The 72,089-nt window shown below is 37.9% G+C and overlaps 1 protein-coding gene across 1 annotated transcript; it reads left to right on the top strand.

Moving 5' to 3' along the window:
* The first annotated feature begins 38,059 nt into the window (after positions 1-38,059).
* ANKEF1 (ankyrin repeat and EF-hand domain containing 1) lies at positions 38,060-55,971 on the top strand. The gene is made up of 9 exons (XM_084887065.1): positions 38,060-38,429; positions 40,621-40,820; positions 41,537-41,686; positions 42,926-43,049; positions 47,104-47,926; positions 49,437-49,663; positions 52,307-52,473; positions 53,931-54,068; positions 55,113-55,971. Exons 1-9 carry the CDS (start codon positions 38,084-38,086, stop codon positions 55,269-55,271), a joined length of 2,334 nt encoding a protein of 777 aa, XP_084743191.1. The 5' UTR covers positions 38,060-38,083; the 3' UTR covers positions 55,272-55,971.
* Positions 55,972-72,089: the final 16,118 nt, after the last annotated feature.

Raw genomic sequence — 72,089 nt, 5'->3', positions numbered from 1 at the left:
CGCTCGGGCCTTGAGAAGAGTATCACACCTGAATGAGGCCATTCTGCAGCGCAGCTCAGGGACTGCAGGACGAGGCAATTCTCCAGAAAGCTGGACAGCTGTGAGCTGTTTGCAGCCAAAACTTGCAGGGAAAGGCGATGGGTGCACTGCTCTAGCCAGCAAAGGGATCCAGGCATAACCCTTCCCTTTCTGCATAGTCAGCAGCCTGACTCAGCTCTTTTCTGCTTCTCTGTGATAGTCTTTCCCAGCTGCTTCCACTTCCAAATGATTGACTTCTTTTTTATTTATTTTATAAATTAAAAGTTTTGAATATGATTTAAACAACAACAACAGAGGGAAATACACCCAGATGGTCATCATCCAAAATGAATTATTGTTAATATTTAGTTATATTTACCTTCAGAACCACATAAAACATTACAAGAAGTTTTCTGGCTCCCCCAGAAAGGATTCAGACTCTATGAAAGAGTAGCTGATGGTTTTGTGTTAAGACCCTTATCCTTTTTAGCCTAAATTAACTTTATCTGTTGATTGAATCATTGTATAAAAGTTGAAGTTGGAGAATTTTAAAGAAAAATTTGTTTATTTCATAATTCTTCTAAATGGTGGTTTTGATTGACATGGTAGTGGCAGCTCCAAGGAGAGAGGGAAAGGCAGGTACATTTCGGTGAGTGAAAAAAACACTAACTCTTTGCAGCCACCATTTGGCCTGTTAATTCTCATTGAGTGTTTACCGCTGAATCCCTTGTTACAAGTTATAGAATTTAAAAAGTGATTCATATGGTTTCTTACTCTGACATCTACTTAAAATCCAATAATTTATTTAATCATATTTTGAAGAAAAACACATATCCAAATTTTCTTGCCCCTTCACCTACTCTGCTTCAGACACACACACACACACACACACACACACACACACACACACAGGTTAATGCTAACTTCCATCTTTATTCCCACTAATCTTTTCTTTGCAATACCTAAATCTAGCCTTCCACCTACATTTTATCTCTACAGTGGCCAAGCAAATATTCTTAGATAAATTAATCTTCTAAATAGACAACCAAGTCATATAATCTTAAAATATCTAACCTCATTGCCATTTCCCTTTATTATAATTAATCTATTGGAAATTTGTATTTAATTATAACAAAATAGCTTCTACTGTTTTAGCCAGTGTCCTAGCAGGAAATAGCACTTTTTTCAGATCATCAGTGGAGAGACTATTTATAGAGATGGGCAGCATAAAGGAACCAAGGAGGAAGGATGAGGCATGCAGAGACTAGCAAGAGCAGGAAGTGGCTATCACCCATAGATTGAAAGGATGTGGGGCAATGCTAATGTTACCAATGGAACCATGGGAGATGGGCTGCCAGATGGATGCTATCATTATTGATGGACCCAGACGTTTCCAGAACTAACAAACCCGGAGCTGACATGAAGAAAGCTCTGAACTCTTTTCTCACTGTGATCTCTGGCAGAGTTTCCCATAGGCCAAATTCAAAAGACCACCAAATGACAGATAACAAGAGAAGCAGCTACATCCAACTTCAAAAAAATCTTGACTGATATTTTGTCTGGTCAATCAGTTTAACAATTCAAAAAAAAAAAGAAATAAAGCAGAATTTACATTCTTTTGCAAATGGGATCTTTAAATGAGCAACATATTCATAAAGTTCTTCCAAGATTCTATTGCACACATATATCAAATGCACTCTAGTTCCATCAAATGAGAAGTTAGTATGAACTCATAACTCTAGGTTTATTATGTATATTTCTGCAAGCAGAAACAATAGTTGATCTTAAGAAAATAAAACTAAATAAGGTTAATTAGCCAGTGTTATAAACAGTTAATATTATGTGCTTCCTAAGACAGCTCATTTATTCACACCATACTGTAATAGAAAAACAATAAAAATTTGTTATTTATGGTACTTAGACAAATTGTTCTGAATAAGGGGATGTTTAGGAGCTAAAAAATGACTTATCTTAAAATTTCTTTTTAACACTGGTGAGCTATTGAACTAACAGTAAAAAATATGCATAACAAAGCTACTCAGCAGAAAACAAGAAAAAGGTAATATAAGTGTAGTTGTAAACTAAATTAATTCTCCTTTATTTTTCAGGTATTACAGCAAATAAAATATGTAGAATATGCCAATAGGTGGTGCTATTGCTATGTGGAATACCCCAAAAAGACAAGAGAATAACTTTATTGAGGAAGATATTGGTAAGAGAGAACACAAGACAAAAATATACCCCTAGCTTTTTAATTCTTCAAGAAATTGCAGTGTCATTTCTTCACTTCTTCTGTTTGAGCTTGAGCCATCACTTATCATTATCTCATTGAGTTCAATTGAAGTGTTCAATTTATGTGTCCCAAAACAAACCTATAGCCAACATCTCCATTGCATAGGGATATTGCAAGGAATAATATCTACTCAATAAATCTCTGATATTTCTTAACTGGCTTGAAAAGACATCTTAACCCACATTCATAATACCCAAAGGTTTTTAAAAATAGAGGAGAGTGAAAAGCTTCTCAGAGTGCATCTGATATATATAAAACTTACAGTAGGATGACTCCATAGTGATGTTTTTGGAGGGGAGAAGTTAGAATGAAATACCTTTAACTTCCTAACCTAAAACAGCAGACACTTTGCAATAAAGTTCTGTAAATTTCAAAATAGCTCTCAAAGGAACATTAGTGATGCTAAAGAGGAACAATATGGATAACTAATAAATAGCAAAGAATCTTTAAAGCATCGTTTTGCGGAAAATAAGATTCTTGACATTTCTTTTTATCTGTGATGAATTAATCATCTTAATGTTAATTTTGTGAAATCAGGTTTGAAAAGAGGTCCAGGTGCAAAAAAGAAAGTCACTTAGGTATTAAAAATTTGACACAAATAATCAACAAAATTGTGAAAATTTTACCTCATACAACATGCATTTTAAGACTGATTTGTGGAGACAGATTGTTATTTACTCCAATGGTCTTCCAAAAAGAAACGTGGCTCATCAAGTGAACCCATTAAGCACAAGAAATTATTGCTGCCCTTCAAAGAATTGCAATCAAACAAAATAAATCATGTTGTACAGCAAAGTGAAAAATAAAACAACAAAACAATACTTCCAAAATTTTATAAAGTTCTCTCTAAGGACTTGATAGTCTTGGCCACTTTTTGAGATCAGCAAGATAGTTAGCTAATGGTGTTAGCTTATGTTAATTGGCCAAAGCAAGTCACATGGCCAAATTTGATGTTAATTGGTTTGGAAAGTTTAATCCCCTATGGAAAGAAAGGGTTACTTAATATTAGAAACTATAATGCAATCATCAGACAATGAATTATATTATACTAGAGGCCCAGTGCACAAAATTTATGCATGGGGTGGGAGGTGTCCCTCAGTCCAGCCTGCACCCTCTCCAATCTGGGACCCCTGGAGGAATGTTAAACTGCCCGTTTAGACCTAATCACATTTGGATTGGGTCTAAATGGGCAGTCGGACATCCCTCTCACAATCCAGGACTGCTTGCTCCCAGATTGCCCCTAACTGCTTCTGCCTGACAGCCTGATTGATGTCTAACTGCTCCCCTGCCAGCCTGTTTGCCCCCAACTTCTCTCCTCTGCCAGCCTTGCCACTCCTAACTGCCCTCCCCTACAGGGTTGATCACCTCCAACTGCCCTCCCTTACAGGCCTGGTCCTTCTCAACTGCCCTCCCTTTCAGGTCTGGTGCCTCTCAACTGCCCTCCCCTGCTGGCCATCCTGTGGTAGCCGTCTTGTGTCCGCATGGGGGCAGGATCTTTGATCACATGGGGCAGCCATCTTGTGTGTTGGAATGATGGTCAATCTGCATATTACTATTTTATTAGATAGGATAGAGGCCTGGTACATGGGTGGGGGCCAGCTGGTTTGCCCTGAAGGGCATCCCAGATCAGAGTGGGGGTTCCCTTGGGGTGTGGGGCAGCCTGGGCAAGGTACCTATGGTGGTTTGCAGGCTGGCTATGCCCCCACGTGACCCAAATTGAGGCCCTGGTATCTGGAATTTATTTACCTTCTACAATTGAAACTTTGTAGCTTGGAGTGGAGCCAAGCCTCTTGCTCACTCTGGCTGCTGCCATTTCTGTTTGGTTTATGTATCTTCTATAATTGAAACTTTGTAGCCTTGAGTGGAGGCCTAAGCCAGCCAGGGCTGGTGGAAAGTTTTGTTTTCATTGCCGGGGAAACCCAAGCCTCTCAACTGCTCTCAATGGCTGCAGCCATCTTGTTTGGGGTTAATTTGCATACTCACTCTGATTGGCTGTTGGGCATGGCTTGAGCAGGGTGATGGTTAATTTGCAAATTACTCTCTTATTAGGTAGGATTAAGCTTAGGGAAGTTTCTATTTGAGTAAATTAATAGGGTAAAAATTCAAGTAAACTCTGCCAGTTTCATCTTAACATCATAAAAGATATATTAAAGAAGCTCAAACATTGAAGCTTCTCTCAACCTTTCTCAGCAGCAATCATTTCAGGATGTGAAAATTGAGTTAAGGGGTAAGCAGCAGAGCACCAAGTGCCACCACTCCTTCACCAGCTACACAGCATGGGCCAAGGCACACAGCTTCTTATCTTGTAATATTGACAAAAATCCAGGCCTCATTTTTAACTCACTACATTGCAGTTCTTTTCTAGAACCTTATAAAGATTGATAGAGTGCTAGGAAGCCATTGGGTTGAAAGTCCAGATGTACATAAACCAAGTCATAGCATCCTTTAATTCAAATGTTTCTGTCCAAATCATTACAGGATATAAACTGAGAGATTTATAGTGAGTCTTATGGGATTTGATGATCTGAAAGGTAAGAGATATTAAATATGTATTTTAGTTTCATGAGTCACTGCATCAGTTTCACATTAGACTGAAGCTTTGGTTGCTGCTGGTTTAAAATGTACTTTAAATATATATATATATTTTTAGATATATTTTGGGGACATTAGAATGAAGAATTGAATGTAAATTTTTGTTGCTCTTAAGTAATGTCTGATTTGCATAAAGAAAAATCCTATCATTAATAAAAATGCATGTCAGCAAACCTCTTTATATATTAAAGCACTGATCTCTACCATGACTAGTTCTAGATCTGTGGATTTTTACATAAATCTATTTTAGGATAAGAACTCAAGATTCTTGTGTTTTTTGAAAGAATTCCCTTGATCCTTTTGATCTTGAGCCTGAAGTCAGTCTACATTTAAAATCTTGTTATTTTTAAAATGAAGGACATGAAAAGCCACAATCAAAATGTATGATCCCAGGGTCTCACACAATGGAGGCACATAAATTTAAGCTTGTAAAGTGGGTGAGGTTTGCTATAATCTTCTCTGAGTCCAGCCCTTTCTGCATTCCTTCCTATGTTTCAATAATCTTTTGTTCTCTAATGACTCAATCTCACTTTTCCTATCAACACCTATTTTCCTAATATAAATAATTTTTATTAAAATTTACCAACAGAACTCAATATGTCAATAAGGTAAATTTAATCTGTTAACATAGGCTATGGTATGCAAATATCAATAGAAAACAGAATTCTAGCCAAAGAAAATAAGTTCTAATGGGAAATTAAAGACAACTAAAAATGTAAGTGGGATATATTCCTCTCTTGTAAAATCATAGTGGAGAAAATTTAAAAGCAATGACCCAAAAGGATAATTGGTTCATACTGATGTTATGTTTCTGTCCACACCTCTGAAAATTTTACAAGCATTTTTGATGAAAAAAAAATTGTTAAGGGAACAAAGAATTTTCCTTCTCTATGTGATCTTTAAAAACATTCTCTATCATGAAAGAAAGACTAAACTCATATTTTTTTACAATTAATACTAAAATAATTTCATTTTGTATAATATGCTGAAATTTTGAATATACATTTTAGTTTATTAGATAATGTATGGAAATTTATTTAATTGCAATTATAATAGAAAATCTGAATTCTTGCCCTGACGATGTTACTTCTCAACTTTATAAAATCAAGGGGTTGAATTTATGAGATAATATTTAAGGTTGTCTGATTCTTTCAATAAAGATATTTTATTGGATTATATCTTCCAGTAATTTTTTTTTCAAACACATGCAAAAGAGGCAAACTTTCTGAGTCTTTACATATTTAAAATGGCTTTGTTTTCCTCTGATACTAGACTGGTATATTTTAATTTTACAAGCAACATCAGATTTCTATAGTAGCCTTGCATATTATAAATGCATAACTTTAGTGTGTTCCTACCCCTTGAAAATTACAATCCAATTGAATCACTTACACACATAGGGGGTAAAATAAGTTTCTGGGCTTCTCTCCATCAGAGTAGTTATGGTGAAGCAATAGCCCATGCCTTACCTTTAGCCACTGTTTTGTATCAGTTGGGAAATCAAAATTTCATTGTACAGACTTCCTGGTAGATACTTAGAAGAATTACAACATATTTAACATGTCTGGAAATGTCTTTTTTTTTTTTTTCCTGCCCACATCTTACAAAGATATAATTGCATAGTGGGTGCCTTTTGGGATTTTTAAGTATCTTGAGTGAACAAGGAGAAATGCAGACATGTGGGTAGAGCTGATCATTTTCATTATGGATTTCATGTTTGCTTTGGGCATTCTTGCTATCTTGTATGCTGTTTACTTAATAGCAGCCACAGTTGTTTTGGTCTTAGTCCTTCTCTTTATTTTCAAAGGCAATATGGGAAAAGACTGTGACTTCAACAAGGGCAGAGTCTGGGTACTGAATCCTGGCAATGCTTCTGGAAGCCATTCGCAGACAATATAGGGAGACTCAGCTCCAGGGTGGTTCCTGTTCATTTGCCAGCCTCAAGAGAAGGGCCTCTTGCCCAAGGAGAGTGGTTCTCTCTTCTGAAGAGTGAGGAGTTCTCTGCAGTGGAAGAGACCCATGGGAAGACTTGCTGGAACACCAGGCCCACCCATCTGAGAGGTATCTTTTTAAAAAGATATTCTGTCCCCCAAATCATAGAAGCTTCTGGTTCCATTAACTCTGCATTCACTACTCCTGAGTAATACCTGCTATTGAACAAAAAACTTGTGCGCAGTGGATGTATAAGATACCAATCAGTATCTTTTTTTTTTTTTCTGTAAGAGACATATTTTTTAAGGTGAGCATGTGGAATGTTTAGTTTAATTCTCCTCTTGTGAATGAGATAATAGGACTAACATGCATGGTTGAGTTCAGTAGAGGAAAAGAAATGCTTTTGATCACTATCTTCCAGTTTTCAAAAATGGACTTGGCGGCCTCTATGGGGACTGCAAACAGTTCTTGTTTTCGGCTGAAAAGTCCCAATTATTCAGTAAATCAGGGAGTCCTACCTGTGCTATTTTCTCTCCCAATCATTGATTAGGCACAGGTTGAGAAATTGAAACTTCTGTTTCACTCTTCTCTTAGCAGTTTAGCTAATGCTTGGGAGAAGAGAAGAATTTGAGAAAATGGATGTTCCTTCCATCTATGGGTTGTTGTTGTTTTTCCTGAATTCCAAGTGGCAAAGGCAGTTTTTCTCCAGTGAACAGTGTATTTTCAACACAGACCTTGGAGCAAAAAACAATGTTTGAACATGTGAAATGGCAGAAAGGAGATTTGCTGTCTTTTGAGTCTAGTGTCCTGTGAACAGTGGAGATTGTAAGGAAAATGTTTTAGGGTGATCTAAAAACAACACTTAAACCCTGAAACTGGACTAGTTTGGAATTACCTGGTATCTTGTTTCTATTTAATTGCTTCAGTTCAGTGGAAGAAAATGGATCAGTTTTGTCTTAGTTCTTTTTAAATATATATATTGATATAAACTGATAAGTTTTTAAATATATTTATTGATTTCAGAGAGGAAGGAAGAGGGAAAGAGAGATAGAAACATTAGTGATGAGAGAGAATCATTGATCGGCTGCCTCCTACACGCCCCACTCTGGGGATTGAGCCCGCAACCCCGGGCATGCGGCCTTGACTGGAATCGAACCTGGAACCCTTTGGTCCGCAGGCTGATGCTTTATCCACTGAGCCAAACCAGTTAGGGCTTGTCTTAGTTCTTATCCAAGAAATGACCACAATATGTGTATGGGTTTTTATGGTATAATTGCATATTGTTATAGTACATAGACACATTTTTCTCAGAACAATATCTTCTTAATTTGCAGAAGAACTGGTAAATTAATTCGATTTTAGCCATTGTGATTAATACTTCTTAAACCAAGCCTTTGTCCTCAGATTTCATCTCCATTGCCCTGTGAATTTTTGACATCTTAACTTTTTGAAGTATTTCCTTCTAACAAACTAAAAAAATTGTTTCAGTCTGTATGTAAGTTAACACTTAAATGAACTCCTTACCAAAAAAGTAGCAAAACCATTCAATAAGGAAAATAATCAGCTTAGTCCATGTATAGTAAATACTTAAGCTTTTAGTAGATTTTGTGTTGTAACCTCAAAAAAAAAAAAAGAAAAAGAAAATGTAACTATGTGAGGTGATATGTTATTTAGTTTGTGATGATTACTTCACAAAATATATGTATATCAGAACATCAAGTTATATACTTTAAATATATATAATTTTATGTATGTATGTACATATAGATATATTAGTATAATACCAACTAATGCACCTTTAATAGCTATAACTTTCAATTAAAAAGCTGAGAAAAAGAAATAGAGAAAATGTGTCAAAAATAAACAATAAACTAAAAGCCCAAGAAAGAAAAAAATACTTAAACTTTTAGGAAATGATGAATTAACTTTAGCATACATATGTTTTCCATGTTTTAGCCATGGCATTTGTTCGAGTGCAATAACTGCTCCTCAGGAGAAACTGTTAAGTTTTGTTGAATGAGTACAGATTGAAGTAAGGAATTTGAAAATATCATAATTCACAGTTACATGTTTTCCTAATTTATACACAGATGTAGAGGGCATGATTTATCTGGTGGGATGTGGGGTATACAACTAGTCCAGACCTTAACTTATTGCCCCTAACTGCTAATTACCTGCATGAAATTTACAATTACAGAAGCATTATTTTGTGAAATGGTTTTTCAATTCTAAGAAATCTTAGCCATTATGCAAATATCATGGAAGAGTTACACAGATTTTGTTTCCTTTTGTCTTTAAATTTTAATTACTCAGGGACTTATCTAGAAGGTCCAGAGGGATAAGGACACAGCTTAGGTCAATTTTGATTCAGAGGTGACAAAAGAATAAGTCCTGAATATGAGACACTGTCTGAAGTCACTGATCCCAGGGAAGAACTAAGGGGCGAGAGTATGAGAGAGAAGTATGGACAAAGGGTGAAGGGGCATGACATGCAAGCCTTAGGTCACAAAATTACTTCACAAAATATATGTATATCAGAACATCAAGTTATATACTTTAAATATATATAATTTTATGTATGTATGTACATATAGATATATTAGTATAATACATGAAATATTGCCTTGTGTGAGTGTTTAGATACTTAAGAATCAGCTGTATTTGACTGTGTTAACATTCAGGGGTGATGTGCCACAATTGCATCCCAACAAAGATTACTTGCAAGTCTTTGCTATTTATCCCAGGGTTTTCTTACTTCCTGTCTGCTCCTAATGTAAATAATGAGGGTCTATGGTAATGATTCGGTAAGAAGAGAAACCAGTACTGTCTTATATTTGAACTAGAAACCCAGTGCACAAATTTGTGCATGGGTGGGGTCCCTTGGGGTGACCTCCAGGGATAAGGCCTCCGTTTGCACCCCAAGACTTGCAACTCCAGCTCGTGCTCTCAGCCTTGCAGAACCGCAGCCCTGCTTGGCACTCCACTGTGGCCTGGCACTGGCCCCTCATCTGTTCCACCATCCCACCTGTGGGGCAATCATTTGGGGCTGGGCCCCCTGCCTGGCTCCCTCACTGTTTTGGCCTGGCGCCTCCCGCTCACCTGCTCCCCCATCGCACCACAGTCCTATTATCATCGAGGGCCATCAGAACCAGCAGCGCCTTCACAGCCACCTGCTGCCAGCACCATGTCACTGACACCCACCATGTTCCACGCCACCCCCTGGTGGTCAGCACATGTCATAGCTATGAAGGACTGCCCGCCTGAGGAGACAATTTGCATATTAGGATATTTTATTATCTAGGATATTTTTGAGGTTTAACTTCAATCTCCACTATGTACCTTACTGCTGCCTTCACAGCACCTGCTGGCTCTGCAGGGCATTGGGGTAGCATGCCCCACCTGGCTCCTCCAGCTCCTTTGAAGTCCTTTTTGCACCCAAAAGCTGTGACTGTCCCGTGGGTGGGCTCCAGAAACCTTTATTGAGATCTGATACATTCTAAATGCTGTTACACAAGAATTCATCTCTGAGACATGTTATTTATCAGAGAGATCCAGCTAAGATTCCTTTTGACATTATTTTATAGACTGTAGCAGCACAGGATTAAAACCCAAAAGGACATTGAAAGTTATTGAGTGCACTTCTTATCCAATTAAGAAATGTCTGCTACAATATTCCTGAAAGATGGCTGTCCAATTTCTGCTTAAAAGCATTTCTCATAAGCTGAATAGGGCAGCCTGTTGTTTAGAAATGCTCTATAATACCCAATAGCAATGTAAGTCCCTTACAACTCTGTCCTATTTATTTTTGCCCTATTAAGCAATCTAGAAAGTAGTTGACTAAGTACAGTGACTTCATTGGACTCACAAGTTCTAAGAAGAAAGAGGATCTTCTCTCCTTATGAATTTTCTAGTTGCTACTCATGCCATTGAACCATGTTGCCCTTTTCAGTGCAAACAGGCCTTATTTAAGATCATAAATCCTAAGTTAAATCTAGGATTTATTGTGGATTTTAATAGAGGATTCTTAATTTATCTTTTCTGACTTCTTATACATATTTGTTAGTCAGGAATTTTGAAATTCATTTCTTCTAAGCTTCCTAAAGTCTGGGAGTGTTGCCGGTTTGCACTGAAGGACAGCATCTTATTAGCACATTCATAACTATTAAAATATAATTCTAATGCACCCTGGCCCAATTTCACAGCACATCAAAAATTTAATTCAACCCCAGATGACTCTCACAGATGTCCAATAATTTTCCAGTGGATGTTGTTATTTGGAAACTCAGATGAATATGAACATTTTAGAAAACTGGCAATCCTATCAATACAATTTTATGTGAATACAGGAAACAGCAACACTTTGAATATCCTAATCTTCACAGACTAGCCCCTTTTATCAAAGATAGCTGAAAGTGGAAAAAATGGGGAAAGGCTCATCGTCCTATACCTGATGGCAGTGGAATCAGCTCAGGTGGACCCTAGGGCTCTGCGGGGAAGGTCCCATGGCCCATGGCTTTGTTACTAGGCTTGGGGGTTAGAGTGGTAGAAGCTCAAGATTTTCTCACTTTGTGGATGGCTGAGGGAGAGCAAGACAAGGAGGGAACTCAAGTCCTGGAACTCATGCTTATTGTCCCCCCTTTTCTTGTTTCTGCTTCTGGTGACATTTCTGAAATATATAAGCTTTAGGATCTGGGAGTCCAGATAGGATCTTGGCCACACCCACTTTGGGAGTTTGTGTCAAGTCCCTGTCTTTGTAAGCCTCCATTTGAAAAGAAGTGGATGCGGACCCAGTGACTTAGAAGGCTTTTCCAGGTCTCAAATACTGGAAACACTACAGAATAAAATGAGTTAGAAATACAAAACTTGGTCAGTCACGATGGTACTTTGTACAGAGGGTTTCTTAGCATCTTTCAAAAGGTCTTACTAACAATTAGGGGATGCATAAGATGTGGGAGGGACAAGATGACAGTTTTCAGGGGCATTTATAGAATTAAAGGAAAGACTCCTAAAGTGAATTTTCTTAAAGACCCAAAATGTTTCCCCATGTTCCTATAGCAACACCTGCTCACAATTAAAGAGTGACATCATATGCACACCTGCATCCCACAGGCATCAATTATCCCAGTGATTCAGACAGGCTGTCCAAACTTCTAAACCCATGAAATTCTGTTGCTTTACAAGCAGCACATATCTTTTGTATTCAGTATTGATCACTTAGAGTACTTTTCCTTCAGGATCTCAATTTGTTCACTCATGAACAAATGAACACACAGTGTAAATAATATCAATAGCCATTGCTGGGCTAATATTTTATTATTTTAAGGGTCAATTGAGTAGATGCCTTTTGCTACCCACTGTACTAGACAGCTTGGCAAAACTAGGAGACACATAATGCGTAGAATTAGGCTTCAAAGGGTTCCCATTGTTTCAATTTGAAATGATTCATGAACTAGATCATTAATTAGAAACCTCAGACCAAGTAATCAACTAAATAAATTTAATCCTTTTCTGAAAGTTAAAATTTCAATAAAACCTCAAAGTGTTCCAATTTTGATGTTATTCATTAATATCCTTTGATTTGAATGATCAAATTAATCCAGGTAACCCAACTAATTTGTGTTGTAAAGACAAACTCTGCTAAAAGTAAAAAAGATTGTTTTGCAATAATTTCTTAGATGTGGCTCCAAAAGTAGAGGCAAAAGTAGTAAAAATAAGTTAAGTACTTTTCATCTGAATTAAAAACTGTGCATCAAAGAACACAATTAACAGATTCAATAAGCAACCCAAGGGATGGAAGAATATATTTGTTCATCATATATCTGATAAGAGGTTAATATCCAAAACATAATTTTTACAACCTAAAAACAAACAAACAACCTTACACCTAATCATAAAATGGACAAAAAAGTTAATAGACATTGACTTAAAGAAGATATACAAATTGTTAGTAAGCACGTGAAAGATGCCCACATCACTAATTATTAGGGAAATACAAATGAAGACCACAATGAGATATCACCTTTTACTCACTAGGAAAGCTACTATTAATACCAGGAATAACAAGTGTTAGTGAAGATATGAAAAAAAAAATCTGACCCCTTTTGCACTGTTGGTAAGGAATGTAAAATGATGCAGCCACTATACAAAACAATATGGGGGTTCCTCAATAAAGTAAAACTAGAAATACCATATGTTCCAGCAATTCGACTCTGGTTATATCAGAAAGAAGAAATTGAAAGCAGAAATCTTTCAAAGATATATTTGTACGCCCACATTTATAGCAGCATTAATCACAACTGCCACAGGGTTGAAGTGTCCATTGAAGATGGACAAACACAATGTGGAATACGCACACACTGAATATTATTGTCTTCAAAAAGGAAAGAAATTCTTCCATATGCTACATTATAGATTAACTAAGGGTATATTATGTTGTGTGAAAGAAGCCAGTCAGAAAAGAATAAATACTGTATGATTCCCCTTATATGAGGTACATAGAATTGTCAAATTTATAGAGATAGAAAGTAGATGGTGGTTGGCAGAGACTGGGATTGGGTGGTGGAGCTGTATAATATAAAAGGTGTGTTGGACAAATACTTCAAATGGGGTCTATTTCTATAGCTCCCACAGGAATGATAAAACATGATTTCAGTTTAGTGCCAGGACTTTAACCTAAGGACACTGAACTCTTCACTTAAAACTGACTAGGATGGTACATTTTATACTGTGTGCATTTTATCACAATTAAAAACAATAAAAAATAAATAAATGAGTTATAATGGCAAAATTTGATAACAATATTAAGTTTCTGAATCAATAGGTAGAATCATGTACAAATTAAAGTTATTTTGTTGGTGGTGCCTGGGTATGAAAACTAGGCTATAAGGAATGGTACCCTGCATGGGGCATTTTGTATAGATAAATTATCCAGATTATTTGGCTTTTTAAAACTTGCATAAAACATACATGCCCTCTCTCAACCCTGGCTACAAGTAAAAATCACCCAGAAAAGCTTTTAAAAATACTATTTTTTTAAAAATCTGGGGTGAAGCCTTAATACGTTTTTTTAATAAGTATCATCAGGTGATCATAATGTGTGGGCAGAATTGAAATGACTTCCATAGGCTTTCTACCATTGAATTATTTTTATTGGCCACCATTTCCTTTGTACTTGGCATTGATAGCCATGGGTATTCCCAGTAATTAGCTAGATTTTCCTAATGAAAAATTCTATATTAGTAAGCCCAGCATAGAAATCCTACAAATAAGTACTGCCAGTTCTTATATAAATTGAAAACAACTTATAACAGGTTTAATACACATTTATCAAATTTGGTTTCAGTCTTAAAGAGGACAAGTCAATAATTAATTTGATGTCCCATGCAGTAAATTCTTAGGAAGGCCATTCAAATACTTTTTTAAAAATGTAACAACTGATGGCTTCTATCAAGAGATCAAAGTAGCTCTGGCCAGTGTGGTTCAATTGGTTGGGCATTATCATGTGCACTGAAAGGTTGCTAGTTCAATTCCCAGTCAGGGCACTTGGCCCCAGATTGCAGGTGGGGGCATTCAGGAAGCAGCTGATGGAGTTTCACTCTCATATTGATGTTCTTTCTATCCCTTTCTCTTTCTCTAAAAATTAATAAACTATTCTTTAAAAAAAGAGAGAGAGAGAGCAACATAAGGACAATAAAAAACAACGGCAGAACATTTAGTGTGTAATTGTTCTTACACAAAAATCCCCAACTAGGTGCCAACCGTATTTCCAGAGGTTCAGAAAAGCTCATTATTTCCTTTGGGTAAATTTCCAACCCTGAGTTCTTCACAGAGCTCCAGCCATTCCTCAGATTGCCTCTTTACAGGTTAAAGTCCTGGCACTAAACTGAAATCATGTTTTATCTTTCCTGTGGAAGCTATAGAAATAGACCCCATTTGAAGTATTTGTCCTACATATGGCTGCAAGAAAGAATGATATTGGTAAGATATAACATGGGCATTTATTTTTGTGCCCAAAGACTTGCTGTAGCTCCCACTCACTGATGGAGAGTAGTGTGAATACCTTAATTTGTAGAATTAGCTTTCTAATCACTTATCAGCAGTGATTCCACCATGGGCTGGCTGAGAGTCAGCTGATATGGGATGGACATGGCTGGCCTAGGCGCCAAGCTGCAGGTTGGGTCCATGTCAGGTCCACAGGTCCCTTATTCTCCTTGCACTGGAAGCTACTTAAGGCATGATCTTATAATGAAAATAGCAAAAGCAAAAGAAAGACAGAGAGACATTTGTGATGACTCTTGAGGTATAGGCTTGGAGTTGGCACACTGATATTGTCACTCTGGATCACATTCCTTTCACCAAAGAAAATGATATGAGAACAATGGGGCAAAGAAGTACACTCCTTCCATGGAAGTCATAAGGAGGGTGAGTATATGCTGAACAATAATTTAATATATCCACAAGGCATAATAGAACACAAAATTTTGTAGCCAATAACATTATCAATATTATAAATTGGTCCATATTTTATAAGAAATAAAATGCAAGCTTAACATTGACAGAATGAATTTTAATATAGGAGTTGATATCCACATGCTTTACTTTTTGAGATTTTCCATTACTCCAATTAAAAGTATTGGGTCCATTTTCTGAGGGGGTGGGTGTGGTTAGAAGCTGAGTCCACCCTTCCTACAGTAGTTTTTGAAGGCTGAAAATTGTTTCATCCTGTGTCCTTTGAATTCCTTCCTCTACTTCCATCACCTTTACTGGCGACTCAGCTTCCTAAAAGTGTATGCAGATGGGCCAGATGTCAGTGCTGTCCTAGTAGAGAGAACAGGGGCTTTGAGGTGGTCAGCATCCTAGGTCCACCAAGGACTGGCTGAACTTGGGCAAGTCATGGAAACACAAGTTTACAGTTTATTTAATAAAACATGTCCAAACTGACAAATAAGTTGCTGTATTGATTAAATGAGTTAAAATATGAAAATGCAATTCAAAATACTAAACAGAAAATAACTTATTTATAATTTTTCCAGACTACAGTCTCTGTTGGTTTGAGTTTTCTTTCACTGTGTTTATTTACTTAATTTAATATATCTTTAGTTAGTAGCCAGGTATTATTAAGAGCAGAGCAAAATTGTTCATTTATGGATCAATAGCTAATAGCATTCCTATTTTAATTAATTTTTCTTAAAGACTACTGACAGAAATAGAATATAATAAAGATGCTCAATTAACTAATTATTTAAACTTGGTTTTAATAATATGAGCTACCATCACTGTTTCAAATTTTCCATTTTATAATATTACCTAATAGATTTGACCACAAAGAAGATAACTTACTGAAGCAAGAAATTTTACCTTTCTTTTTATTACATGTTATTTATATATTTATTATCCAAATATATATCTTAAGGCTGACTAAAACCCAATCAAGTAGCACTCTTAAAGTATTCAAGAACATCCCAGTTCCCCATTTTACTTGATATGTGAATGGTCTGCTGAATAAGGAAAAAAATGATGGTGCATATATTTTGGATATTTTTTATCTCAAGTTCTAATCTCAAGCAGTTTTACTAAATAATATCTCTGAAACATTATGATTTCATGTTATTGTTAGTCATGACAAGAACAAGGAGACCAAATCACAGATTTTTAAAACACAACTATGTTTCTAGAGTAGGCCTGCCAAATTTAGACAAATATACTTGGAAAGACTTTTTGTTTCTAAGGGTAAGCTCTTTACAGCCAGGTTTATTTAACTAAAGAGTGCTTGTAGTATGACTGAGAAAAATAATATAAGCACAACATTCATGGACTCATGGGACTGTGTTTATATGCTCACAAATCTCAGATATACAATTAATCATTCAGAGAAAAAGAACAATAATTGAAAATAGACATGACTATATAATAAGACCTATGGCAGTTATATAAAAGCCATATTTCTTAAATTATACTAGTGTTTTATGAATGCCAATACATGAATAAATATTAATTTTATCCAATTATTTTTAGTCTAAAAAGTATATACTCTTGGAAAGTTTCTAAGTTACTATATAGACATTTTCAGTATTTCTAGAGTTTAGACAAGCTCAAAACTTAAAGCACAAGGCAGCACATTATGAGAGTCCCCAAATGAATTGCTGCACAATAGTCACCATTCTTTTTTTTTTCTTTAGTGATGAAATAGTCTTTCTTTTAACAAAAAATTATCAAAGTCCCTAAGAAAGCTTGGGGTGCATCACATGAAGGATATGAATGCAAAAGGATTTTAATTCCAAGTAGTAACATATGGGACATCGATTGCCAAAGTGTTTCAGTTCTTCCAACTTTGCATGCTCTTTGTAACTGTTCTCATCAGAATGTGACTGTGTTTTCCCATCTCTTGAATCTGGGCTCACCTTTGGACTTGGCTTGGGCTAACAGAACATGTCAGAAGTGAGAGTGAGCCAGTTCCCAGGCTGGGTCTCAAGGGATCTCAAACTTTGCTCTCTCTTGGAGTCCTGCCAGCACCTTGGGAATAAGCCCTGGCCAGAATGCTTAAGGATAAGAGCACATGCAGAGTGGAGCCCAACTGTCCTAGTTGAGGCCATGCTAGACCAGCCTTCAGCTAGCTGACCCCCAAAGATACGAGAGAGCCCAACTGAGTTCAGCAGAGCTGTCACCTGACCCACACCTAGCCACAGATGCATAAGGATCTGCTGCGACCTTCAGAAGACCCAACCATCTAACCCATAAACTTTTGAGCAGTAATACATATTAAGAATTTTTAGTCACTACTTCTGGGCTGCTCTAGCACATGTTGATAATGTATTTTTTTTTAAGAACTAAATGTTTTTTGCTTTTGTTTTAATTTTGTTTTTTCCACCATAACTATGTTCATGCTAGATTTCCTTGAACTCTCATTGGTTTTGTAACTTTTGAGTAGAATTCATTGGCTTAAACACATTTTCACAGAAACTCCTTTGTAATTGATCCCATTTTGTCTTATACCTGAGGCTACTATAAGTCTGATTTTGCCACTGGCAAAGAAGAAACTAAATAACTTTTCTAAATAGTACCGAGTATACCACAAATTGAAATCTAAAAAAAAAAAAAAAAAAATCTAGTAAAGTGAATATCAGTTTGCAGATTTAAAGGCTCATTGAGTTGAACTAAAAATATTGAAAGCAGAAAAGATGACAACAGGACAGAAATAAACCTAAATATAACTATCACTCAAAAATGTCAATTTATAAAGTTAAAATGAATAAAAATATTATCATAGATTTGGTAAACTGCACCAAATACATATTGTATAAAACATAGATAATATAAAGTAAAGGAATACTAAAAGGATAAACTTTTAAAGGATGAAAAAATCCAGACCAGAAATATATTACTATGCAATTAAGAGTGTGATATTAATATCGGAGAAACTTAAAAGAGACAAAACACATAAAGATGAAAAGTCTAATTCACAGCAAAAATTTTCCTAAAAAACAAGATAGTGAAAAATGGTAACCAATAAACATTATAAAAAAAATAGAACCATAATCTATAAAAATGCTAGGAAACAAAAATAACTATTGGTATGTAAGAACTTTAAGTTCTGAACAATAATTGAACTTAAAGTTATAAAAATATATAAATGCTACATTCTTATAACAAGGATATATTTTATTTTAATCTTACATATTTAAAATCTCATATATACTCATACATACAAAAATCTTTCCATGTATTAGAACAAAAGTAAAAACATTACTGACAACATTCTAGATGTATATACATGCACACAAAATTAAAGTAAAAAGTAATAACCAAAATTGAAGAGAAAAAATGCAACTACCTAGAAATTTTTTATTTTCCTCCCATAAAATATCTGATATTAAAAGAAGTAATAAATTGTAGTTGCAGAGTAACTAGGAAGTTATTATAATTAAAACGATCAGCATTAAAACCTTAAAGCATGGAAAAATACAGTCTCACATACCTATATAACTAACAGAAAGAGTAAAAACAAAAGAATTAACAACTAAAGATCAAACATTAATAATAACAAAATAAGCCCAAGAAAATAAGGCTTAAAGCAAAAATAAATAGATAGATAGATAGATAGATAGATAGATAGATAGATCAATCGAAAAACAAGTGACTAGGGGCAAAATAGTAATACAATAGTAACTAACCAAAAACCTAACCAAAAAAAAAGAAGAAACAAGATATTAAAATTTGAAATGCAAGTAACCGAAAACAAAGAGGAACTTAAAACTATGTAACAAAAGTATTTTTCAAACTGCACATAAATTGAGAATTAGGGTGACACTGAGGGTGGTCTTGGAAAATAGAATTGACAAGATTGACCCGTCAGAGAATAAAGCATATTTACACATTAGTTCCCTGGGAAGGACATCACAAGGAATGAATTTTAATGTTTACCCTTTGGGGAAAGACATCCATAGAGAAAAGAGAGAATTTAACTTTTCATTTCATTTCTTTCTGAACTGTCTGAATTTTCTAGTATTATCCATATTTTATTTATCTATAATCTTCTGGGTTCACTGGAAATGAGATTTTGTATTATTTTCTATTAATGCAAATGGCAAAACAAAAAAATAAAAAATAAAAGGGACAATTGCAGACAGGCTGCACAGGTTGGAGAGCAAGGAGTCAGGGGTGAGGGGTCATGGATGGAGAGTGAGGGGACAGCACCCAGAGACCTGATTCTGGGCAAGGTTTATCTGGAAGCAAGGGGAGGGCCAGGAGGTCTAGTCCAATGGAAGAGGCAGCTAGTGAGGGGTCAGCAGCCAAGCCGGGGCAAAGAAGGGGCAGCCCAGAGCAATGTTCCTACATGCAAATGGATCCAGGGTTGGTCAGGGAGTCCTTCAGAGCGTCCAAGCTGGCCCACACTAGGTTATCTCTGCAGCTTCAGCTTTTAGAACACTGCCTCAGGTACCCCATTACTCATCACCCAAAGTCTCTTGTAGTTCTAAAATTCAAATTGTTTGTTTGTTTTTTCAACATTTATTCAAATTTATTTTTGGAAAAAAACATCCCAATAACACAATTGAGCATGAGCACTCTTTGGTCTGGAACTCACTGTTTGGGGCAAGCATATCACACCAACAGGAGGGTTACTAATGAAACTAGGTTGTTCCTTCTATGACAGATTAGAAAAGGCAGGTTCCTCATTCAGAAAGAAGCAAGTTGGCTGACCTGGTCACCCCTAACTACCCTCCTGCTGGCCTGGTCACCCCTAACTACCTTCCCCTGATAGTTTGGTCGCCCTTAACTGTCCTCCACTGCAGGCCTGTTCCCCCCAACTGCTCTCCTCTGCAGGCCTATTCAACCCAACTGCCTTCCCTGCAGGCCTGGTCTCCTAACTTCTCTCCTCTGCTAGCCTGGTCTCCCCAAACTGCCCTCCTCTGCTGGCCTAATTGCCCACAACTTCCATCCCCCCGCAGGCCATCTTGTGGCAGTCATCTTGTGTCCACATGGGGATAGCCATCTTTGACCACATAGGGGTGGCCATCTTGTGTGTTTGAGTGACAGTCAATTTGCATATTACTCTTTTATTAGCTAGGATGGAAATGCAGCTGTAAATTTCTGAAGTGAAATTTTTCTGTCCAAATGTATGCCACCCACTGAAAACTCTTTATGTCCTTCAAAGATTTTGTGTCAATTCATATCCTGACCAAATGGTACATCAGGCTGGTTTCCCTTCCCAGACCCTGGAGTATGATGACAATCTTTATTCAATCTGGTAGGTAGAAAAAAAAATATTTTTAAAAAGTAGCTTAAAATTTAAAAATAGTATTGAATGTAACTGAATAATCTGAGCAAATACAAAGATGCTATTTTGCTCCCCAAGAAATACATTCAATAAGTGACTATTAAAGTTGTTTTAAATCTTTGCCCTGAGAACAAGTAGCACATGGGAAAAAGTACTGTTTTAATTAAACATCCTTTAAACCTATAACTGAGTTTGTTTGAGGAGGAGCAAAAAATACTTTACTAGAAATTAATATTTCAAATATATTTATACTTTCTAAAGCCCAAGTACCATAGTAACCAAGTATCTTGAGAGTTCCCTATGTGTCAGATATTATTGCAATTAAAGCCAAAGTTAGCTCTTGAAACTTGTAGATAGAATTATGCTTGTAGAAAACAGTAGATTAGAGCTTTTCAAAATTTAACATCCTCATGAGTCCCTGGACATCTTGGCAAAATGCAGATTCTGAGACAGTTTCTAGGTAGGGGCCCAGGATTTAGGATTTCTAAAAACCTATAGGTGATTTTGATGCTGCTGGTTTGAAGCCCACACTCTGTGTTAAGAAGATTTTACACCTCAACTAGCTTAGCTCTTCATCTTATAGGCACACCCCCCCAAAAAAAAAAATTAACATACCCTGATACCAACCTTTTTAATTTAAAGAAACAGAATTTGCTTTAGAGTGTCTAGCTAACAAACATGTTATTTGTGTGATATAACTAATATGTGAACAGGTTATTATGAGTAATATAACATCTATGGCTCTTAGAAAACAATACACAGTTCATTAAGGATGGCATGAATTATGTAATCATTATTTCTAATGTTTTGTTCTTTCTAGGTTAAACTACTATCTACATATGAACAACAATGAAATTCCCATAAATAAGCAGAAATATCCAAGAGGCATGAAGAGTCACAGTGCTTCAAAAATGCACATATTATGACATTACAACCTCAGAAAGACAGATTTTATAACTCTAAAAGCTCAGCTGTGGAGAGGATAAACACTTATTTGATGGCAGAATACTAAAACTACATTTGGAGCTTTAACTATATACAGTCACCAAAATGTTCAAGAATTAAGTTCCTTCAAAAATGAAGAAAAATGTTCCTTCAAAAATGCCTTAGCCAATCAAACATGAACATTTTTTTTATTGTGGCAAAGCTGACCATTGCCTCTGCTGGTATCATTGTGGTCCATGGGGAAGTATAATCCTTCACTACCTGACTGAGGAACATCTTGTGTGCAGGTCATGCTATCTTACAGTTTTGACTGGATATAATTTCTCTCTCCACCATAACACCTTTTCAACACTTGTCACACTTATTGCATTCTATATTTTACTTGACTTGGTTATTTGTAAAGCTTCCCTATTTCATCTTCAAATTATCCCTAAATTTTAGCAACTGCACCTCAGCTGCTCTGTATTCTCAGTAGTGACTTTCCAAATGTCATGAATAGTAATAAATATTTTATGAATTAATGAAACCCCACAGAATCTGAATCCATTTGTATAAATACTGTACATTTTCAGGAAAGATGAAAATTAATGAAGAAGGACCATCAGCTGAGAAATGAGCTTATCAGAGTTCTCAGAATTCAACAAGAAAGTCCAGAAGTTAGGTTTCTAAATGTTTGCTCATACCTTTACAAATGGTTAATTCCTTAAGAGTAGTTAATAAGCGGCAAAACTCTAGTTTTTAGGCATTCACACTTTGTTCAAGGAAGTCAAGGTGAGGCGATGGCAGTGTCAGAAGAGCAATCGGACTGGGAAGGTATGTGAAGAGCCATGGGAAAAGGAGAAGCGGGGAGCTTGCCATTCTGGAATGTGAGCCTAAGCAGTACTTGGTTCCCCAGGAAGCGGAGCTGGACACAGTACGTGTATTCAGGAAGTCTACTTTAGGCAGTTCCACCACAAACAACTGGAATGAGAGACTGGAAGGAGCTGTTAAGCTAAACAACAGTGGACAGTGGGGGCTCAATCCTCCAGGGAGGTGCTCTCAAAGGCTGTAAAGAATATACCTCAAAATTGTCCACCCAAAGGACAAACAAGAGAATTACCATCCACTTTCTTCTCCCCAGGGATTCTTCATAACCTTGCACTTCCCAAGATAGAAGACTGAACAGAGCACAGGAGAGAGGCTTCATAGATTAAAAGGTCACCACAATTCTTCATTTTCTTCTATTGGCATTATAAACACACCCTTCTCCCATGGCCTGAGGGTGGGCTGAATGAACAGCTTTGATTCTGGACTTGGCCATGTCAACTTGTTTTGTTTTTTTGTTTTGTTTTTTATATTTTATTGATTTTGTACAGATAGGAAGGGAGAGAGATAGAGAGCTAGAAACATCGATGAGAGAGAGTCATCAATCAGCTGCCTCTTACACACCCACTACTGGGGATATGCCCGCAACCAAGGTACATGCCCTTGACTGGAATCGAACCCGGGTCCCTTCAGTCTCCAAGCCGACGCTCTATCCATTGAGCCAAACCAGTCTCGGTTATGTCAACTTGTTTTGAACAAGGTATGCAGACATCACAGAAACCTGAATGCTGGGCTGGTCTTCTTGGCAATTGTGATCCTCTTTGAAAAGGACACAGCGCAAGTCACTGCTCCTCCTTCTCCTTCACCTTAGGCTCAGAATGAACTGTGGAGCCAGCCTGAACCCAGCCCCCACTGGAGCTCCCATCTCAGAGCAGAGCCTGACCCAGAGCTGCCAGTTAATTTCTCATTACCAGGCATTCAACAGAGGCTTCAACTGCTGGCTTCCACATGTAAAAAAATCCATTTTCTTGCAACCTCTCAAATAAATCTCATCCCAATTCCTACCTAGTCTTTCCCTAAGGAAGCTCCCCAGACCAGGTATGACTTTATCTCTAATGATTTGTGACTATATTTGTATGTTATTTGCATGTGGTTGTTCTCATTATACTCTCAGAATGAGAGGCTCCTGTTTCCTGGGCAACCAGAAGCAGCAAAAAGAGTGTGTCTATTGATGGGACCCCACTTCTAAGTTTTCTATCATACTCTGGAATCCTCTCATTTTTATGGTCAAAAGAGTGCAACTCTCTCTCCAGTTCTGCCTCTTTTCTTGTTTTGTGGATTTCTCTGCAATATCTAGCTGATCTAATTTCTTTTGGTTTTATTACCTTAATTTCTCTTGTTTCCACTTCCTAACACTGATGATTTTCTTTCCCTAGTCAGATATTTCTTTTGAATTGCCTCTCTGATTATGACAGCCAACTCAACGCTTGGCTTTTCTTTTATACATCTTTCTAAATGTTACATTCACGCCCAACCTGCGTGGCTCAGTGGTTGAGCGTCAACCTATAAATCAGGAGTCAAGGTTTGATCCCCAGTGAGAGGTATTCGTTCAGGTCAGCAATCAGTGAGTCTCTCTCATCATTGATGTTTCTATTTCTCCCTTACTATGAAATCAACAAGAAAATATTTTAAACATAAAAAAATGAAATGTTACATTCACCATAAAAACAAACCCATTTGTGAAGTTTCCTTGTTTGTCCTGTTTATTTCCTTTCTTTCCTGTCTTGCTCCAGTTATTTTTCTACTGTCATCCAGGCTCATAGAGAAAGGAAGCCCTCTATTATCATAATTCCTAATAGTAAGACACATAAACTATCATCTGCTCCATCTCTTTTTCTAAAATAGTTTTTTCTTTCTTAACATTGGCTGCATGTTGGTATCTCCTGGGAAGTTGTTAAAAAATATATTCATGCTTGGGTCCCAGCCCCAGAGATTCTGATGTAATTGGTCTGGAGTGCAACCTGGCAGGGGATTTTAAAAACCTTCTCGAGTGATTCTAATGTGCAACCCAAACTGAGAAGCCTGAAGGGTAACAGCTTGTCAACCAGGTCTTTGGGTTTTGTTATTTTTGCTATTCCTTGGCATTTATAATGATAAATATACTCTTTCCCTTAAGGCCAATGCTAGTCTTTGGTCCATTTTCCTTCTACTTATTTCCTCTTCTTTCCCTGTTCTGGGCTGTGCATTTCAGAGGGTTGACCTCCTTTGGCTGTTTCCCAGGCTATGTGTCAGTAGGCTTTCAATGAACTTTAGCCATGGGGAGGCCCTTCCAGGTCCTAGAGTACTAGGGACTGAGTGTTTCCTTCCTCGTCCTTAATGTGATGGCATTTGGAGGTGGGACCTTTGGGAAACGGTCAAGTCATAAGGATGGAACCCAATTGAACGGAATTAGTGCCCTTAAAAGAAGAGCAGGACAGAGATGAGCTTTCTCTCTGCTTTGTGAGGTAACAGCAAGAAAAAAGCTAAGAAGAGTGCTCTCATCCAGCGCCAGATGGGCCAACACCATGGTCTTGAATTTCCCAGCCTACGGAACTGTGAGAAATAATTTTTTTTTATTTTTTTATTTAAGCCACCCAGCCTGTGGTATTTTTGTTATAGCAACTCACAGTGATGTGCAGGGTGGGAGTGAGGGAGAAGCCAGGGTGTTTCTCCTCTCCTTCCCACCAGTGTGTGTCTCCAGCTGTGTCCCTCTGTGTTCCAGTTCCTGCCAGACACTGAGACAGACTCCCTGTTTTCAATTTCCTGGGTATGATCTGGCCCTTGGACTTTGTTAATACAGCCTCTTTACTTAACAGCCAAAGTATGTTAATGGTTTCAAATTCTGGGGTGTCTCACTATCCCATTTGGCATCTTATTCACCCACCACTTATGAAACCAATTCCCAGTATTTTTCCTCTGTGTTTAACACTTTGAATGGTTTCTTTTTCCCTGATGGGGAACAAACCAGCCTGATCCGGGCCCCAATTGCCTCCTGACTCCCCCCCCCCACCCCCCCAACACACAGCTGGCCCAGACTCCAGCTGGCCCCTAACACCCCAATCAGAAGCAGGGCAGCCCTTTCCCCTGGCTGGTCCCAACCCTGATTGGCTCCCAACACCCCAATTGGGGGTGGGGCTGGCCAGCCAACTGCCTGCAGCCTCTTCCCCAGCCAGCCCCACCCGATGGGCCCCCATCAGGGAGGGACAGCTGGACCCTACCTGTGCACGAATTCATGCACTGGGCCTCTGGTAATCAATAATATTATAATCACTATGTGTGGTGTTAGATGGAAATGACTTATTGGGATGATCTCTTCATAAACTAATGATCATTGTTGTATACCTGAAACTAATATAATATTGTATGTCAACTGCAATTGAAAAGTAAAAAAACAAAACAAAACAAACAAAACCCACACCAATAAAAAACAGAAATCCTAGACCATGAGCAGTCACTCTTCATTCTCTACTCCCTGACCCCTAGACAACCACTAACCTACTATCTCTATGGATTTGCCTATTCTGGACATTTCATGTAAATAAAATCATATAATGTTTGATTTTTATGTCTGGCTTCTTTCACTTAAAATAATTGTTTCAAGATTTATCCATGATATAGCATGTATCAGTACTTTATTCCTTTGCATAGTTGAACATTTTGTTTTATAGATATATCACATTTTGTTTGCCCATTCCTGAGTTGATGGACATTTGAGTTTTTTCCATCTTTTCCATCTTATGAACAGTTGCATAAAAGTTTTAATGTTAACATATGTTTTCAATGTTTGTAGATATATAACTAGGAATAAAATTGCTGGGTCATTAAATAGCTCCATGTTTAAAGGTTTGAGAAAGTGCTAAACTTTCCAAAGTGGCTGCACCATTTCATATTCCTATCAGCAATGCATAGTGGTTCCAACTTTTCCACACCTTCTCCAGCACCTCTTTTTTTTTTCTTCATGTTTTTGATTATAGATATCCTAATATAAAGTGATGTTTTATTGTGATTTTTGATTTGCATTTCTGCAGGACTAATGATATTCCTTTCATGTGCTTTTTGAACATTTATCTTCTTGGGAGAAGATTATCAAAATCTTTTATCTATTTTTAAATTGTGTCACTTTTCTTTTATTGTTGAATTTTGGAGCTCTTTATACATCTGGATACTATAACCTGACCAGATATCTTATTTTCAAATATTTCCTTCTAATTCCATGGATTGTCTTTTCACTTTCCTCTTAGTGTCCTATGATGCATAATTTAAAATTTTTTTTTATTAAAACAAATTAATCTATTTTTTTCCTTTGGTTGCTTTCATGTTAGGTATCATACCTAAGAAACCATTGCCCAACCAAGGTTATAAAGAGTTAATCTTAAGTTGTTTACTAAGAGTTTTATTTTTTATATTTATGTCTTCGAACTATTTTGAGTTAATTTTTTATAAGATGTGAAATAAAGGTCCAACTTTATTCTTTTCCATATGGATATCCAGTTATTCCACCATCATTTATAAAATTAAAAAAATCCCCCCAATAAAAAAATGGAAACATTATTAAAAATAAATGATTATAGATATACTGGCTTATTATAGATATACTGGCTTTTGGTTCTATCCCATTGACCAATATGTTTATAATTATGACTTTATCACATTTTTTTATTTACTGTAATTTTGAGGTAAGTTTTGAAATCCAGAGTGCTAGTATTCCAACTTTGTTCTTTTTCAAGATGGTTTTGGACATTCTGAGTCCCTTGTGTTTCCATATTCATTTTTGGATAAGCCTGCCAAATTTTGCAAAAAGACACCTGGAACTTTGATAAATATTTGGGGAATACTGTCTTCTTAACAATATTAATCCATTATATTGATTAATGAATTCTAATTATATGGATTCTAACCCATATATATGGGGTTTTCCCCCATCCCCATTTATTTAGGTCTTGTTTACTTTTTGTCAACAATGATTTATACTTTTCAGTTTCAAACCTTGCACTTTTTTTTTGGTCAAAATTTCCCAAAGTATTATTCTTTTTGTTGTTACTGTAAATAAAATTGTTTCCTTAATTTCATTTTTGTGGCCCTGCGTTTTAAAATCTGCATTTTTGGTAAGAGCCCCTCCCAATGATTCTTGTACATGAACAGTTTCAGAAGTCCTACTTTATTCAAGTAAGTCAACCTAAACAGCATTCCACATAGCACTACCAAAATCTGTCCCGTGGAGCTGCTAGCTCTACCAAAAGAAGTGACTTTAAGCAGCACAGTTACAGGAAACAGCTAAAGGACCAAAGCTTCTAATTAACTGGATGAATTAAATGTTTTAAGAGGAAGCAACTATTGTAGATGATATAACTAAGGGGTTTTCTCTTTTTAATTTGTATTCAATGGAAAACTTAGACTAGTATTCTTTTAACTTAGGAGAAAACTACAATGTTACTTTTACATTAATTGTGTATATAATTTAACCATTTGAAAAATTATATTGGTAATTATCAATTCTCCACTTCATTTTAATGTTTTTTTTATTTTTAATATAGAATAATGATTACAACAGTTATACCTTATAATGAATATGTTTACGTACTACATCCTGTTCTACTTTCTAGTTCCAAATATGACACTAATTAACTCAATGACTTTGAATAAATCACTTAATCTTTTAACTTGCAGTTTCCTCAACTAAGTAATGTAGAAATTGGACTATATTTCTGTAGCTTCTCTAGCATCTCCTTAATTTGGATCTACATTAGATAATTTTGATTTCTATCATATCCAAATATATAATTTAATTTTATGAACTATATATTATAGAGCCATTCATGAATCTCATTAATATGATTTAGAATGAAGGCTGATAGGTGTGATATTTTTATACATAGTTATAGCGACAGCTCAAATACAGCACAACATTTATAGTGATAACAATATATTCTCTCCACTTGCAATGTGCTTTTAACAAACGATAGTTAATGAAACAAATTAAACAAAAATGCAGTTCAAACAGCTTATACTGAGAATCCTTTGGCATTAGTTAAAATGGTATTTATAGCCGAAGCCAGTTTGGCTCAGTGGTAGAGCGTCGGCCTGCGGACTGAAAGGTCCCAGGTTCGATTCCGGTCAAGGGCATGGTATTGGTTGCGGGCACATCCCCGGTAGGGGGTGTGCAAGAGGCAGTTGGTCGATGTTTCTCTCTCATCGACGTTTCTAGCTCTCTGTCTCTCTCTCTTCCTCTCTGTAAAAAATCAATAAAATATATATTTTTTAAAAATAAAATGGTATTTATACATGTCTTCCCCAAATTAACTGTTTTCTGTATATTTAATACTCATTTTATCTTTTTCCCAATTTCACAAAAATCACTGTATTGGCGAGAAAAGCTACTAACATGATGCTTCCCAAAGATGAAGTAAACATTTTGGTTAAAAAGCCACAGTCAAATATACCATCAGCCACTAGCATTCAATACCAGGTACCAATTCACATTTCACTTATCTTCACATTTAAATTAAGAAATACTGTTGTTGCTATGAAACTCTGGCCTGTTTTCAGGCCAGTAAATTCTTTTTTTTTTTTTAAATATATTTTATTGATTTTTTACAGAGAGGAAGAGAGAGTGATAGAGAGTTAGAAACATCGATGAGAGAGAATCATCAATCATCTGCCTCTTGCACACCCCCTACTGGGGATGTGCCTGCAACCAAGGTACATTCCCTGACCGGAATTGAACCCGGGACCTTTCAGTTCGCAGGCTGATGCTCTATCCACTGAGCCAAACTGGTTTCGGCAGTGAATTCTTATTTAAGAGCTCTGGTAACTAATGCCATTTATTACTAGATTTTCATGACAATTTTTATGATGATGTGTGAGGCAATTCAACAAAATTATTAATGTGTATCAAGCATTTTGCAGGAGGTCTGGGGTCAATGTAAGAGGTATTAAATGTAAGATCTCTTGGCACAGTTGTAGTTTAAAGATAAAATGTAATTTAATATTAGGTAAAGATGAAAGCACTCATTAGATCAAAGGGTGAGAATTTAGCCCATGTGTTTATCTGTCTCCTAGTTTGTGTTGGTAAGAACTGAAAAAACTTTCTGGTCTCTTCTCTTTGTTTTAAGCAGTTGAGGCTATTACTGCCCTTTACTCCCATTCTTTCTTTGTGTTGCTCAAGTTCTAATAACAGTACTGCCAAAGGACCAAGGGCAAAAATAAACAAAGTTCAAGTAAAAAACTGCAGTGTTTTTGCAACCTTGGTGAAAGAGGGGAAAGGTTGTGTCTATATACTAATCTGTAGGATTTCTATAATTTTAGCCAGTTTATGGTTGTTTCTTTTTTAGTAGGAAGATGGTAAATTTAAGTAGCTCAACATAACTAGCCTCCATAGCCTACCAAAAGATTGAAATCAAATCCAATGATCTATTGGGAAGCTATATTTCATCTACCTGCTCATAGCACCAAAGAGAGTTTTTATGAAACGAGAGAGTCAATTTCCCTAAAACCACATTAGATGAGTCAGATTGTTTTGCTTATTACCAAGGTCTCAATCAACTAACAAATGTTTACCCAACTTCTCAAAATATTTGCACCAACATTCTGATACATCCAAGCACGACTTACACATTGTTAATCTATTCCCTTCAGTCTTCTAGGTGTGTTTCTTCCCAGATCTACCAGATCCTCAAGTAACATTTGGAACCTTCTTCAGAGTTAACAATGCTACCACTGCTACCAACTTTGTCTCCAAATGAGAAAGAGCATCAAGTAAATATCCACTGAAAAACCTCTAAGACAGTGTTACAACTATTCATCTATAGAAGTATTTGCCAAGAATCAATCACATGTGTCTGCTAGAGTTGAGATGAGATCATGTATTGCTATGCCTACTTCCTTTATGGCTTCTAAGGGCAGTTCATATTATCCTGATTTTACAAACTGAGACCCAAGTAACCTGAGTGACTTACTTTTCTTCATTACCAAATCCCACTAGGTCAACAAGCCAAATGCAAATGTGAGACTTTTCCTATACAAAGAGACAGTAATTCAAGAAATGTTTTTCTGATTCTGTTAAAATAATCGAAGAGTTTTGTGGTAAGTACTTGAGGGTGAATAGTATGACTTGCCAATAAAGTTACACTCAAGTATCTCCAAGGAACCAAGGTCTCAAACTAATAATCAGTAATCAGAGCATCAAAATAAAATCACGGAATACCAGTTTACACCCACTAGATTGGCAAAAACGTTTAAAGTGTGACACAACCTAGTTTGGGCTCTACACTGTCAATGAGAGTCTGCAGTGCTATACATACTTGCAAAGTATGTTCACATTATCTTGATATTATAAAGAACTATGACCCAGAAATTTCACTTCAAGAAATTTCCCCTAGAGACATTGTTGAACTTGTACTAGTACGTCTAGAGACATGTACAAACATAATCATAGCAGCATTGCTTTTACTAGCAAATGTCCATCTCAAATGTCCATCAATAATAGAATTTAAAAGGGATGTGGAATTGAGGAATGGTAACATAATGGAATAGTGTCCAGCTGTTAAGATAAAGAAACTATAGTGAAACATAAAGTTAAATTTCAAAAATATAATGTTGAAAGAAAAAGAACCATCAAAATAATACACATTTTTATAAATCCTTAAAACATGCAATATGAAATACACATTGTAGGGAAGCATTCCTATGAAGCAAAAACACTTTTAAAAGTCAACTGAGTGTTAAATATAAAATTCAGAAGAGTGGTTACCTCTGAGGGCAAGAAAGGGAGGACACAGTTTTGGGGAGAAAAACACCGAACCCAGCAGCAAAGGCAGCCTCAGTTTTCATTAGCCCTGGTGTGTGTGCTTTGTTCCCCCATACTTTCCCTATGTTATATACAGTGTATTCTCCTATGTTCATGAAATAGTCTTTAACATTTTGTTTTAAACAAAGTGTCTGAGTGGAAAATAGAATAGAATGGAGTGAGGGAACTATTGCTTTTATTCAGAAGCTATTGCATACTATTTTTAAAAGCAGGCATATTTTACATCCATATAAAAAAATAAAAACTTTAAGAACTTGCCTCCCCAATACTATGAAGCAGTAAAAAGAAGGATCTCTTACCGCCCCGAGGCAACATGGAGGGACCTGGAGAGTCTTATGCTAAGCAAAATAAGTCAGTCAAGAGAAAGACAAGTATCAGAAGATCTCACTCATAGGTACAATCTAAAGAACAAAATAAACTGATGAATAAAATAGATCTAGACACATAGAAGCATGGAACAGACTGTTGAATTTCAGAGAGAAGGGAGGGGTTTGGGGGTGGATGGGAAGAGATTAACCAAAGAATTTATATGAGCATATGCATAATCCATGGACACAGACAAAATACCGTGGGGGTTTTGGGGTGGGGGTGAGGGGCTGTGGGTAATGTCATTTCTCTTTAACTTTACTTTCTAGATCATTTTATTATTTAATTTTACTATATGACCTTTATGTTTCTAATTAAATTATTATTTTATTTTTTACTTTTTCCATTTTTCTCTCTCTTTATTGATTACGGTATTACATATGTGTCCTTATCCGCCCATAATCTCCCCCATCCCTCCCACTCATACCCTCACCCCTAACCCCCCTCCCTTCGTGTCTGTGTCCTTTGATTAGGCTTATATGCATGCACACAAGTCCTTTGGTTGACCTCTCGTAATTAAATTACTTTTTAATGAGGTCGGGACCTGGGAGAAGAGGATGAAAGAAAGGAGGGCTCCAGTGACTTTAGCGTTGGGCGCACCACCCCTGCGTCCACCAGGTTTGGCATGTTGGACCCACCTCCAGCATCCCGGCATCCTGGCGGGGACCCTGCCACCTGGCGGGACTAAGGGATTAGCAGACATGGGTGGGCGGAGACGAAGCCCGCCCCGCCCCGCCCCGCCCCGCCCCGCCGCGTACCGGGACGGTTGCCCTGGCAACGGCGCCTGGCGTGGCCCAAGCTCACAATCGACCTCGTCTGGGGGCTCCCGCCCCGCCCCCTGCGCTCACCAGGTGGCGCGCTGGCGCTGGGCGGACCCGGGGCCCATGGACACACACACCCCCTTGCCTGCAGCCCCGCGCGCCTGCTTGCCTGCTCTGCCCGAAGGGACACCATTCCCCGCTGGCTGCCCTCGCCTGGCTCGGGGAGCACCAGGTCGTGGCTGGGGCCGGTGCGAGGCGCCAGAGAACCAGAGCTGGGTCCACCGTGCGCCCCCGCAGGCCGAGGCGCAACAGGGCCGGACATTCGAGGCTCCTGATCACCCTCACGACTGAGAGGTGAGCTTAGCATCCTGATCCTTCTACCTGGCCTTTCCCTTGAAATTAGATTCTACCCACCCTCCCCTCTGGATTCTTCTGAGACTGAAAACTGAACGGGACAGTAAAGACACACACACACACACACACACACACACCAGTATGAGTGTGGGTGAGCTGAGTCCCAGGGAAGTTTGATTATCCATAGCGATCCTGTATTGAGAGACTTTGCTAAGTACTTTACAAAATTAGCTCATTTCCTCTTCACGCATCCCCGTGAAGTTATTCCCATCCCACAGATGAAAACACTGAGGCACAAACTCTGTAGGTTAACTGTTCCAGGTTCGTCCAACCAATTTGTATAAATTATAATGCAGAGAAGGACGGATCACAAAAATAGATTCCTCCACCGCCACTCCTATACTCTTTCCACTCTTGTCTCCCTCCATTCCTCTTTCTAACAAACACCTTTATCTCACAGACTCCTCTGAGAAGTTCATGAGCCCCATGGGTCTCTCCCCCAGAGGAAAAATGCACCTGCATACCCCGCCCCTCCCACATACACACAGATTTTCATATTTAGAGTTTTCAGACCCAACATGGACCACAAGTGAAGAAGTCCTGTTTTGTTCCACTATTCTGTGACTGGCCACATAAATGGTTAGAGGAAGGTATGCCTAAGTACTCCAGGCCATGCTGAGGTGTGCATATATGTGGCAACTGTCCTAGAATCAAAGATGCTACACAATTTACAAGAAACCCAGCACTAGAGGGCAGGACTTCTCTTATTTCCCCCAGTGGGTGAGACTCTTGGTCAGTCGTGACTGGTAGGACAGTGCATACATAGGGCATTGTTATCTCGCCAGCATTTTGGGACTTTAGCTGGAAAGGACACAAACCACAGAACTATTACACAGATTGCTGAATTCACCCTTGTAGCTTGATTAGATAATGTCACATGCTGTCCCATCCCAGAGAAGCTGTCAGAGACAACAATGAAGTCACTGATTTGGACGTTTTTGTCCACACCAATGAGGGGGCATTGATTTAATGCAATCAATAAGCTTGTATTGGGGAGCATCATATTTTATTCTGTGTAGGGCGTACAGTATGATGACACTGCACCTAACTAGAATCTGGCTGATAATAAAACCAGCTATAAACAGTAATTAAAATAAATGTCACCACGCATGCAGCAGAAGTCAAGTAGATGACTTCTGAGGCAACTCAGGACTTATTGGGAGCCTATTTACACACACACACGGATCTAACAGGCTTCCTTACCTGGTTTCCTTGTCCACCACACATTATGAACAGATTAGAAGGGAAGAGAGGGTTTACGGCAAATAGGACATTAAAGCTAAAGGTCACATGTGGCTGGTGTCCCAGCAGGAAAGGAAGAAGCACAAAGAATAAACAGCAGGCAGAAGAGTGAGGAAAAAGGAAGGATAAGACAACAACACACATTTGATGTTGATGGTCATAAGAAACTGAGACTTAAAACTGAAAATGACAATAAAGACACACACACACACACACACACACACACACACACACACCAGTGTGGGTGTGGGTGAGTTGAGACCCAGGGAAGTTTGATTATTCATAGCGAGCCTTTATTGAGAGACTTTGCTAAGTACTTTGCAAAATTAGCACATTTTTTTTGCTCTTACCCAGTCTCATGTTTCCCTGCAACCACCTCATAATTCCACATAGACCAGGCTTAGATCTCTTTCCTGAATTATGTATCCTATTGCCTTGTGGATTCTAATTCAGCATGCTCAAAGCTTAACCAGCTGCACACTCTAATCTAACCAATCTGGACCCCATCCTGAGTTACCCACCGCAGGTACAGGTAGCCATTTGCTCAAGCCAGAAACCTAGGAATTGTCTTTAATTCCTTCCACTGCTCAGTCTTCTAACTTTTGGTCATCTATTGAGCAAACATTTATTGAATGCTTCATATGAGTCAGGCTCTGACTGGTGTAGAAGTAAGCCTATAGTATTAAAAGGCTAATATGCAAATTGACCAGACAGCAGAACTACCAGTCTCTATGACACACACTGACCACCAAGGGGCAGACACTCAATGCATGAGCTGCTCCCTGGTGGTCAGTGTGCTGCTGGCGAGTGCAGCAGCAGTGGCAGGAGCCTCTCCTGCCTCTGCAGCAGTCAGCCCTTCCCCAAGGGTTCCCGGACTGCTAGAGGGACCTCCCCCCTCCTCACAAGTGCATGAATTTCATGCACCGGGCCTCTAGTGGTCATTATAAAGCTGCTGTTGCATGGAGGCTACAAACTAGTGGGGAAGATACACAATATATAAATTGAATATATCTATATCTACTCATGGATAGAAATGTTCTATAGAGAAATGTTTCATTTCATTATGAAGAAAATAAACCCAAGGAATGAAGTAACATGGTGGCATCAGTTTTCAAGGTGAGATGTGCCAATCAAAGGAAATTCTGAGCAAAGGGCACTCCAGGCTGAGGGAACAAGATGTTCCAGAGCCAGGAATGAGCTTTTGTTCTGTAAATAGAAAGAAGGCCAGTGTAGCTGGAGATCACTATGTCAAGGGAGACTGAAGTGAGGTCTGAGGGTCTGGAGAAGGGACCTGAATAGGTTATCAGAGTGTGTGTGTTTTTTCTGATACTAATGGAAAGATATTGAAATGTTTTTAAAAGGTGGTCTGGAGATAATATTCTGGCATGAGGTAATGTTCAGTATCTTGAGAGGAGATTCGTTTCCATAGACATATGCATTTGTCGAAACTCAAGAATGGTACACTTAATACTTACACATTTCATTGCACATTCAAAAGGTCAAAAAGAAAAAAAGAGCTAGAAACAAATATTAAACTACAATTAAGGATATCTATGCTAAAACATGTCTGCAATTTACTTTGAAATGGATCAGAAAAATACAATGTATAGAGATGCAATAAAGCAAGTTAAGCATTAATGGTAGGATCTCAATGGTAGATACATAGGTATTCACTTTTTCTTTATGTTTAAAAATAGCTACACTAAAATGTTGGGGTAGAAGTTCATCTGGTATTATCTGATCTACATTTTAAAAATATGTTTCTGGGGCTGAATAGAGAATGAGACTTAGAGGGCTGCTGTGTAAGCAATGAGACAAATTAGCAGCTGTAGCCATGATTTCGCCTAGGAAAGTACCACTGGAAGTTGATATCAGGAGGTAGAGTTGACAGGGTAATAGGGGATCTGTGAGGGAAAGAAAAACCAAAGAGTAACTCTTAGTTCTTTTTTTTTACCTGAGTAGATGGATGGATAGTGGTGTCATTATTGGAAATGGGGAGAACTGTAGAAGGTCTGGGTGATAGCAAGAGTTCTGTTTAGACATGTTACATTTTTGATGCCTATTAAATGTCCAAGTGGCAATGAAGAGTTGACTGGTAGATATGTAATTTTGGAGCTCTGGGGAGATTCAGAGATGGCTGTATACATTTGAGAGTGAACAATTAGAAGCTGCAAATTGGAATAAAGGTCTCATCAAATTGGATGAGGTCACAGCAGGGGGAGGGGGTGTTTGAGAATAAAGAAGGGTCCTGAGAGCTTAGCCCTGGAGTACTCCAACAACTAGGCTTCTAACAGAAAGGGGGCGGGGAACCAGCATAGGAGATGAAACAGTGGTTGGGGATGTAGGAGTGAAACAGGCAATGGAGATGTTATGGTTCCCTAGAGACACACAGTTAAAGGAGAAACAAATGGTCAACAGTATCACTCTTTGCCATAGGGAATGTAGATGAGGGAGCAGGTTTGTAGGAAGGAAAAGACAGTAGTACAGTTTCAGATTTTGTAGTAAGATTGAATCTTTCCACTCCAAATAAAAGGAACCTAGCTAACTGGCTTCTACCAAAATAAGGTTGGGGAAGGGTATTTTTGCTCATGCAACCCTGAACATTTAAGTGGTAGGTGACTTCTAGCACAACTGGGTCCTGAATGCAGCTGCTGCCATCTGGCTCAGTCTCTCCTGCAGACTCTCTGTGATGGCCCGAGCCCCACACCCTACTGCTTAACAACTAGCAGAAAGAGCTGCCTTTTCATACAGTTCTGGCAGAATGGTCCCATGGGATGCTGATTGGCTGATGTCTTTTCTTAGCATATTCTTGAGGCATTCACTGTTTCTGGGGAGAGTGTTCCCTCACACAGGCTAAGCCTGGGTTGCAAACCAATTCCAATCACAGGAGATGGAAGGGGCAGCCCCATCCAAAGTTTGAGGTGGAAACTTGTCTGACCTAATCTGATCTACATTCTTTTATATATATATATATATATATATATATATATATATATATATATATATATATATTATTGATTTTGTACAGAGAGGAAGGGAGAGAGATAGAGAGCTAGAAACATCGATGAGAGAGAGTTATCGATCAGCTGCCTCTTGCATGTCCCCTACTGGGGATATGCCCGCAACCAAGGTACATGCCCTTGACCAGAATCAAACCCGGGTCCCTTCAGTCCCCAAGCCGATGCTCTATCCATTGAGCCAAACCGGTCTCGGCTGATCTACATTCTTAAAATACTTTTTTCTGGGTATTGAATAGAGATTGGACTAGAAGAACTGTTGTGGAAGCAGTGAGACAAACTAGGGGCTGTGACAATTATTTGGCCTATGATAGTACCGCTGTACCATCTGAATGGTTTTCCTATGTGATAACACGTTCCCCCAGCCTCATAAAAAATATGAAGGAAAGCATGCTGGGAGTACCTTGCCTGACCTACTCCTCAGTTCAAAAGATTGTTACCTTATTGTCACATAAGATGACAAAAGAATTGCCTATCTCTCAAATTACTACTATTTTGCTAGAAGCCAGTTAGCTGGGTTCTGATATATCACAGAACATAGTCGATTCCTGTTTATAATGAACACCTCAAAATGTTGCATGTTCTTTATCACATTTTTTAACTACTAAAACCCATATGGTTTCTACATTGTGGGGGACATGCTAGTACAGAACTATATAGTGGGGAGCTCAAATCCTTACCTTGGCAATTTAATTAGCCTTACCTTGTTCATAGGTAAATGGGAAGTTTTCATCGAGGAGGGAAAATTAAATGAGATAACAGGAAAACAGCATAGTAAACATTATGATGGAAAATTAGTTTTAAAATATTTTAACTTTATACTTGAAGGTTTTTGTATTTTGTAACTTCTACTTCCATGAAATCAGTTGCAATAAATATGATAATAATATTTCCCTATATGATTTCCATAATAAGAAACAGCCTCTCTTCTTGGAGAAGCTTTAAAATATTATCATTTAATCAAAATAAAGGTGACATAATTAACTTTGAGTTCCATGTTTTGTTTTGTTTTTTGTCTGTTTATTTCTGCTTTAGTGTTTGTTTTGGTCCACAAAAGCATTTTCAAGAAGTTGGTCCAGTATGGCTTTAACAGACAGGAGACTTGAGAACCTGCAAATCTACAAATGTCTTCAGTGTGTTCGGAACAAAGACAAGAAGCAGATAGAGAAGCTGACCAGACTTGGTTACCCTGAACTAATCAATTTCACAGATCCTGTTGATGGACAGAGTGCTCTGCACTTAGCTTCGGTCTCCAATGACATTGACATGGTCAGCTTTCTCCTTAGTCTTGGTGCCCACCCTGATGTGAAAGACGGAATGGGCTGTACTCCAACAATGAGGGCTGCAGAACTGGGCCATGAAATGTCCATGGAAATATTAGCCAATGCAAAGGCGGATATGACTATAGTTGATAACGAAGGAAAAGGTAAAAACCCCAACATTCTATCTAGCAGATGCAACCCTTTTTATAGCCAGAAATTAATGAAGTGGTTTTGCTTTCCAACTTTAGAAGTGAATTACTCTTGTACCTAAGAATACCAACTCCTTATAATTTGAAAATGGTGTAGGTAAATCTTAGGGAAACCAGATCTGATAGTTTTTTCATATAAGAAATTAGGATTAGATTAATCTGTTAGGTGGTTTTTCTAAATGGAGAATTTTCAAATGACACACATTGGTATGTCATCATAATCATTCATTATAAAATATTGTTTAGATCAAAAAAGGGAGAGCATTTCTTATTCTTTTTTTACAATTTAGAACCTGGAGTAGTACTAGACTTAGAATTTCAGAAGGATTTTGTTTCTTCTTAATAGTCTGATGTAAAAAGGTTGATTCTTGGCATAAAATCAACTTTCTAGGGTCATTTTAAATAATTTGGGAATCTGAAGGATTAAGGTGGATTCTGGCATAAAATCAACTTTCTAGAGTCATTTTAAATAATTTGACTTCAAACTTGACACATGGCATTTCTATGATTATTCAGTTGAGACAGTCCCACTCATCCACGTTGTTCCCTTCCCTCATTCCATCTCAATACCATCGTCCTGGAGCTTCTTGCCCAGATCACCCCAGGTTCCAGCAAGAGTTGACATCTCTCAAAAAAATCACTAAGAAAATTACTACTAGGCTTAATGTAAATTGGTAGATTTCATCACTTGTCCCAAAGAATTGCATCAAGTACAAAGCCATTATCATCAGCCTGCAGTGGAGAAATGAATCCAGTTTTATAATGTTAATGTTTTCTAACAGGAACAAAATCTGTTTTTGTAACTGTCTCCAAACAGTCACTTGCTTAAGAGAAAGGAGAGGACAGAGACAGGAAGAAATATTTAATTGCTTACTGGCACCACATAATAAAATAAACTTCAGGTGCATTCCAGGGTCAACTGTATTTTAAAATGTCATATCCTAAAGAAAGCAACAGAAGCTTCTCAAATCTCTATTGAACATCATTTTCCAAAGTGTGTTTCACAGACCATTGAATCACTAGGATGTTGATAAGTGCTATATGCAACATTGGTCTCACTGTCCAATTCATTGGAGACACATTGGATGAAACATATTTAGGCATGTTGATTTCACATTTGTCAGATAGACTAAACATGGTGACATTTTCCATATATATTTGACCATAAAATAGTTTTTCCTATGTCATCTATTTACCTAGAGTTTTGTTGAATACATTTTGAGGAACACTGTAATGAAACATGTTTACCTCTTTGAGTTTGAAAAAGAGATAGAAATCACAAGGAAAACAGGTAGAGAAATTGGATAGCATAAAAATCTAAAATTGTAAAATTAAAACTAATCAAGGTGAAATTAGAAGCAAGGTCAAGTGAGTATTTGTAGCAAATATTAACAGCCATTTGGTTAAAATTTGAGCTCATTCTAATTAATATTAAACCTGTCGAGGTTCTGGAAGTTGAGTGTCTGAGAAAATGATAATGGCAAATCACATAGGAATATTTAAAAGTAGAAAATGAAACTTGAAATATAAAATCTTGTCTCACACGTACCCTCATTAGTACTGCCCTATATATATCTTTGATTCTAAAGAACCCATTCTGTGCTCACTGCACCAAGTGTCTCATCTTCCCCACATGAATATACCTAACTCACCTTGCACATCCCCCAGTTTGACTGTCACTTGCCAAACTGTTTTGCTTATTCCACAGTAGTTTCTCTGCCATTAACATCCTATTTTCCAGAGACTGATATTTGACTTACTGCACATTGTTTCTAAAGGATAAGCAAACAATTAAATGATTAAAAAATACTTATTGGATCCTTAGAAGCATGTGGGACACATTCTACCCCCACATTGTATTTTCTCTTTGAACTACTTTGTATTAATAGAATATGAAAAAGGTAAGGCTCTAAGCCACACTTGCTCGTGACTGTTTTCTGACTATCGCAGGTTGCGTTTCTTTTTTGGTTTCTCTATCTTGGTGTTTCAGTTTATTTCAGAGGGAAAACAAAGACAGATATGCCTTTGCTCTATCACTTTAACTAGGTAATTATGGATTTTAAAATGATCATTTTTCCTTTTTATCTGATTGAAATGTATAGAAACTACTCATAAGTATTCTTTGGGGGATTCTATTTTTCTACAGGTGTTTTGTTTTACTGCATTTTACCTACTAAGAGGCATTATCGCTGTGCATTGATTGCCCTGGAACATGGAGCAGATGTCAACAATTGTAGCTATGATGGAAAACCGGTGTTCCTTAAAGCCTGTGAAGTAGCACATGATATTAAAGAAATGTGCCTGACACTTTTGGAAAGAGGAGCCAATCCAAATGCTATCAACTCAGTATGACTATTCCTGTGATTATAAATATTCATTTTTTTCAATTATAGAGTCTTATCAGAGTAACTTTGGCATTTAGATATGGCAAAATTATTCTGTTAGCTTATAGACTGTTCATTTCTATTCAAAATGCTTTAAGATTATATACTTTCATGATCTTTATATTACCATAATCCTAGAGCTTCTTTCCTAATTACGTTTGGAAAATTGGTATTTATTATGCATAAATGTTAAAAGATCATTATAGAAAATAGACAAGGTATCGCTAATGCCCAATAAAAGTTTATCTTTTTGAAAAGAAAATATGTAGTTATGCTGTGTTTTTTATTCATTTTGCTCCCTCTCCTCACTTGACTAATTTTATTGAATTCCCTTATGTTTTAATTGCAATTTTGAGTAAAAAATTGGATTTTTTTTCTTAATATCTAATTTTAGCATATACTTACCCACCCTTATCCCCCCTTTTTGCTCTACAATCTTTCCAAGAATTGACTTTTTCTTACAAAAACATATGGTGTGATATACTCTGACTTTAGAATTCTACATTTTGGGTATTCACCCATTGTACTGGCTTCATTTTTTTCCTCTTTGTTTCATGAAACTAATGAAAATGTAGAGAACTAAGCATGTCTGTGACTGTAAGGTCAAATGGATTTAGATAATATTTATATAGGAGATGTCATTTCACATATACAGCATTTGATCTGCTTTATGTCTAGTCCACAGGTCGCACGGCTTTAATGGAAGCAGCAAGAGAAGGAGTGGTAGAACTAGTTCGAGGGATATTGGAAAGAGGAGGTGAAGTGAATGCATTTGATAATGAGAGACATCAGGCTGCACATTTTGCTGCCAAAGGAGGCTATTTTGAGGTAATAATTTATTCTTCACTTTAAAATTTGTTGCTAAAAATTTTCTCTCAAAAACTTTAAATATTATGTGGATTACATTAGGCAGATTTTTTTCTGCATTGCCATCTTGATTTCCTTGAAAAATTCTAAAACTCTATTTATACCAAATATTATTTTAAAAAAGCATACAGCTCTTCAATTTTATCTGCTTGCTAACTTAATATATTAATAATACTAGTAGTGTTTCTCTGTATTCTTAACTATGACAATTTAAAAGTTTTGCCTACTGGGTCTACTGTATTTTATGCACTCCATTACATATTAAAATCTTCAAAGTATATTATGATGTAATTATGGGAGAACAATGCCAACATGCTCTTATCACCCTGATTATGAGTGTATCTTATGACTCACCTAAATTGTAAACTCTATTCTGATTATCTGGACCTATCAGCAAAGGTTATTTCATAGATACAGTGACATTGCAGCAAAAAAAAAAAAAAAAAAAAAAAGGAATCAAAGATGGCCTTTTTTTCCCTTTAAATTCTTAATTACATAAAAAATTTCTTTACTCAATTTTCTCTGAGTTTTAACATAATTACCCTTAGTTTTTTCATTGAGTCTCTTCTCTGAAATAAAAATATGCATCACAATAGAAGTTAAATTTGGTAAAGAATTTGCTCCTATGATAATATTTATCATAGTCTGATGCTTTTTTAAAATGGCTTAGATTTACAAAAAGCTAGTCTCTCAGCTGAGTATAGAGTTTCTTAAACTCTAGCTAGGGGTGGGGAAGATCTGGCCTGTCAAATCACTTGGTCTGGCCCTGACAAGGCATTAGGGGTGAGTTAATTAAGTGTTTGACCAAAGATAGCAGGCTAATTTTTAAGTGATAATTTTGTATGGCCCTTTAAGTAATGTTATAAATATCCAAATGGCCCTTGGCAGAAAGAAGGTTCCCCACCCCTGCGACAATGTTGTTTGAAGGCAATTTTGGCAACGATAAAAATGTTCTATGTCTGTGTTGTATAATAGAGTACAATACAGTAGCCACCTGTGGCTTTTGAGTACTTTAAACATGGCTAGTGAAACTAAGGAACTGTATTTTTAAGATTGTTTTCTATTTAATTCACTTTGATTTCATTTTAAGTAACCACATGTGGCTAACATAAGGTATTGGATAGCACAGGTCTAGGAGCACTCTTCATTCACTAAATGTACATTCCTATTCCCCTACATTGTCCACTATCTGTTTTGCAGATATTGAAGCTTCTTTGTGCCTATAATGGAGATTTGGGGCTGATTGGAATATCTGGGAACACACCACTTCATTATGCTGCCATGGGTGGTTTTGCAGATTGCTGTAAATATATAGCTCAGCGAGGTAAAATTTACCTAGCAGTATTATGCTTGAAGTATTTATGGTTTATCCATGTTGTAGATAAGTAGGGAATTTGGGCCTGTCACTTGTTAGTTGCTTATGTTTTTCATTAGCCCAATCCCACTCATGTATGTAGAAAGAAAATTGAATTTCTTTTTCTACTCTACTTTCTGTTAACTCTGGAATATGGTCTTAAAAGTGATAAAAACCCATTCTCCCAAATATTTTTAGGTTATTGTTCAAAATCTTATCATGAGTCAACAGATTATTATAACATGTTTATAGTTATTAAACTTTTTTTTAAATACATGTGAACATCAATCTAAGCAAGGACAAGCATGGGAAACCATGTCTTTCAATCTTAATTCTTAATTTATTAAAAATATTCTATTGTGTCCAGTGCAAAGATAACTTCTGGATGATTTGAAATTATGATGAAAATATTTTAGGGAGAAATATGGAATAAAGTGAAAATATTCATGGAAAATTTGAAATGTAAGTAATATTTATTATTTTAGCTTTTCCTGTAGCTTTTAAGTAACTTAGTTAATTTAGGAATATAAACTATGTTATATATAATCTAATGATAATATTAATTAAATTTAAAGAAATGGATCAATTTGTTATTAATTGCATGCTAATTAAACATACATTAAAAAACTTTAATTCTTTGTTAGAGATAATTTTGCTGAACTTTATGGTAGTTTTTTTTTTTTTCCAGTTTCTGAGAAATAGGCAAAACTTAAAGTCCTATAACTCTATATTAGAGCAAAAAAAGTGCTTTTTTTTTTTTTCCTTTCCAAGGGCACAAAATTTCAGAAGTCACTGGGACCTAGAGATCCTATACTATAGTTACTAATCTACATATATAAAAGCCTAAGTGACCATTTGACTTGTAGCTATGATGCACACTGACCACCAGGGGGCAGACATTCAATGCCCAGGCATAGGAACATGGAACAGAATAATGAATCTCAGAGGGATGAGGGAATGGGGGAGGACAGGAAGAGATTAACCAAAGAACTTATATGCATACTAGAGACCCACTGCACTGATTTGTGCACTGGTGGGGTCCCTTGGCCTGACCTGTGCCCTCCAGCAATCTGGAACCCCTTGGGGGATGTCAGACTGCCAGTTTCAGCCTGATCCCCACCGGCCAGGCCAAGGGATCCCTTCTGGTGCACAAATCCATGCACCAGGCCTCTAGTATTACATATAAGACTAATGTGCCTGCGTAACTAATAGTGTAACAAGTACTCCTTCATCCTCCAAAATACTAAACACTTTTAACAAACAAAGAAAAACATATCAAATGCAATGTTTGCCCTCATAAATCATTTCATCAGTCTTGTTTTTAAGTCTGTTTCAATCAGCAGTTTATTCTGACATTTCTTTTTTAATATAGTATATTTCTAAAAACTAAACATCTGCCCAGATTGAAACAAGCTTCTTCAACTTTAACATATCTTCGCTTTCTTATTAGGACAAACATCACCAAATATACTCTCTTGTTCACACACACATAAAAAGCAAAGGGCCAGAGCTTGGGCCAGGCCACAGGACTTCCCCAGCCATGCAGAAAAGATTTATCTTCTTGGCTGAATCATAAAACTAGATGGTAGTTTTAAAACCAAACATCTGAAAAGGTTCTGAATTTTATAACATGTTTGGAAGTACAACCACGTCACCAGATCCTATGAGAGGGGCTGAATTCCATAGCAGCAGAGTTACCAGTTACATTTCTACCTTGAAAATCTTAGATCTAAGTCCACCAGAGCAGCAAGAAACCATTAACAATAAAATGCTCATTTCTGAGTAAACTCTCTCGGTTTAGTCTCTTCTCTACTTCATTGTAAAGGCTGAATTCTTTTCCCACATTAAACTGTCTTCCTCAGTACCCTCCTCTTTTGCCCCTGGTCCTGTCACTGGAGCAATTTATAAGTCCCCATAAGCAGTATGAGCACCATGTCCAGGGACAGAGGGGAGTTTGGAGTAGTTCTACCCCATGGAAACTTTTCCCTTTCATGGGCCTTTGGCTGCTGGTGTTCTACAGCACCAGCCCCTAAGGTTGAGTATCTTGACCACAGAGGAACATTAGTCACAAAGGGAAAAAATGGATCTTTAGTTACTAATCATAAAGGAGGAGACTCTCATATCAAAAAGGGGGGGAAATACCTTCAGATTTTTTTTTTTTTTCTAAAAGGAGTGCTGAGGAGAGGAGGAAGGAACGTCTTTGGGAAGGCCAGAACAAAGGGTCAGTGAAACTTCAAGTGGAAGGGTGAGAGAGAAGGGCAGATGAATGGGTTTGTTTGTTTATTTATTTGAAACAGAGGAAGGGAGAGGGAAAGAGAAAAACATTGATGAGAAATAAATATCAACATCAATTGGATGCCTCCTGCATGCCCTCTGCTCTCCCTCAGGCCCCTGACCCAGACTTCTGCCCTGACTGAGAATCCACTAGTGACCACTTGGTTCATGGGTTGATGCTCAATCAACTACAGTGGCTGGGCTACCTTAAGATCTTTAAACTGAGATGTCTTAGTCTTTTATCCACACAAAGGTTTCTAACTAGGAGAAAACTGGGAACAGAAAATAGTAAGCTAAACAACTTTAATAATCCTTGGATCCATTGGGTGGCATGAATATAGGAGTGGCTTGGGAGATGGTAGATAAACCACAGACACCTTCACTAAGCAAAAATGTTCAAAGGGAAAAAAAAAAGTATACTCAGAATTACTATGCAATTATTATGCTATGGAATTTTATTATTGAGACCCCTTCCTAATATGTTACATGCAGCTGCCTATACAATTTGGTTGCTAGAGATACTAATTGGGCAGCAATTTTTTAATTATGTGATTTTGGCAAAGCAATAGAAGAGTCTTCTAGAATCAAAACACTAGGAAGAATTTCATTGTCTGACATTTATATACATAATGGATTTTTAATGCCTCAAGACACTTATTATAGACAACATAACCTTCCTGGTAGCAATAAATAGGGCCCCACCACCACCATCCATTCAGAAAGTATATTTATTTATGTAATGTTGGTTTCATCATTTTAAGGAAGAAACCAAAAAAGAAAATGAATTTTAATATATAACTTAGTCAAATATAATACTGAAATCCTTTAGACTTGATGAACAAATTCCTTTTTTTTCTGTTAGGTTGTTCACATGGCCTTACTAAAAAAGAGTAGATTTATATAAATGACATTAATTTCACAGAGTATACAGATAAAATATCATTTAAGATTGCACACTGATTTATAGTTATAATCATTCAAAAGAAACAGCTGTCCTTCAGTATTCTGAGTGCCTAAGAGCCCACATAAGCTGCCTAAATCCAGCTTTCCAAACTTAGTTGTCACCCTTACTCTTTTCATGAAGAATCCTTAGCAAGTATCCTAATATGGTACTTGTTTGAAGTGTCGATAGAGATCAATGACTTAATCATTTGGGGCAGATCATCTAAATTGGAAACATCTCCCTTTGAAGCCACCAAAGTAAAGTGCAAAATAAATAAAAAACAGCTTAACTTTGTAATTATAAGAGCCTAAATGTGCTCATCTCTATATATGAACTAGAGGCCTGATGCATGAAATTTGTGCAAGAGTAGGCCTTCCTCCATCCCCCCTCCCCACCCCTTCCCCCGCTGCCAACACTGGCTTCCCTCCGGCACCTGGGACCTGGGCTTCCCTTGCAACCCCAGAGGGTCGCCCGGAAAAACAGCCAGTCTAATTAGCATATTATGCTTTTATTATTATAGACTAGAGACCTGATGCATGAAATTTGTGCAAAAGTATGCCTTCCTTCCACCAGCTTCCCTTAGGCACCTGGGACCCGGGCTTCCCTCCAGCCGCCAACTTCTTCTGGAAGGACGTCCAGAATGACATCCAGAAGGACGTCCAGTCTAATTAGCATATTATTATAGATAATTTGGGGACAAACTTTTGACTAAGCACTTGAAATTAGGAAAACAGTTAGATGAATGCCATTTGTTAGAGCTCTGCCAGTGACAGGAACCATTCATAATAATGATGCTTCACATTTTAGGATGTGACCTGAAATGGAAGAACTTAGAACATAAAACGGCCAGGGCTGTGGCTAAGGAGCACGGCTTCAAAGCAGCAAGCAAAGAAATACGGCGGGCAGAGAGAATGGCTACTAAGCTGGCCAAGCCAGGAGTTAAAAATCCGAATCCACTCTGGGCCCTTCGGCTTCACGATTGGTCCGTAGAAAACGAGGCTGTACTTCGGGAAGTCTTCTCGTATGTGGACAGGGGCGATGGGACAGTCAGCAAGGAAGACTTCGTCACCGTGCTGGAGGAGAGGCAGGACTTCGTGACCCCGGAGCAGCTGACTTCCATCGCTCAACTTCAGGAAAAAGTCCGGGGAGCAGGGGTCAACATTAACGATTTCTTTAAGGGGACCAAATACTTAACCAAGACTTATGTCTTGGGATCCTACGGGCCTAAGAAAAAGAAAAAAGGGGTAGCCAAAAGGGGAAAGAAAGGCAAGTTCGTTTTACCCCTTCCAGTCTGCGTCATCCCGGACAATGCATTTCCACGCCGGAGTGATGGTGGGCCCCCCTATTACATGATTGAAACCTACAAGAACGCCACGGATTGCGATCGGTTTAATCGGGATCACCCGCCAGAACATCCCATTCAGGACGACTCCGCTTGGTACATTGAGGATTCCGGGAAGGTATTTTCCAATATTAACTTCCTCACCAAGGCAGGAGACCTAGCTTCTCTGAAAAAGGCGTTTGAATCAGGCATACCAGTGGATATGAAGGACAATTACTACAAAACACCGCTCATGACTGCTTGTGCAAGTGGAAACATAGAAGTGGTCAAGTTTCTTCTTGAAAGAGGGTATGTTTTTGGTTGGGTGAGGTTTAAATTTTCATGAGTCTTACTGTTTCAAGAAGGTAATAGGAAAGCTTAAGATGCAATCAGCTGCAGAATTTTAATAGCACAAGAAAGTGCTGCACCCCTGAAGCCTAGACTGCAGGTAGGTCTTACTATTATATGGAAAACCAGGCTCATGGTAACATAGGCGTGTGTGTATATGAAGATGGTTTGCACAAATAACAACTATGCACAAAGTGAAAGTCAAGAAGTTTTCACTCTGATGGCAGAAGCGTTCTGATTGGGTATCTATCACTGGCCTCTCAAGAAAAGTTAATTTAGTGTCAAAGCTTTATCATATTGGTGTGGAGTTGCTTTTCATTTTATTTTAAACTTTTAAAAAAATTATTGTGGTAAGAACATTACATGAGGTCTAACCTCTTAACAAATACTAACTATCCAATATAGTATTATTAACTATAATCACAATATTATACAGCAGATCTCTAGAATCTATTCATTTTATGTGGAGTCACTTTTTAATCTGCCTCGTGTGTGTGTGTGTGTGTGTGTGTGTGTGTGTAGGGGAATCCCAGCAAATTCCAATAAGTTGTCTATAATGACTAAGAACATTTTCATTCCCTTCTCCAGAAAAAAAAAAGCAGTCTTTCCCTTGGTTCATTTATAAATGTATTTAAAATCTCAAAGCATGATATTTTCATTTAGCTTTTCAAAAATTAAATATTTCTTATTGAAATATTACATATGTACCCTCCCCCCACCCCAAATGACCCCTTCTAGCCTGCCCTGCTCCCGACCCCAGGCCTTCACTACACTATGTATTGTCTGTGTCCATGGGTTATTCATATGTTCATACAACATCTTCAGTAGGTCACTTCCCACCCACTCCTAACCCCCTGCCCCCACCTTCCCTCTGAAATTCATGTAACTTTTTAATCTAAAACAATTACTCGGGTTTAATTCCTTCTTTTATCATTGCTAAATAACCTGTGGTTAGTTTCTTAACCTTTTTGTGTCTCAGTTTTCTCATTTTTACAATGTGGCCCCAATGGGACTTAGCTCACAGAATTCACTGAAGATAAAATTAGTTATGTAAAGCACTTACTGGCACAGTAATTACATACTTGATAAATTGTATCATTATTATTACTATAAATGCAGAAATAGACCCAAAAGGGAATAATATAACTCATATTTCCTGTCAGCTTTTATCTTCATTGGATTCAGCTTTTTAATTTTCCTTGATTTTAACCTTTGCAAAATTATAACCGCTAAGATCTTAAGTGCCTTTTAAAGATAAACAAAATGTAAATGTATACACAGAGTTAAGAGTGTCTGATAATGCAGAACACTTGTCAAGAAAAATTATAACATAGAGTTTAACTTGACTCAGAGCTTCCTTGGTTTACAGTTGAACAAGTTTATAAAACTATGAAGTCTTACTTAGCGTTTTTAGCCTCCAGTGCTTAGAACAACCCATGTTTTTAGCTTGTGCTTCTATCTTATCTTCTAGGGCTAATGTTAATGCAACAGATAATTTTCTGTGGACTCCACTTCACTTTGCGTGCCATGCAGGCCAACAAGACATTGTTGAGCTTCTTGTTCAATCTGGAGCCATGATAGATGCACCTTCAATCAACAACTCAACTCCTTTATTTAGAGCCATTGAGAGCTGTAGAATGGATACTGTCAAATACCTACTTGATATTGGTGCTAAATTCCAGGTGGAAAATAGAAAAGGTATGTGTACATATTATTGATGGTTAGGGTTAGAAAAGGAGAATTTATGTTCAACCAGAGTCCCGGTACATGAAATTTGTGCAAGGGGGTTAGGGTGTAGGGGGGAGTGTCCCCCAGCCCAGCCTGCAACCTCTCCAATCTAGGACCCCTCCAGGGATGTCTGACTGCCTGGTAGAATTGGGCCTAAATGGGCAGTCAGACATCCCTCTCGCAATCCAAGACTGCTGGCACCCAACTGCTTGTCTGCCTGCCTTCCTGATTGCCCATAACCACTTCTGCAAGCTGGCCTGATCACCCCCTAACCACTCCCCTGCCAGCCTGATTGATACCTAACTGCTCCTCTGCCAGCCTGATTACTCCTAACTGCCCTCCCTGCAGGCCTGGTAACCCCTAACTGCCCTCCCCTGCAGGCCTGAGTCCCCCCAACTGCCCTTCCCTGCAGGCCCAGTTTCTCCCAACTTCCCTCCTCTGCCAGCCTGGTCACCCCTAACTCCCTTCCCCTGCAGGCTTGATCACCTACAACTGCCCTCCCTTGCAGACCTGATCCCTCCCAATTGCCCTCCCCTGCTGGCCATCTTGTGGCGGCCATCTTGTGTCCACATGGGGGCAGCCATCTTGTGTGTTGGAGTGATGGTCAAATTGCATATCATTCTTTTATTAGATAGGATAGAGGCTGGGTGCACAGGTGGGGGCCGACTGGTTTGCCCTGAAGGGTGTCCCGGATCAGGGCAGGGGTTCTCTTGAGGTGTGGAGACTTGTAGTGGTTTGCAGGCCAGCAATGACCACCAGCGACCCAAGTGGAGGCCTTGGTATCTGGGATTTATTTATCTTATATAATTGAAACTTTGTAGCTTTGAATGGAGGCCAGGGTCAGCCAGAGTGGGAGGGAAGCTTGGCTTTCTCCATCGCCGGGGGCAACCCAAGCCTCCTGCTCTCTCCAGCTCTGTGGCTGCTGCCATATTTGTTGGGATTTATTTATCTTCTATAATTGAAACTTTGTAGCCTTGAGTGGAGGCCAGGGCTGGCCAGGGCTGGCCAGCGTGGGCAGGAAGCTTGGCTTCTTCCATTGCCGGGGAAACCCAAGCCTTCTGCTTGCTCTGTGGCCGCAACTATCTTAGTTGGGTTAATTTCCATACTCACTCCTGATTGGCTTGTGGGAGTGGGTTGTGGGTGTTGCAGAGGCACAGTCAATTTGCATGTTTCTCTTTTATTAGTATAGATTCCAAACCCTTTTTGATTCTATTCTTGTAGGACCACATTTTCCCCTGAAACAGTGGTCTGCAAACTGGGTCTCAGACATAAGTGCTTTGCAAATCACTGGTGTTAAAAGGGCTAATTCTTTGTGTTGCAACCTCCCATGGATTGATAATTTTGCAAAATACAGTAAAAAGTGATTTACTAGAAAAATGAAATGGAAAAAATCCCACAAAATACAAGTGCAAATTTTTTACAAGATTCAAATGACAGAAGGCTCCTCTATTAATTTGCTATAAAAATTTCCAAGTACTTACTCTTAATTCCTGTGGTTATTTCATTATGGCCCAGTAAACTTTAGTTTGTGGACTTCACCAGTGTGCAAATCATATCTTGAACTATCACACTGTTTGTGATTTTCTAATAATTGGCATAGTTTACAATCTCTGGATTTGGATTCCTTTTAAAGCTAGACAAAGTCATTTCTGAATTGAGGCTCTCCCTAGGAAGTAAACAGAAGGCCTGTTTTATAAATACCACAAATGAACACTAAAAAATCACTTGATTAAATATTTTAGATTCTTGCTTAGAGATATCATTTTCTTATAGTGGAATATATTCTTTTTATTATTATTATTCCAGAGAGGAGAGAGGGAAGAGAGAAAGAAACATCAATGATGAGAGAGGATCATTGATTGGCTGCCTCCTGCACACCTCTACTGAGGATTGAGCCCACAACTCAAGCATGCACTCTTGACTGGAAAGGAACCTGGGACCTTTCAGTCTACAAGCTGATGCTCCATCCACTGAGCCAAACCAGCTAGGGCCAATTACTTCTTTTTAAATATATATATGTTTTAATTTAAGAGAGAGAAGAAGAGAGAGGGGGAGAGAGAGAGAGAGAGAGAGAGAGAGAGAGAGAGAGAGAGAGAGAGAGAGGGAATTTTTGAACAGAGAACATTAAACCTCTGGCTGCTTCAGGCTGCCTCTGAGTCATGGGTAGTATTGTGCTAGGCCTGCCCAAGTACATTACAGGTGTCACAAATTCTAGCCACGTGATCACAGCACTTGTGAGCATCAATTTCCCCAAACCCTTTAGAATATATCTCCTTACATCAAGGAAAGGGGAGGACAACAGAAATGTGTCACAGCTTGGAATGAGAACAAACAATCATACATTCAAAATGTAAACTACCAATGTTTTCTATCAACTTTTAGGAAACATGCTCAAAAAATTGTTTGGCAAACAAATGGAATTGTAATGATAAGATTTCAGAGTTGGGCCCACCTTTGAGAATATTTGATCTAGCTCTGTGATCTTACACATACTATTTGCTTTAGAAACACCCTTACTAGCCCATACTAGGGCTGCTGTGCTGAGATAATATTTTTTTCTACATGACTTATTATTAACCTGTTTATTATAGCTCTGAATTCTATTTTAAACAGGGCACACTCCCATGGATGTTGCAAAGGCATATGCTGACTATAGAATAATTGGTTTGATTAAAGAAAAGCTAGATAACTTGCCAAAACCAACAGACAACCAAAAACTTTTGAAACCCAAGCCATCTATTAAAATTAAAACTGAAGGCCCTGAAATTAAGAAAGAAGAGGTAAGAAAAGTAATGATTACTCATTAGTAACTAAATGCCTTAAAAACTTGGGGAATGGGGCAGTGGCACTGTTTACATATTGTTACACAACATGGGCCAAATAATAGACAAACTATATTTTCAGCACTATTTTGCAATACTTTTAAAGAAATATCTAGCAAGGAAATTCCTATTACTGAAAAGTTTAAGAAGCATTTGTTGCAAATAGAATCCACACAAAAAAACACATTGATTTAGCCAAATACAATTAGAATGTTGAAAAAAGAACTGATAATGGATATGTGCATATTTATATAATATATGTGGATATGGATATAGATATAGATATAGATTAGATATAGATATAGATACTGGAGACCCAGTACACAAAATTCATGCACAGTAGGGTTCCTAATGGCTGCTGGCTGCCAACCTGGGCCTTCCTTCATTCCACACTTCCCCCTGGTGATTAGTACACATGATAGCGAGCAATTGAACTCCCAGTTCATTGAACTCTCAAGGGGACACTTTGCATATTAAGCTTTTATATATATAGATAGATATTTAGTCCTAAATTATACAGATTTTATGAGATAGCCCAAAAAGGAAGGAGGATAACCCTTATGAGGAATGAAGTAAAGCATAATTTTTCTTCAATTTGGTCTTATATTCTTTCATTACTCATTTTAAACCATGCCCACCTAAGGAATTTTAATGGTTACTGCTGAGTCCTGGGATATGGGGACACTTGTAACTTGGATATCACACAGTATAACTCTAGAAGGCTTAAAACTCCAAACTGATTGCTCCTGCTCATCTGGAGTGGTATAGTTGCTTCTGAACTACCGGAGAAGGTTGAGGTTGTTGCCTACAGGGATTTCTGGGATATCAGGCTTTGTCATGAGGAGGGAAGCTTTAAGTGCATTTCTAGACTAGAAACTTCTTTTAGGGAAGCAGAAGGATCCCTGGAGATTCTTGCAAACACATGACAAAAAAATTAAATTTAAGAAGGAAAAGCTTTATTGTTACCAAATATAGGTGATAGAAGTGGGTGGAATGGAGGGATCACAGGCAGGCAGTAGAGAATAACAAACATAGATGACAAGAACAAGGATTGCCAGAGGTGAAAGAGGATCAATCAGCTAAAGCTCCTACTATGTGCACCAATATCATTTCAGTAAGAATGCATCCTTCTGATTAATGAATGGCCACAGGTCAAGGATGGGTATCTTGAAGACTTATGAAATCTGCCACTGATACTACTAATTTAGTAGACTTAAGACAAATCATCTCTCTCTACCCAAAGTTAAAATAATATTCTCCTTCATTTCAAGTTATCATTTATGTAGTAGTTATTATTTTTTCTAGATTCAGAATGAGATGTAGAACAATAAATAATATTAGAGTGTATATAGGTTTATGGAACTAATAGTTGTTTGTTTTTTGTTTTTGTTTTTTGTTTTTTGTCTTGTTTCCAGGAACCACTTTCATCAATTTATACTGTACCAACCATATTGGAGGAAAAGAAAATGCGTAAGGATAATGTGGTTCATCTCAATTCATTGATTACCAGTGGTTATACCAAGAAAGTGAATATCACATTTACTCCACGGAGGGTAAGTACTCTAGATTTTTCATAAAGTGGTATAAACTAATATTGTCATTTTTCAAAGACTTTTTATGCAGAACACAAAAACAAATATCCAAAGGTTATTTTTCATAGTTACTATTTGAAGGTATCCTTTTGCCGATTCAGTAAGTCCAATTTGTTTAGCTCCTAGTATCTCATTTTCTTTATTACAATTTCTATATTGACATTTTCATTTTTCTTGGAAGATTAAAGTCTTCTTTGGTCAATATCATTCCCTATTGTAATTTAGTCACCAAGTGCTATAGATACTTTTTCTTGGTACCTTAGACCTAACTCTTCTTTATACTCAACACCATCAACTCTTAATTATTAGAAGTAGATTTATTAAGTAGCTTCCTAAAACATCTACAATTAAACAGGTAGAGACATTTTTGGAGAATAAGAGTAGTCTTGCAAATACCTATCAAACCATGCTGAAAAAAAAAGACCACCAGCTCCCTCTGCCTTCTACTATGAAAATAATAGTGATTTCCCCATAAGACATAATGGTAGCCAACCCAAATGATCTTCTAATTCTATTGATTTCTTGTTTTCACATCCTAAAAATGAACAGCAGCTGGCCCAAAAATCATTAGAGAGGTAACTAAAGAGTATTTCACTTTTGCCGAAACCAGTTTGGCTCACTGGATAGAGCATCGGCCTGCAGATTGAAAGGTCCCAGGTTCGATTCCAGTCAAGGGCATGTACCTTGGTTGCGGGCACATCCCCAGTGTGCAGGAGGCAGCTGATCGATGTTTCTCTCTCATCAATGATTCTATCTCTCCCTCTCTCCCCCTCTCTGTAAAAAATCAATAAAATATATATTTAAAGAGCATTTCAGTTGTCCAAATAGCACAAAAAATAGTGATACCCATCTAACCACTGATGTTATATAAGAGTAAAAGACAAGTTCAAATAGATTTAGAAGTAAATTTGATAGTTTTAAATTAACTATACTAAAAGTTATCTGGATTTAGCATGTTGTGGCTGTCATACTCATACCTGCTCTGGCGGTGATTTTTCCCTTAAGACCTGGAGTCCTGAAGCCACAACGGCAGAGCTGATCAGGAAGAGGGAGCTGCAGAGGGAGAGGTTCACATATGAGGTGGACTTTGAAGACTTCATGATGCCCTTTCAGAAGAACATTACAGAGAAAGCTCACGCATTGGAAGCTGCTTTCAAGATCTAAATCACAGAGGTTGCATATTGGGTAAAACATTTCTAGGTCCAGGGACCAAACTTTGGAGAAGGTAGATATTTCCATCAAAGCAATCCACAAATTAAGTATTTGTAACCAAACATTTGTTTTGGCTTTAACAACTATAAATATTCTGAGCTGTCTAGAGAAGGTGTGTTTTATTTTGCAATGAATTACATGTCATTCTGGACAAATCCCCCAATCTTCTTTAAGACTGTAGTGGAATAAATGGCATTTTGGTTATAAATATAACATTATTGTCAAAAAATTTACCAAATGTACACCATTATGTTTGCTAAAGATAGAATTATGGAAATTGATTAAAACAGTTTAATATTGGGGAAGGGGAGCTTTTAGTCCATTAAGGAAAGTGTTTGTTTCTCAAGCATCATCGTATGTGTATGAGGTAACTAAACTTTGACACCTGTGGCAGACACTGTTAGCACTTCATCCATTTCTCCTCTGCTGTGGGATGGTAGCATTCTCAGGCCTGATTTCAGATGCTAGAAGGCTGCCTCTGACACTTAAACTTGTACAGTAGGGGTCAAAGGATGTAGGCATGAGAGCCTCGTGAAAGCAGCCCGAAGCAGTGACTGAACAGATTCAGTGTATGTTACCATTTTGGTGGGATCATTCTAAAGTGCATATTCTCTCATCGATGTTTCTGGCTCTCTATTCCTCTCCCTTTCTGAAAGAAAAAAATATTAATAAAATATATTTTTAAATAAAAAATAATATATATATATATAGTAATCTCAGATTTGTAAATATGCAACACACATAAATAGTAATTTTGAGGGGGCCTTAGAATTATGCATTGAGTTTTATTTTCTTGTTTGGTTTATCCATATTTTCTTTTTACAGTGAACATGTATTACTTTGTAATAAACAAGAATTTAAAAAAAATACAACTTGACTCAGAAGTCTAAAATACTAAAGTGATTTTATTAGTATTTGCCTCTTTCCCCACTTTATATATCTTGACTTAGTTAAGAGTCTCTCAGAAGGAGAGGTTGAGCCAAGAATTCAGGAGCAAGGATTTTGTTAAGGAAATGCTCCCAGGGAGAACAATGAGGAATAAGGTTGAAGCAAGACAGGGAAGTGAAAGAAACTAAACAAGGGTGAGCTTTCCTATGAAGCCTCCTTGGGAAGCTGCAGAGCACAGGCAAAGGCACTGGGCATCTGGATTCCTGCATCAGTTAATAGCTACAAACTATAGGGGTACTGGTAAGGCTATGCCAGTGCTCAAGGGCTACCCAATGAATTGAATTGGTGGGTCATCATCATGGGAATTATTGGCTGGAAAGCATACAGAAGCTGGGGATAAGTGCATAGTATGGGAAAAGGGGCACCAACAAGGTGTATTACAGAAATGTATATACAGAGTTAAACTCAAAAAGGAAATACTCTCCTCTAAACATATCCTTATCTTTATTTTTTAATATATTTTATTGATTTTTTTATAGAGAGGAAAAGAGAGGGATAGAGAGTCAGAAACATCGATGAGAGAGAATCATCCATCAGTTGCCTCTTGCACACCCCACACCGGGGATGTGCCCGCAACCAAGGCACATGCCCCTGACCAGAATCGAACCCAGGATCCTTCAGTCCGCTAGCCGACGCTCTATCCACTGAGCCAAACCGGTTTCAGCTCCATGTCCTTAACTTTAAATGAACACTTTGGTAAATTGGTTAAGAGTGTGGTTTTTGCATTCAGCAGACCTTGATTTGAATCCTCACCCTGCCATTTACTAGCAGTATGTCCATGGATCAGCTACAAATTGTGTCTGAGTCTCAATTTCATCATCTATAGAAATAATAATATGCTCCTTAATAAGCTACTGTGAGACTGAAATGGAGTAATATTTCAGTAAGGCTTCTAGTTTGGTGCCTCCATATAGTTTGTGCTCAATAAATGATTTGTTTTTAACTTTCTATCAGCCACATGTTGCAAGGTAAGGGGAAAAAAAAAAGCAAAAAAAAAAGCACAGGGATGATGATCCAGAACCAGACAATTAGAAGAATTAAAGTTCCTTGAAGCAGATTCACTTTCAGACTATCAGGTGAAGTGATTTAAACATGTAGACATGTTCTTTATCTAGTTTATATAATCAGAAAAAAAATAGTACTCATTTGATATAGAACATGTTACTCCAATCACAGTGAACAAATGTTTATTTTTCTTTTCTCCAAAGCCGAACAATTTATCCTAGAATCTAAATAGTTAGATAATCAAAACAATGCCTTAGGAAGAGCTCCCAAAAAACAGAGCCCTGGATAGAGGACTCTTATGTAAGTGCTTTATTGAGGGAGTGCTCCCAGGAAAAGTTTCGAAGGGCACAAGGGAAACAGAATAAAAAAGGGAGAGAACCTGAAGAAGAGAAAGTTAGCCACAGCCTGATTCCATGGGAAGCTTAGAGAATGAAATGTGCCACAGAGATCGCCTGCCCAGAGGGCAGGGCTGGCTGTTATAGTCTACATCAGTAAGTGATTGGTCAGTCCCTTCACAAAGGCAAGGAGGCTCCAATCAGCCACAGGCTGTCCTCCTGAAAAGTGGGTAGTTCTGAGCCAAAAGTAACTACCAACCACAGCAGCTGAGCAATAGAGGAACCAAATGGTAAAGGGGATCTGGGTAGGGCACAGAGAACATCTGCTACAAATGATAAGCGTGTGGGTGTAAGGTTAGGTGCAAAGTTTTAGACAGTGATTTCATGAAGATTATTCTTATAACAAGCTTTCTCTTTTAAAAATAGCTTTTACAGACTTTCAAACTTGTCTAAAACACTCTTAAAGCATACAGAATGAGCAACAACAGCAATAAGGACTGATTCAGCAGCTACTTACAAGGAGGAAGCAATTCGCAAATCCCACTGGCAGTTTCTGTTTCTTCAAACTTGAGTGTGATATCAACCACTGAAAATTATAAACATGACAGAACGATGCATTCAACCCCATACTCAGGATAAGGTCATGTCTAATTGGTACAAATGAATCAACCCCAGTGCAATTAGTTTAGCAATTTTTATTGAATTCGCAATTTAACAAATTCACTGTGTGGCCATGAAGTCTGCCTAAGAGAACCACTCAGCCTATGGTTTGTTTTTAAGGAAGGTGGCAGAAAAGACAAAAGAGAATTCAGATGCTCTACATACAAACATAAATCTGAAGTAAATAGTCCATTGAACTGTTATTTTCTAAATATTTATAAAAGGCATATTTTTTTTTTTAACTGGAGCTGTGTTTAACAGTGGATCATGGGGGGAATTTACAAATGAAGGTAGATGGGAAGTTTGTTCAGGTCAAATAAGCTCATGCTAACATTTTTAGATCCTTAGGTGATTGTTACTACATCATGAGTTTTATTTGGGCAATAAAGAAGAAATGAAAATTCTATCAACATTCTGAAACTCACTAGAAATTTTTTTATCCCAGATCAATAGTTGAGCATTGTGTGGTGTGTGTGTGAATGTTTTATTTGGGATTCATTAGTGATGATGTTTCCCTTTTATCTTCAGTAAGTAAGCCTTTGGAGAGGAACTAACACACAGAAAATTACTTGAGTTCCAAAGATTTAATGACTTTTTAACAAGATGATATGAAATATCCATCTATGTCTCTAAACTTGGGAGATTGTTATGTTTTTGTCATCATGACATGTAGGGCCCAGTATGATGTTTCCCTCATAAAGAAGTTGGAAGAGAAGTATTCTCTCATAAAAATTAAATAATGAAATAAACACAGGCAATAAATGCAATGGCATGGCGGACATCAGGACCAGATGCACTGATCAAAGACTCCCTACCCTAGCGCCAATCAATCAGTAGAGACTATGACCCTGACCACGACCCTAATTCCATGTCACCATGATTAGTGATTTTTCTCACATATAATCCATCCTCTGAAAGCCATCAGGGAGCCAGTTTTTTTAGCATTAACTCACCTGTGTCTGAATATGGGCCACTTCCTAAAAAATAACCTCTTTCTTTGATACAAATTTCTTTTCATGTCTTACTGGGCTTTGATGAGCCCAGGCGAATGGACTTCTTTTGTCGGGTACCACTGGAGTTTATTCGCTTTCTCTTTTGCCACTCATAGCATATCTAGTTGTATGAGGCAAATCTTGTCCAAGGCTGCTTCTCATCAATGTCTACTGGTTGGGGGGCTCCCTCATCCCACTGCTCTCCAAATTAAGCAACTCCACCTCAGCATCCCCTCAGCAAAAATATTGTCAATCATGCTGAAGAAGTGAAGGAATTGGAAGTAAACAAGGCACAAGTACTCTCAAATACTCTTTGCAAAGGACTTTGCAAGAGTTTTTCTTTATTTGGAGGGTGTGGTGGGAGGCAGAACTGACAGAATAAAAGCAGTGTTCCTAGACAGCACATCAGCAGATAAATGTGTTCTGCAGCATTAAAATTACCCAGCGGCGCTGGTTCCTAAATGTGCCACATGTTTTGTGATGCAAATGAGAGCTCAGCCCCTTACATTTTCCTGTGGGTCCTGGACTCATAGAATTGCTGCAGCAAAAACTGGCTGACAACAAAATTCTTTCCATTGCTTAATAGAGCCTTTGGCTTTTCTTCATTCGATATGTGTGAGCAGGAATGCACAAAAAAAAAAAAAAAAAAAAAAAAAAAAAAAAAAAAACAAGAATAGATATTGTCTAAGCCATTTGGTAAGAATGTAAAAAATAATGTGAAATGTACTTATTGATTCAAGTGCAGCTATTGGTTTGGTGGTTTTCTATAATCCTTTCTACCTACAGAAATCATCTGAAAGAGAGCAAACTCATCTTAAATGTTTTAGACCTCATTCTAAAAATCAATAGTCCAAAAAGGTTCATCTTTTTCAAGCTTTGGCAGAAACAAATTTTTAATACATAAGTCAAAAAGTTACCAGAATAAACAGGACAATTTTTTTTTAATCTAACTTTTCTCATAGTTTTTGGTTTTTCCATCTCTGTTTTCTCACCTATGGCATTGGGGTTGTTGGCAAAGCTTAAAAAAGAGAAATGTAAATTGACTGACTAGCCAGTTTGGCTCAGTGGATAGAGCATCAGCCTGCAGACCAAAAGGTAACGGGTTCAAAACCCATCAAGGGCATGTACCTTCGTTGCAGGCTCCTCCCTGGCACAGGCCCTGGTTGGCTCAGGGCTCATGCAGGAGGCAACCAATCGATGTCTCTCTCTCACATTGATATTTCCCTCTCTCTAAAAATCAGTGAAAAAATATCCTCGAGTATTAAAAATAAAAATTAATTAATTGACTAATTCATTTATTCAGTGATTTCATTCAATCAATATTAAGAATTTACTAATTTTGCTGAATAAAACTGCAGACAATAATTAAACAAAATATCATTATACATTGTGACAACTGTTATAATGGAGAAGTACTGGGGTGATCTCTCTGAAGAAGCAGCTGATCTAAAGAATGAGTAGAAGCAGTAGGATTGGGGGAAGGATGGAGAAGCAATCTAACACAAGAAGCATCTGCAAAGGCCCTGAAGTGGGAAAGTGCCTGGGTTGGTGAATAGCAGGAAAAAGCCGGAGTGGCTTTAACAAAGATGGCGGTGAGGAGGAAAGAGCTGGACATGAGATTGAAAGGGAGGCTGGAGCTAGAGTTTGAGAACCTTGCAGGGAAGAATAAAGAATTGGAATCTTCAGGTTTCATCTTAGCTCTTTAATAGCATCTTACACTTACTAGCTATGTGGCTTGGCTAGCTGACCTCTCTCCGATTCGGTTTTCTCATGTGTAACATAGGGACACACGATAGCAGTGACTAGTACTGTTCACCAAGTATTTCCTGTTCCCACCACTCCTGGACACATGGACAGACTGCACTCCTTGCCCTTTTCCCTTGTGGTTGGGTGGTGCCAGCTGACCCGTATCCAACAAGGAGTTGTGAGCAGCAGTGATGATCTCCATTTCCAGGCTGGAGCTTTGCCCTGGAGGTGGGAGGATCTCTGAGATCCCCTTCCCCTTTGCTGCTAGCTACTCTGTCAGCCTGGGAAAATGGAACAAGGTCCAGAGCTGCCCATCAGTGAACTAGGTGGGTTATATACAACTGAGATTATAGGTTGTTGCCTATCCTGATTAATAGGTTTGTCGTGAGGAGACAATGGACTAATTTATACTAGACAATGTCTCCAATATCTGTCACACTATAAAGTGCTAAATACATTCATCTTTTAGGTAAGTATTATTGGACTTCTGTGTTCAAGTATTAGCACTTGTATAGCATTCAGGATTTCATTTTCATGCTTAAGATTTGAATGATACAAGTTATCTTTAGAAGTATCTACTATGACATTTACTAATACATGAAAATTACTGATCATCAAATTTGTAAATCATATTTTCAGATTGTGATAACTGACAATATGCAAGATCCTCTAAAAACTTAACATCACTTTGTTCACAAAAGTAAACTCTTAAAGCTAAAAATATACCTAATCTCCTTTTCAATAAATACTCATAAACAACGGATTTACTCAGCTTTCGTTACATGAGATTCAGATAAATCTTTAGTGTTTGATATTTAAATAGTGTTTAGTTTTAACCTATAATAAATTCAAAGCATATGTATTTAAAAAAGAAAATCAAATAATATTCTAGAATAATATTGGCTTCTTCCTTTTTCTTGGTGCCATTTTTTAAAACATTTGTACTCTACCTATAAAATATGCACCTGTATAAATTATACCTAAGCCTATTTTTACTTCTTCATGGTAGATCTTTTGTTTAGTATGTAGATTCTTAATCTCCAGTGTATTACGTACTAAAGAATAATATATTTGGCAACAGAAATATAGTTACATTCGACTAAAAACCAGCTCTATAATTCACAATTGGATTTAGGTTATTTTCCCACCGAAAGAACACACTTATTTCCAAAAGTTCTAAAAGAAGTTTCCAGTTTTATAATTTCCAGAGTCCTATTTTCTCCACTAAAGATCCTATACTTAGATTGTTTTCCATGAGTTCTCAAAATAATACTAAAATATTATTTTAGTATTATTTATGATTAAAGTATGATTTAAATAAATTCAGTAATCTCTTAATAGGGGTTGTTTGATTTAACTAATGAAATTAATAACCATGTAATTTACTTAACTTTGATATTGAAATAAAATTATTTTTTATAAAAAGAATACGTAAGTCATACAGGAAAAAGGCGACAAATTGAAAGAAGAAAAAATCATTTATTTTTCCAACCCCCATGAGAGAAAACCATTGTTAGTCTCTTTATCCCCATCCTTTTATTCTGAACATTTGCCATGAAGGTAAATGTAATACAAAATATAATATACTGGGTTTTTTTCAAATATATTTTTATTGGTTTCAGAGAAGTAGGGAGAAGGAGAAGAGATAGAAACATCAATGGTGAGAGAGAATCACTGACTGGCTGCTCCTGCATGCTCCACACTAGGAATCAAGCCTGCACCTGGGCATGTGCTTAGACTGGGAATCGAACCCCTGGTTCACAGGTTGACATTCAACCAGTGAGCCATGCCAGCTGGGCAATATACTGTGGGTTGTTTTTTTTCTTCTTCTTCTGATTATAACTACCAACTATGATATATGACTTCTTATAGAGAATTTTGAAAATATAAAAGTAAGACTAACATATAACCCAGGGGGAAACCATCAGATATCACCTAATTCTTATTCTAGTATTTCCAATAAAAGTAACCATTACTTAGCTTCTTCAGAGTTCACTCAAAAGGAGTCTTCTGTAGAACGGTCTGCAGCAGCATGCTTGTATTTTCTAAAGTGCCCAATATTTATTCCCGCCTGAGTTGGGAATAAATACTGCACTCATCATGCATTTGCAACATGGGGCAGCTCCAATGTTTTACCTCCATTGTTACAGATATAAAAGATCCAGCTGTTCTTGCCAAGAGCTGCAGATATGGAGAGGATGTTGACTAGAAAAATCATAATGAGTGATAAGTGCTAGCATTTGAGATAAGCTCAGGATGCAATAGAACTGGTAAGATGGAACACAAACATATTCTGCTTGGGGATAAGAGAATCCTGGAGAACAAGCTTCCAGGAGATTCTGTAGTAGGGCCTCACTCTGAGGGGTGGTACAGCTGGAGACAGGGAAGTGGAGAATCAGCAGGGAACACACACTGCCCGGATCAAAGGTAATCCCACCTGGCTGGAGGACAGAAAGATCAGGTCAAAAATGAGGTGGGAGAAGTTGGCATGGGCCTTGCATTCCACAGTAAGGAATCTGCATTTTACGCAAAGGGCAATGAGGCGAGTAAGCAACAGAGTGTCAGAATCAGGTGTGTGTTTGAGAAAAAGCTCTACTCCAGCTGCAGGAGAGAAGAGACAGGGGATATGGCAAGGCTGAGACTGAGGGGAACAAGAAACCATGGCAGTTATGCAGATTGGACATGAAGAGGACCTGAGTGAAGGCAGTGGTGATAATGAACGCTAACATATCGAGGAGGTTTAGAATACTCCTTACTTACCACATGCCACCTAGAGATTGACCTAAAGCCTACCAAATGACTAAGAAAGTATCTCAAGACTTGCTTCAAAAATCTCTTTGATATGAGGTTATATAAGGCAAATAAGATTATATTTTTGATCCTACATTAAAGGGATCATCATATAAGACCTGAGAAAGAATATGACACTATACTCCCAAGTCGGAAAGGCAGGGACCTGTGCTACATCACATATGGGGAGCAGAGGGCTCAGGTTGATCTACTCAAAGATCCTTCTAGGCCAGGGCAATGGGACCACTGCAACAGAATCAGAAAAACACTCCTTATGTCATGGTGATTTATCAGAGCCATAGGTAGAAAGGAGAATACATCTCTTCTGAACAATATTAGTATGAAGCCATTGGCATTCATAGTAAGTCAATGAGACAGTTGGTCAACTAAATGCACATTTGCTCAATAAACAAATACGTTGGGTAGAGAATGAGGACTTTATAGGTACCAGGGGGCATGGAGGTTCAATAGTACTTTTTTCTTTTCTCATTTGGCTTGCTAACATGGCTTATTTGTTCCCTTAATCAAGATGAGTGACACAAAAAGCTAATTTTTTTAGCACAATACTTACAATAGTTCATAATTTGGCTCCTGAGTACTTTTTTGTGTCTCTAACCATTGAAACTTTATGAAACTGGTCTGAATAACTTTGTGAGGGGACCAGAAGTTTAATGTCACTGTAAGCATTTTTTTAAAGGCTGCAAACCATTGGTGGAGAGGTTTTATAGCTTTAAGTCCCCCCCTCACCCCCCACCCCTCCGCTGTAGTTATATAGAGATACGCTTATATATTACTAGTTTTTTCTTTCTTACTATATAATACCACATAAACAAATTCAACTTAGTTGATATAAAATTTCAGATACACGGTAAGAGAACCAGAAAATCTAGAATTCCTTTAACACATATTTTAAGTTTGCACAAGGCTTGACTAAGTTGGATCTCCTTGTAAAGCAATGATTTAAGTTTTTATTCACTCAACGTCATTTAAGAGCTAATTTTATGTTGCTAGATATAGAAAATAGGTAATAAATAAAGGGAAATTGAAATTTATATCAAATTGCAAACTGATTACAGGTGCCTACTTCTATTGTAAAGCCTTTGCAAGGAAAGAAAAGTTGATGAAAATAATCCATACTAGTACAGAAAAACAATAAATGGCACACACATTATCAAGTATCTCTAGGAGGAAGAAAACAATCATGTGCAGAGAAGATAACTCAAAATACATGTAGGAGAAAATGATTCTTCCAATAGTCAGAAATATCAGAGAGGCCACTGATAGGAGAGTATAATGGATGGCAAGTGGCGCTGTTGCCATTTGAGGATTTTGAGAAATCTTCTAAAATATGAGACCTGAGCTTCATAATTCTTTAAAGTTTATAGTATCCTTTCTATACTGCTTACGGAACATGCTCAGGAGTAAGCCACATGTCCCATAGGAGTGTGTGACACTGAAAAGAATAGAAAAATGTGACTCAGGCCATTTTGACAGTGACTCCATAACAATAAATAAATAAATAAATAAATAAATAAATAAATAAATAAACGACTTGGGCCTTTGGAGAAGACTTTCTTCACAGATGAATCTAAATCCTCTCAGTGCCAACCAGTTACTCCCAGGATATTAAGATCCTAGACACACTTTAGGATTAGCATTTAGAGACACGGAATTACCAATTAGTGGGTCCCAGGTGTCTGAATGGGCCTCACTATCTCCTCCCCCATTTTTTTTCTATTAAGGTATTATATGTGTACATATCTTACGGGCCTCACTATCTTTAAAGGAGATTGAAGTTCTCCGTGTCTCAAATAAAATGTTCTCTTTTTTCCCCTAAGAAACTAAAATTTCTCTGTAACTTTAAAAGGATTAGAGAAACCTAGGATTATAGATGAAAATTGTCCAAACAGTGATTGCTGAGAATGGGATCGGGTGAGCGGAGAGAAATTGACCAGAGGAAAGGAATGGAATGTGCATGTTAAAATGGTAGCAAGTGGAAAATTTAAAAGTTTATTCTGTAGGAGATAGCTAAAAAAATTTTATTCTGAGAATATGATTGCTAAAAATCACTCTTCAAGCAATCCAAGATTTGCATTTCCTGTTCTATACTCAGAATTTAAATGAGAAAACTGATGCAGACGATTTTAGGACCACTCTCCTCTTCACATGATTGGCTTCTTCCCATCCTCTGTGTTTCCCCTTAAAGAGTACATCCTTGCACAAGGCTCCCCTGACTACTTAGCAATATGGGCTTCTATAGCTGGTTGGAATGCAACAAGTGTTTCAGTCAAGTGATTAGAAAACCATGGGCTTCAAATACAGTTCAGGGAAATGTGCATCCAAACCAGACACTACCAGAGCCCCAGTGCCCTGCCCAAATTTTCTGATTCTCCTCACTGGCAGCCCTGTTTCAACACCTGAAACTCTCCCAGAGACCTCAACCTTGGCTGCAGGGCAGGCTGGAGATGTGTGAGTTAATGCCTCTAGAAGCAACCCTCAAGAACGGTCTCATGGGAAATGTAGGGTAAATAGCCCAGTCCTCACCTTTCAGGTGGGGCAACACTGAGGCATGTTACACAAAGTTTCTGCAGAATCCCCAAGGGCCTGAGCCCCAGCTGCCCACAGCAGCAATTCTGCTCATTAGGACAACCTGAATGGATTTTCCTCCCTTCTCTTCCTTACTTCCCCACCCACCTTCCAGTGGTTCCTGAAATCACCCCCCAGATAAACTACTTGTACTCACATCCATGTCTCAGTGTCTATTTCTGCAGAGATCCAGCTAAAACAGCATTCTTCCATATAAGAAAATGAACCAAATATAGAAGAAAGTAGCTTAAGATGAGTTTGAACAAACAATGACAAAATTAAGAAGCAAGAAGAGCAGCAATTAAAAACTATAGATGCAGCATTAGGGATGCGCTGCTCAGTGATCTCAAGCCCAGTGGGAATTCATACCAGCTGCTTGTATGCACATTTTAGAGTGCCCTGAAATATTTACTGGAAGCCAAGTTTCACTGGAACCCTGAATTACCGTTCTTAACAAACTCCCAAATTGTGCTATTTAAAATGTACCAATGCCAAATTTTAGTAATAACGAGGAAAATTAGGTGATACCATACTCAATAAAGAAAAAAAAAATGAATTCCTATCAAAACTTACTTGTTTATATGTAAAAAATAAAATATCATAGGGCATATCATTTGCTCATTACAAAGAGAAAGCTCAGTGTTTTATCAGCATTAAGCTTTTATGACTCCTGAAAGCCTTGTGGATGCTGGTCCAGCCTTCACAATCCTTGCACTAAATAGAGGTCACACAGGGTAAAACCCTACTACCGCAAGCAAATGCCCACTGCTTTCTTGGCAGTCTGATCCCTGGACCAAAAAAATACTTTAAACAATATGTTCCTAGTCCTTGAAAGAGCAAACATGCCTTTGGGAGAAAAGAAAAAGAAAAACACACAAAGTTTTATCGACATTGGGCTTGATATTTACTCTTCTCTTTCTTGAGTCAAGGCAGAGTATTAACTGGGCTCACGCCAGGTTCTTACTGCATTCCTTTCTTCAACCGCCGTTCTTCAGGAAATTCAGTTTTCTGGAAGAGGTTTTTTTTCAAAGTTCCTAGGAGAAAATCAGCCATGCTTATGTTGTTGAGACCCTAATATTCTTTTTCTTTTAGGAGGTTGGTGAGGGGAGGGTGGAATACATGGCACATAGATGTTAAATTACTCCCTTTTCAAGCAGTACTTCCTTTGGGTGTAGCTTTTCTTATTTTCCACCACCCAGAAGCCATTTTTCTAGGTGCCTGTACACTGAGTGGCCAGATTATTATGATCTCTGGCCACTCAGTATACACACGCGCACACACACACACACACACACACACACACACATATATAATATATATATACACACACACACACACACACACACACATATATATATATATATATATACTGGTCAAACTCCTGGTAGAGGGGACAATTTGCATATTAGCCTTTTATTATATAGGATATACACTGAGTGGCCATATTATTATGTGTTCAGAAATCATAACAATCTGGTCACTCAGTGTATGTGTTTGCAAGCTTATCTCCTTCACCTAGACCATAAACAAGTTGAGGGCAAGGATGCTGCCCAGTTTAGCTCCATTTGCCAGGAACATGCACCTAAGCAGAGGGTAAAAGCCCAGCTCCCTTGCCTGGAGGTAAGGAAAGAGGATGGTGGGACTTCCACTCCAGCGCCCTCTATAGGCTCTGCTGATTCAGTCTATTAGTAAGTTCACCAAGGCTTCCTTCTTTCTTTGTCCTTTAAGGTCTCCCTGAAGCCCTTACTCTGCAATGTAATTCTGGTTTCAAGGCTTTCTTCGGGAGATCATCAGCTATGACATCATCCAATAGGACTTAAAAACTGACCATTGGCTATATGCAAGTTAATGGGTACCATTTGCCTTAATTGAGGGTCCTTGATTTCCAGGGAGGAGAAACCCACTCAAATTAGCTTGAATGGAAAGTTCACAGAAGACCCTAAATTCCAAAGGTGCACCATAGCCTTGGGGGAATTAGAAAGTCACCTTAACTTGCTGGGACACTTGGTTTATCTTCTCTGATTCTCTCAGTACTTTTTCTCTCTTTTTTGCTATAGTTCAATATTTCCTGTGATGCTTTACTTTAGTGTAATATGTTTGCACAGGCTATGGCTTACTAAAAGAACAAATCTTCTTACCCTGGCTCTATAGAGAACCAACTCAGTCTCTTAGTGCCCTAGGTCCAAATGCCAGAGAAAAGAAACCAAAACACCATCTGAGATCAGATGTCTGTCCCTCTCTATCAAATGTGGCCTCAAAAGCAGGGTCATCTACCATGACATGGCCACTTCTTCAGTATAGGTGGACTTTTCCAAAAGGAATCATGGGCTTAATGCAACATCTAATATCTCTACGACAATAACAATGCCAGACTTTTTTGTTTTGATTTCAAAGATCTGTGTTGGCCCTTCCCTACCTAATCAAGCTTGAAGATTCTCACTTCTCTTGAACATGTTTCATCAACTCTAATCGAATGGGCTTGTTCATTGTCTCTCAACATGCTAGGTTAACTCTGTCTCAATGCTATCTCTCTCACTGTTCTTCCAACTATCTGAGCTTTGTCTCTGTTCCTGCCCTTATTTCCTCCCTTCTTCAAGAATTCCAGTCCTCCCATAATGCCCATAGGGATGCAGGCATTCCAGGAGTTCAGGGACCTGCGGGTTTTCAACCCACTGTGGGTTCTTGGCTTTGCACAGCAAAGAATTCAAAAAACAAGCCAGCAGAGTTTAAAGTGAAAGTGAGTTTATTAGTGAAGCAGTGAGACAGAAAATGGGCTTCTGGACAGTCAGAGAAGGCCCCCTTTCGTGAAATTGGCTTCCTTTATTAAGGTTCCTTTAATTGGGGAATAGAGTATACAACAAGGAGGAGAATATTCAGGATCTTCCTGGGAAAGGAATGGAGATTTCTCAAGAGTGGATCTGTGAGCCATTTTGTGTCCTCATATGGGCTTTATGTTTGATTATTGTGTCATTTAGTATGCTAATGTATTACAATGAGCAGATAGTGAAGCAAGGGATTACCTTCAGGTGAAATTAGTTGCCATGTTGGGTGCAGCTGGTCTCTGCCAGTTCTAAGCCATAAATCTGGTGGGAGGTGGGAGGAACTTCCTTCTTCTTTACAGTTTCTGTAGCTTTTATCAAACGCAGCTGTTCTGACACAAACCCTATTTCAGTAGCACCATCATATTTTGTCCATTTGCCCCTGTTGCATGGTAAAGTCAGAGTTGTTTTCCTACATAAGGAATGAAATCTGGGAGAGACCAGACCTCCCTCCTACTTCTGCTTTCCCTGCAGCACTTGGCATCATTCTGAGTGCACAGGCAACAAAGCATAGTTGCTTCTGCGTTATGTGCCGATGGAAGAAATTTGGCTTTTCCACAGCTCTATGTCAATGCCTAATTCACAGGCTAGCACTTCGTATTACTGTCCCTAAGGCCTTACCACTGCAGTGTTGAGTTTGCTCTACTTCCAACTGCCAATATCTGCATCTCTTCACCAGAGGGCTTCCTTCCAAACAGCAGAAAGCCACTCTGGCCTCAGCATAGTAGACTAGACAGAATGGGAACGAATCTCTGACAGCCCTCATCCATTGATCCTTAGAAACTGGTGGATATATAACCCAGTTCCTCTGCCCTCTATAAGTCAACTCTGGGTCTTCTACACGGGCTCCCAGAATTCCCCAGGGGACTTGCGCTCCAGTTGCCAATACCGGTAAGTGACTTATGGCTGCCTTTCCTTCATATCTCATTTCTGTGCGTCCCTACTACTGTTTCCTGGGGTCACCTCCCAAATAAACTGCTTACGCTTATATTCATTCTTAGCTCAGGGTCTGCTTTTGAGGGAACCCAGACTAAGACAACATTCAATAAATTCTTGTGGAATGAAGGAGATTTTCACCTTTAACTTCACAGGCAGAGAAGCTAAACCAGGGATGGAGCTGGCTCTCTCAGAATGGTGGGATAGAAGACTCAACTCATGCTGTACCTCAACAGTGCAAGCATCCAGAAAGGGGAGACTACATGGGAATTAGTTTAAAACAAAAGGAATGCTTTCTGGTAGGCAGTTGTGAAGTTCCCAGCACCCAGCTAGACCTAGAGAAGGCAGATGCTGACAACACAGTGGCCCACAAGTGACTGGCAAATTTGGGATGGGTAATATGTATCTTGGCAGCCCAGAAGCCACACCCCATTTGTCCTGGTTTCCACTATTCAAAAAAAAAAAAAAAAAAAGAGGAAAAGTCTGAAAACAATAATAACTACAGTATATTAGACTTCTTGTTATCTTCATGAGCCATGAGCAACATTTGACTTGAGCTCTGAAATCAGAGAAATGTCCCCTTTCTTGCACCTTAAATTTGGGAACAATTTCTACCTGAAAAAGAAACAAAGCATTACAAATGCTTAAAGAATGATGGGGGAAAGCTGTTACCCTTTGATCAACTGAAAGAGCAGCTTAAGTATTTCTGATGGTTGATTACATAATTCAAATTCCTGAACTTTTAATGCTTTGTTCCTTTGTTTGCCTGAGGAGTGCAATCGCTCAATGAAATGTGGAAAGGCCTGGCAAGGACTGTTTTCATAATTACCTCCCCAGTTCTTGTTTTCACTTGTTTGTTCATGTCTACTTGTGGTCTCTGGGAGGTTTTTAATTTCATTAACTCTTTTCTTAAAGAAAAGTTAATCTACTAGGAAGGAAGGCTAATTTATTCTAGGTCAGTGAACATTAACACTTTCTAATGATTAGTTCCAAGCCCCAGTTTCTAGACAACTACTCAGTTCAGCAAAATCGTGGTTAACAAGAAATTGACCTGTTTTCAGCAGAACCACTGCAATCCAATGAAAAAATGTAATATCCCACAGAATCACATTAATTTGTCATTACAGCCAAAACAATTTGCAATATAGCAAAGCAATGATTAGAGCAAATGATGCTTATCTCTTCATTGGGGAAATTCTACAAGACAGCTCTGTCATAACTTTAATTTGAGATTTGCCTAGCTATCCTGGTAAAAACCATTTTTATGGGCTTGTAGATTTCTCATTGTCTTCCATTATAAAAATGTATAACAAATTTCCTGATCAGCTACGCATAATCAAGAGAAGAACACCCTCACCGCTATGGACTTGAATAAAAAGTTCTCAGAAATATAGCATACTAGATGAAGAAGGGGCTTACAAAGCCTTTGCTTTGCAGGGGAAGGATATTTCCTTACTGTAAACTATCATGGTAGCCATAATAGTAAGACTTCGTCTCCAAATGCCCACATTTCAATTCCTGGACCCCATGAACATGACCTTCATGGCAAAGGGGGTTTGCAGATGTGATTAAGTTAATGATCTTGAGATGAGGAGTTACCCTGGGTTATGTGGGTGGGCCCAACCAAATCATGAGTCCTTAAAGTCATAGACCCTTACCCAGCTGCAATCAGAGATAACTATGACTATGGAAGAATGGTCAAAGACAGCTTATCCTGCTGGCTCTGGAAACGAAGCAAAGGGCCACAAGTCAAAGGCTATGGCTGGCTTCTAGAAGCTGGAAAAGCCAAAGAAACATATTTTCTTCTTGGAGCCTCCAGTAAGGATTGCTGTCCTGCTGACACCTTCCTTTTTACCCTGTGTGACTCTTGTCAGATTGTAAGATAATAAGTATGTGTTATTTTAAGCCAATAAGTTCATGTTTTAAGCCAATGATTTGTTGCAGTAGCAACTG

Source organism: Pipistrellus hanaki (genome assembly GCF_964339955.1).
Source record: "Pipistrellus hanaki genome assembly, chromosome: 6".
Taxonomy (NCBI): domain Eukaryota; kingdom Metazoa; phylum Chordata; class Mammalia; order Chiroptera; family Vespertilionidae; genus Pipistrellus; species Pipistrellus hanaki.
This window is presented reverse-complemented; position numbering and strand designations above follow the sequence as displayed.

Excerpts from the sequence above, each read along its gene's own strand:
- ANKEF1 (XM_084887065.1), top strand. The coding sequence starts at position 38,084 with ATGGCTTTAACAGACAGGAGACTTGAGAACCTGCAAATCTACAAATGT. Across the intron at positions 38,430-40,620 it reads AGTTGATAACGAAGGAAAAG|GTGTTTTGTTTTACTGCATT; the intron begins GTAAAAACCCCA and ends ATTTTTCTACAG. Across the intron at positions 41,687-42,925 it reads CCAAAGGAGGCTATTTTGAG|ATATTGAAGCTTCTTTGTGC; the intron begins GTAATAATTTAT and ends TCTGTTTTGCAG.